This window comes from Brassica napus, chromosome C6 (assembly GCF_020379485.1).
Source record: "Brassica napus cultivar Da-Ae chromosome C6, Da-Ae, whole genome shotgun sequence".
NCBI lineage: Eukaryota > Viridiplantae > Streptophyta > Magnoliopsida > Brassicales > Brassicaceae > Brassica > Brassica napus.
The window spans coordinates 18317291-18378238 of NC_063449.1; the positions used below are offsets into that span (position 1 = coordinate 18317291).

Consider the following 60948-nt stretch of genomic DNA (forward strand, 5'->3'; position numbering starts at 1 on the left):
GCAACATTTAGGATGTGTCTATGTTTCCTCTCGACGCGTCCATTTTGCTGTGGTGTTCCAACGCAAGAAGTCTGATGAACTATGCTGTTATCTTTGAAGTAAGAAGATAGAACCATGAACTCAGTCCCATTGTCACTGCGGACCATACGAACTGGCTTATTGAACTGTTTGTCTGCGTATTGTATGAACCTTTTAAGAGTGGTTTGGACTTCTGATTTTTCTAAAAGAAGGAACGTCCAGACTGCTCGTGAGAAATCGTCCACAATTGTCAAAAAATAAACAGCACCACATGATGAAGGGATTCTGTACGGACCCCAGACGTCAACATGAATGAGAGAAAAACAATCTGTTGTTTTATTCATACTGTCATAAAAAATCTCACGAGTTTGCTTGGCTCTAAAACAAGTGTCACAATGACTGGAGCCAGCTGATTTAGAAGAAATAAAAAACAAATCCGAAAGCACAGTAAAAGAAGGATGTCCCAATCGCCGATGCCACAGAACTTGATCCGAACTGAGAGAAGCTCGATGACTCTTTGCTGAAACAACCTCCGTCAAGTAATACACACCGTCACGCTCTTTACCGGCTCCAATCAAAATCCTCGAAAAACGGTCCTGTATTACACAAATAGAGTCAGTAAACAATGCCAAGCAATTTGTTTGCTTTAGAAGATTTGCAACTGAGATAAGAGTGCATTTCAAGTCAGGTACGTATAAGACTTGATGTAAAACAAGCTTCTCAGATAATCGTAAAGAACCCATCCGAACAGCAAGTGTTCTGTTGCCATCTGCAAACGCTACAGAATAGGGTGATATGATCTCGTCTTCAGTCAAAAGTGACTAATCTCCAGTCATGTGGTGCGACGCACCTGTGTCGAGAATCACTTCACCAAAATGTTTCTTACCAGAGAGCTTATCAGACGCAGGAGCAGGAGTACTCGCAGCATTCGCCTTTGTCTGAAGGATCTGACTGAATGCTCTAAGCTGATCAGGTGTGAATTCAGCAAACGAAGAGGTGTTGGAGCTGGTTGCGTGAGCGTTGCTTACTTGTCCACGACCACGACCGCCAGAGCCTCGGCCTCCTCTGCCTCTGGAACCACTACTCTGTCCTCGTCCAGCATTGCGCTCAGTGTACCATTCCAGGTAGCCCACTAACTGCCAACAATCCCGTTTCTCGTGTCCTGTTCTGCCGCAATGAGAACACAACATCCGAGATCTCAGAATGGTATTTTCTGGTTTACTTGACGCATCGTTTGAAGTTGTTGAGGTGTTTTGTCGAGCCACAAAACCAACTGCTTCTTGCTGCTGATCACGAACTCGTGTTGCTGCAAGTCTCTACTCTTCTCGGATAATCTTGTTGTAAATCTCACCAAGAGATGGAAGAGGATCAAGACCAATTATGTTTCTGCACATGCTACCAAAACGTGAGTCATCTAGCCCCATCACGAACTGATGAATCCTTTCCTGATCTCTTTCTTTGGCCATCGCTGTAGCCGCTCCACAGGAGCACACGTGAACTGGTTGATAGACCTGCAATTCCTCCCAAAGTGCAAACAATTTGCCAAAGTAGTCCAGCACAGACTGTCCTTCTTGCCGACACGAGGCGAGTTTTGCCTTTAACTGATGAACACGTACAGTGTTCCCAACGGAGAAACGTTGCTTGAGATCTTCCCAAAGCTGATGTGCGTCGGTGATGTAAGTAACAGTCGATCGCACCTTTGACTCTATGGAGGTACGGATCCACCCGACAATCATAGAGTTAACTGTCAACCAGTTCTCCAAATCGACGCTTCCTGCGTCTGGTTTCGTCAAGGTTCCGGTGATGAAACCTAATTTTCTTTTGGCCTGGAGAGCGTTCAACATCTCTGAAGACCATTCATTGTAATTTTCTCCATTCAACAGAACGGAAGTAATCGCGGCGCCAGGATTATCGGAGCCGTATAACGTATAAGGTGAGACACGCTCATCCTTCTTCACAACTTGCGAATCTGCCATAACGTGTTTCTCACGGAATACACGAGAAATTTATTTTGAGTCAGAGTTTTAAGGATCTCTGCTCTGATACCATGTAGATTTAGATATCGAAAGTACTTGTGTTATTAGAACGGCAATGCCAACCTATTTATACAATAAGAGAGTCGGCTATTTAGCCTTATCATCAACGACAACTTCCTTAACAATAGGAGTGCCTAACTATATCTCTAAGTCTTATCACAAACTCTCGATCATTATCTCTAATATAGTATATCCACGCCAATAGTTATCATCCCAAGCCATGGAATGGAAAGTACGAGCCTCGGGACCTCCCACTTCATCCAGCTTCGTCAGAAACTTCCACTCCTTTTTCACCGTGTCGTACGAGTAAAAGTCGTCGAACTGTTTATGCTCATCGCGGCCTCCGAATATATAGAGCTTAGTTCCCACGGGCACCATCCGGGTGCCTAAGGCTTTGACGTTAGGGAGGTCTCCGCTGCCCGTTTCGATCGACCAAGTGTGGGTTTTGAAGTCAAACACGTACAGGTCTTTGCCGATGGAAATATTTGGCGTTAACTCGCCGCCGAAAGAGTAGAGCTCGTCTCCGACCACTGCTATGCCATGTGAGCTTCTTGGTCCTGGTCCCTCTCCTCCTTTCTGCTCCACCTGTTAATGACCAAGATAACTTAAACCCATGGTGACGATACATCATAATTATAACATATATTGATGAGTCGGTTAATTATTCAAATACGTGACAGGCTAACACAGTTGGTAGTTGACGTAAAAGGATAAAATTTGATTTTTATTTGAGGATGATAAAAATCATAATACTCATTTCTCGATTCGATATGATTACGAGGTCGAACACGAACACGAGTGGGCCACTTGAGGAGAACACAGAAGGGCTATCAGTGTCGATGTGTCATATGTATAACTTTACTGATAATTTATGGTTTTTTTTTTGACAAAAAGGGTTAAACCCGGATCTATTAAAGACACAGATCTAACCTCCGGGTGGGAAGTGCAAACGTTATGTATTTGATAGAAATTAGATTGAAGGCTTACCTCGATCCACTCGCCTTGCAAAGTCGGAGTCACAGCTTCAATATCCATTTTTGTTTATTTGTTGTTTCTCCTCTTTCTACGATGTTCTATTATATAGGATGAAATCTACGTGTTAAGATATTTTTAATTATGTGGTTCTTGTGAAGTGGTGTAATTAACATGTGTCAATATAAAAAAAAAAGTTTATCTCTCTTCCTTGTTCTCTCTCGTATCTTTCACAAGGGAGAGATTGATTTGAAACTTTGGGATCTCGCCGGTTCTTATCGGTGATTTCGCCTCCGGTATACTGCGGTCAGTTCGATGAGTATATCCGGCTTTTGCCTCTGGTGGCTCGTGGTCTTCTCGATGGAGCTATCCGGCTTTGTCTCTGTGTCGCGTTTCTTCTCAAAAGCGGCGGCGGTTTACCTCCGGGGCTTTTTCCGGTTCGTTAATCGACGTTTCCGGTTTCTCTCTGCCCAATCGACTCTCTTTCCTCAGCCTCGATTAATCTCTTCCTCTCCTCTTCTCGAGCCGTTTCATCTTCGGGCTTTTTTTCATCTATAAAGATGAATGTTCATCTTGCAGGAAGATCGATGGTGGTGGGTTAGATCGTAGACGATTTGTCTTTTTGGGAACGCAGATCCGGTGAGTGACTTGTTCCGCTGTGAAGATGGTTCCGTCGTGAGTCGTTCTTCATCGGTCTGGCTCTGCTTGGCGGCGGAGTTCCGTCGAGTTTCCACTCAAGTGCCGGTGGAAGATTGCTTCTTCTCTCCTTGACGCGTGTCTCAGAACGCAGGGCGTTCGTCCACGTGGTGGGATGAGTCGACATCTTCCTCAACGGTTTTCACCCTTGGGTTTACGGCCTAAATAGTTTGTTTAGTTTCGGCCCATTGGTTGGGTTTCCTTGTGCTGTTTTTAGTTGGGCCGGGTCCGTTTGGGCCTTGACCCGTTAATAAAAATACTAGATGTCAAAATAAAAAAGTGGTGTAACTTGTGGGTGTTTTCGTCAAGCAAGAAATATAAGAAGATAATAGTTGTGTTTTTTATAAGACCAAACCTTGTAGAGCAGTTAGAGCATGATTTACCCGATGTTTTTAGGATGAGGTTATTAGCGGAAGTTAAGAAACAGTTTCTTAACTTTCGCTAAGAACCCCGAACCCCGGGTTAATCATGGTCTTAGAAAACATGGATGGTGCTCAAAGAGAATGTGGCAAAGTCACGACGGTAAGGAGCATGGTAGCGAGGCGTGATAAAGTGATGCATGTGTTCTTTAATTTATTTTGCTTATCACCACAAGAACATGGCTATTGTAACTGGATTAAGCAGTGTCGTGCCTTAGCTATATGGGGGCTCAAGGCCAAACTAGAAAATAGTTTTTTAGGAAATTACCAAATATATCTTAAAATTTGATTTTTAATTCAAAAATATACATTAAATTCAATCAAATGCAAAAATAATCTAAAATGCTAGTGAAATTACAACTAGTTTTTTTTATGATCAAACAAAAAATTTATATGCATTTTTTACGAATATAACCCATAAAATGTCCTATAAAAAGATTTTCAAAAAAATCTTTGGTGAAAAGACTTACTAAAAATCTTCAAATGTAATAGATTTTAAAAATGTGACCTTGTTTGGAAATAGTGATAGAGAATGGTATACCCCCTAATTCTCTACTTCCCTACATCAAAATTTCTTTTAATATCAACAATTGTTGTGCATGAATAGTCTAATGATTGTCACAAAATTAGGGTTGAGAATTATTTTTTTGTGACAATCATTATTTCTTAGGTGAAACCAAAACCATGTAAAATTGATTTTCCTTTGGTTAGCAACCCCCTAACATGAATCATAACGTTTTCTTATTAAGAAGTTATGGATCGGTGAAACCAAAACCATGTAAAATTGATTTTCTTTTGGTTAGCAAATCCCCTAACATGAATCAAATGATTTATGATTTAATTTCTACATTTTTGGCAACCTAAAATTTTAACCATTAGACCAATTTATCAGTAGTAAGTTTTTTTATGAAGCTGTACATTTCAAAATGTAATTCTTTCTTTTAATCTTGGCATAAATTTAATAATAAATATTTGATGCCTAAAATATTCTTGAAATGTCGTCCATAGAGTATGTATATACTATAAATGTAATTTGTCTATGTAATATATTATGATTAATTAGTGTCCTAAATATGAAAAACATTGTTATATCCACTATAATCCGAATAAGGAGGTAGCATCCATTTTTATAGTTTTGACACAAAAGGTCAGGGTTTTTTAAGGGATAATATATTGTTTAGATTAAAAATATAATTTGCCAAGAAAAAAAACTGTCTTATTTAGAATGTTATTTTTTGAGAATCTTATCTTATTATATAAGAAAATTTAAATTAATTTAAATGCATATTTTGTTGTGCAAATTATAGAAAATATATTTTTTCTTGTTTTCACAGCTTAAATATTGTTTGGAAATAATTTGTCGACAGCTGTTTTACCTATTTTGTGAATCGCACTAATTTGCAGACATGTTCTTCTAAATAACAGCATGACACCTCATCATAGGTTCATAGTCATATGACACCGCTCCACTGTTTAGGAACCGTTTTTGTTTAGTTGTCGCAGTATTAGGCCACATGGTACAAATTTCCCTGCGTGCATGTCATACATGCACTTGGACTAACCAAGTCAATTTTTTTATTTTGGTAACCAACTCAAATTGTTTTTGGATTTCCTTTTTCTTCTGAACACCAAATTGCAGTGTTTTGAAACCCGATCCAGATCGGAAATCGAACCGATAAAACCTACAAAAAATATTAAAATCCAAAACCTGATACCTTACGTAATTTTCGATTACTTTTTTTGGACCTTTTAGTTACACTATTAGAATTTGTTTTATATTCTAATTAAGAAATTAAGTTTTTATTTTTTTTTCAAAAAAAAAAATATGATCATTGGATTATTAATCTATTAACAAAATTAGTTGATGTGATAGATAATTTATTACAATTTTATTTTTTACTTTTTATTTTGGATTTAAAATTTAAGTTTATTATTCATATTGAATATTTATATACTTATAAATTTTAATTCTTGATATATTTTAATTCTATGTCATAACTTTTAGCTTGTTACAAAATCACTAAATAGTCTTCATATTTTTTTTGATATTTTGTATATGAAATGAAAATAAAAATAACGAAAACTAAAGTTAAATATTTTGCAAATATTTTTTTAAAATATGAAACATTTTTTATATTTTTCAATAGTTAATATAATATTATATAACAAACCTAATTAATTCATTAACCAACATTCGTCCGCGATCGACTCAATAACCCGGTGATCCGGTAAAATGTTTGGTTCAATGTCCGGATAGAGTTTCAAAACACTGCCTAACTGTGTCAAACATTTTTCTAAGTGTGAAATTTTAAATGATAAATATAGATAGGTTCCGATTTAAAACTTGAAATAATTGTTTGTAACAGGAAATAAAATTAAGTTATAAAAAAACAGGAAATAAATTAAGTTAATTAGAATTTTGATTTATATGGTTGTGATTTGTGAAGAAAACATACACTGCCAAGACATGTTTGTATAACTGAGAAACAAACCAATTGTGGCATTTGTGAAACTATTACTATCCATTAACATCAAATAATTATCTACAAAAAATGTTTGTACGCGTAGTCCGTTGGTTTGATTTTGTTTGTTGATCTTATTTTAACTTCACTGCTATGCATTATTAATCAGGATTTGTGACAACCCCACTTCCTTTTGCTGGTCTTGGAGGATCTGTACATAGCTAATTGTCGTTCCAACCCTTAATCTGGCTACCATCTCGACTATTCAATTGGAGCCAAGAATAAGAGATTTTATGATCTTATAATATTGCTTCTTGGAGCATGGTTATAACCTTATAGTGGCTTCTAGTAGAGGATTTTCTGATACTATTTACTTTTATAAATGTGATAATAATATACTCTGCATTCAGAAACTGTGGAATTAAAGAAGCCACCAACTCTGTTTAGCAGGCAATATAAAGGCATCTGATATCTCTAATTCCCAAAATTCACTTTCTTTTCGGATTTGTTACCTTATTCCACGCAACCCAAGCCAATCTTTTAAGACAAATTTATGATTTTACTTGTTAGCGGCAGAAATAATCCAACATAATCAAGTCGTAGTCTAGTGTTATTTTTTGGGGGTTAGGTCTATATCCACATTAGTCTTGGATTCGATTCGCCAGACTAATCACTATTTGGCCAGTGTACTTCAGTTCTCAAGTGGTTAAGATAGTGAGTCATATAAGACGATCAATTTATCTCTTAACATTAGCCAGAAAGTATTCCAAACTTGAATGTAACGATATGATACGTTTTTGCACTTATCCACTACGTATCATTAAATGCATTCCTTCCAAAACTGATCAGATCAACGTATAGGACATATCAAAACAAAAATTTAACATGTAAGTTTTGACATGTAACCATATTCACGTGTCACCGGGTGGACTGTTCGATTTTATATTAGGTTCCATGGAATCTAAAATCTGAGAAAAGAACAGTTTCTATCTGTTTCTATATGTTATAAAAATGACTATAATTCTACACAAATTGATAGAAATGATAAGGAAAAAATAATAGCAAATCGACATAGCGAAGGAAGGCACTAGCAATGGTCGTACAAACGTTACTTATGGAATTCGATTTCACTTTCAGTTGAGTTGGAAAAGAAAAACATCTTGCCAACACTCTGCTTGAAATTTGTAAGTTTGTTAGTGATATTTGAACATAATTATGATATGTCTAAACACGAGGTACACAAATCATTAATAGTTTTGTTTAATTAGTTACTAATATTGTATTTATAATGAAAGAAAAAAAGTATACAAGGGCAAAATAAACACTATGACAAAAAGCCTCTACTGGATGCCAATAATTAAGGGACACAGGTTATTCTTATTACTTACTTCCAAATATTTGTGTTGTAATTGCATTTCCTAAGTTTAGAGTTCCGAGTTGTACTTAGATCTTACATCAAATACAATATTAGTAACTAATTAAAAAAAAACTATTAATGATTTTTGTACCTCGTGTTTAGACATATCATAATTATGTTCAAATATCAGTAACAAACTTACAAATTTTAAGCAGAATGTTGGCAAGATATTTTTCTTTTCCAACTCAACCGAAAGTGAAATCGAATTCCATAAGCACAAATCGGAACTATAAACTTAGTTCATAATTTATGTGCTAAATAGATAAGATACTAGGATAAGACATGGCCTTGCGTAGGGTTAGTTTTTTTGTTTATCGATAATTTTATTTATATATTTGATAATTTTATTTATACTTTTACAATATTTTTGGTTGTTATTATATAATTTCTGTCCAATGAACATTATCAATTTTTATTAAAAATTATGGATCTAAATATAATAAATAAATCATGGGCTGATTGGATTGAACATTAAACAAATTATGACACAAAAACCTTTTTTTTCCACCGAACACTTGAAAAAATGAACATTATTGTTTCCATAGTTGAATTATTTTGACATTTATCTTCCATATGGTTTTGAAAGGTTTCAGATCAACCATCGAATTGATATATGTCATTTTTAATGATTTTAGTCGTATGTTTAAGGAATAACATATAAGAAAAAATCTAATTTTTATTATATGGTTAATGTGATTGTTTAATTTTTTAATAATATAAAATTAAATAAAAATGAGGAAAAATGCAAAAAATGTTATCAAATATTTATTATTCATAGTCATTAATGAGCAAATATATATGTTAATCATATTAAGTAACTCTGTAGTTTTTATTTAAGTAAAGAATACACGCTTCTTATATTTTAGGTTAATATAATGTTCTCTAGTAATTGGATTTGAGCCAACATTTTTTCAATTGATTATTATGCTGCATTGTAAGGTAAATTGTCACCTTAATTAAATGACACCTAAAAAAGGTCTCTTTTTAATTAGTACAAACTTTTTTTTAACAGCAAGACATTCACAGACTCATATTCACTATGTAAACTCATATTGACAGTACAAACTTAAGGTTACAACTTTTTAAATGATGCTCAATTAATATATAGATGATTCGGCTTAATTAATAAGACTAAGTAACTAATGTTACTTGCATACGGAGTATTTAAAAATTATTGTACGCAAGTTAAATGTGATGGATTAGTATGATAACTTATAGGTAATTAGCAGATCACATTAAATAAATGGTATATCTATATTATTAAAAGAGAAGTACCCATTTGAAAATGTTCTTACTTCATTAATTAAACTCTCTATTTTTTTGCTTGTCTTTTTTAGTTGCATTTATGAAATATCCTAAAACGAATAAAACTGCCTAATTTATTACTTGTCTTTTTAGTTACATTAATGAAATATGCTTAAATGAATTTAAACTTCTTATTTTATTGTTTATCTTTTTCAGTTACCTTAATGAAATATCCTTATATAAATTTGGACATAATGTCATTTAATCAACAAAAAAAACTCATGAGTTATCTATACGTGCATAATTTTAATAATGGAGATTTTAAAAAACCTGCATCATTAAAATGTTACCTAAAACATGCAACACTAATATATAACATGCATCAATAAAACTAGAATTTGACTCACACAATTGTACGGATATTATTTTCGGTTGATTAAATTTAAAAATAATTATTTATTCAAAAAATATTTAAGAATGACTATGTTTTTAAAAATTATATGGTATTATTTGCTCATAACTCATTTGTCATTTGTTAAATTGTTAGAAAGAAAATTTTAACATAATATAACTCAGTTGTCATTTGTTAAATTTATGGTTTTTATTTATATTTGAAAGATAAATAAATTTTCTTTCAAACAATATTTTTGTAAATGTATTTTTTAAAAAATAATCAATTTAAATTGTTATTATCATTGAATATACTTATTTTTGACATAATTTGAGTTTTCGTTTACATTAAAACTTATCATATTTTAGAATAATTTTAATTTAAAATGTAATTTTCATATTTTTCAAACAAATTCTAAAAATATTTTTTAAATATTTTGTGTTATAATTTTTAAAAAAATATTGAGTTGCATTTCAAATAAAAAGGTAAAGATATTAAAAATATTCTAATTAAAATATGTAAAATTTAATATAGTTTTAAGGAAATAGTGAAAATAAAAAAATTACACATAAAAAAAATCATGATTTTTGTTAACTGGGCGGATCATTATTTATATGATATCGCACACAAAAGAAAAATTTATGCTTTTACAATTATCTAATTAACTCTATATACTCTTTTTTTTATATGATATCACACATTCGTAAAAAATAGATAGTTTAAGATGTAAAAAAAAATATTTATTTAATGAATATAATATGAACGAATATTACAAATACATCATTTAATAAAATAAATAATTAAAAACTGAAAATTCATATCCGCGCTAGCGCGCGGATCAGGGTCTAGTACTGATTAAAGGATTTTCAGTTAAACTGATACTCCCTCCGTTTCATATTAAGTGTCGTTTTAAAAAAAAAAAAATTTGTTATAAAATAAGTGTCGTTTTCGATTTTCAATGCAAAATTTATTAATTTTATGCAAAATTTATTTTTCTATTGGTTGAAATATGGTTAGGTGTATAGGTAATAGTGTTTTTTATAGGAAATGTACAAAATTAATTGTTTCCTTAATCCGTCTGTCGAAACCTAAAACGACACTTATAATGAAACATAGAGAGTATATATCTAATTGCCTTAAATTCCTAGTTTGTATTAATGATAATATTAGCATTAAATTTGTTAGACTTGGTCATGAAATATATATGCAATATCTTTGGTAGTTATTAAATATTAAATTATTATTCTCATATAGAGATCCGTTCAAACTTGTATATTAAGATGTTCTATAAATTTCCACACAATAAACTTTCATAAGAAGCTAACATAAAACGACTTCACACTTTTTGCTTAACCGGCCACAATTGTTTCCTAACCTTGTCCGGTTTAATTGGCATTAAAATCCTAGAATCACAAATACTTCTAAACCGAGGTAGACGTTAAGAATGAACATGATTGAAAGATTGATGTTTTGGTGATACGAACTGATAAGTTTTCATGTTTAGGTGAACGAACTGATAAGTTTTCCATTTCCAAAAATACACATTAGTTTCTAAGAATTATAAGTAACTACAATAAAAAAATGGTATACGGATATATGGAAATATTCTATATGTAGAACCTTCTTCAAGTAAAAATGATAAATATTTTCAGTCAAAAAATAATAATGATGAATATTCAATTTAGATATGTTACAAAAACATAAACAATATACGGTATTCATATGTTTTCCTTTAGTAAAAATACTCACTGTAGTAAACTACGCAACAATTATTGTATATATTTATGTATCTTTGCCGCGAAAAGCTTCTCTCTCTACTCCGTTCCCTCACATTTATCTTTCACGGAGTTAGAGATCTGATGAAGCTTTTTGTTTATATCGCCGGTTTGTTTCCGGCGTCTTTCAACCGGCTTCGGGTTTTCCGACCGGTCATCGCCTCCGAAGTCGCACCTTATCTCTTGGTGGACTTTCGGCTTTTGTCTATGGCGCCTATTTTTTCGGTGATAGACGACCGGTTTTTGACTCCACGTCAAGCTCCCATGGTGTTTGGCGGCGGCTTATCACCGGGATAATCTCGGTTATGTTCGATTGGCGTTTCCTGCAAATTATCCTCTCAATCATCTCTCCTCTATTATCTCCGATGGTTTCTTCCTCCCCTTTGTTAGGGCCGCTTCATCTTCGGACTTTCTTCCATCATTAAAGATGACCGCTATTCATGCAGAAAGATCGAAGATTGTTGAGTTGATTGAAAACGATTGTATATTCTTCTCGAAACGTCGATCTGGTGATCGATTTGGATCTGGCTGAAGACTGCTCCGAGTGAGCGTTTCTTCTTCATCCTGTCTCCGCCGTCGGCGGGGATCCGTCGCATCTCCTCTCTGGTTCCGGCGGAAGCAAGCTTACTCCCAGCCTGACCCGTGTCCATTGATCGCCGGGCGATCAAACACGTGGTGGTGATCTGTCGGTTTCCTTCTGCAACGGTTTTTCTCCTTTATGCTGGCGGTCCAAAGTCTGTTTGTTTTGTTAGGGCTTTTGTGTCCTCTTTATCTTTTAAGTTGTGGGGTTGGTTCTGTTTAGGGCTTTGATCCATTAATAAAATTCAGTTGACAAAAAAAAATTATTTATCTTTGCTATTTATGTATTTAGAATATACAACATATACAATGTATGGTACTGATACGTTTTTCATTAGTTGATACATTAATATATAAGAAAGTAAACAATGAATTTAAAGTCACATAGCGACATGGAAATATTGAATTGGAAAACATTTCTCTTACATATACTGAACTCATAATTATAAAATGTATAATGAGGGGTTCATAGCTCTTTAACATAGGCTTTCATACGGAAGGAAGCATAGGTTTATACAACAATAATAAAATTTATAATTATATGTAACTTGAAATAATACATGTTTGCAAATATCATCAGCTACAACATTTGAAAGCATATTTGTCATTCGTTTGCAGTAGTACGTATTTGCAAAGGTCAATGACTTCAAATCACTTCAGCCCATTCACTACAAGAAAACAGCGGCATACTGAGGGAAAAAATCGTCGGTATGTCGACGCTATTCCGACGACATACCGACGAAAAAAGTCCTCGGAAATAACTCCTCGGAAATTCATCTTTCCTCGGAAATCCCTCGGAAATTTCCGACGGAATTCCGAGGAAACCCTATTTCCTCGGAATTTCCGAGGACCACAAGTTCGTCGGAAATTCCTCGGAATATTCCGAGGAATATGTCGTCGGAATATTCCGAGGGATAAACTTCCTCGGAATATTTTCAAAATTAAAAAAAAATTATAAATTTATTTTTAAAATTGAAATTCGAAAATATAAAATTAAAATTGAAATAGAAAACATATTTAAAATACAAAAATAATAAAATAGTTTTTATAAATAAAAAAATGTTTTATAAATACAAAATTAGTTTTAATAAATATGAAATCATCTTTTTATAAATACAAAATAGTTTTTATAAATACAAAAAAATAATAAAATAGTGTTTATAAATCAAAAAATGTTTTATAAATACAAAATTAGTTTTATAAATATAAATATTTTTATAGATATGAAATCATCTTTTTATAAATACAAAATAGTTTTTATAAATACAAAAAAATAATAAAATAGTGTTTATAAATAAAAAAATATATTTTATAAATACAAAATTAATTTTAAAATATGAAATCATCTTTTATAAATCCAAAAATCAAATTTATATACAAAGAACGGTTTGTATATTTAAAAATAGTTTTTATAAATACAAAAATAAAAAAATAGTGTTTATAAATCAAAAAAATGTTTTATAAATACAAAATTAGTTTTAATAAATATAAATATTTTTATAAATATGAAATCATCTTTTATAAATCCAAAAATCGAATTTATATACAAAAAACGTTTTGTAAAATCGAATTTATATAGAAAAAACGTTTTGTAAATACAAAAATAATGAACAATTTATAAAAAAAGTTCTAAATCAATTCAACACAACCAAATCACAATTCTAAACCTATTACACAACAAATCACAATCCTACCCAATCACCCTAACAAAAATCTATCAAAAACCTTCTAAAATCATCTAATCTACTTAAAAACCTAACAAATAGGACCTAAGTGAGTGGGATAGGGTTCTTACATGATTTGTAAGGGAATGGAAAGGATTCGCCGGAGAGTTCGTCGCGAGAGAAGGTGGAGAACGCCAGAAGAAGAGAGAGATCGCCGGAGAGGAAGAAGAGAGAAATGGGGAAGAAGATGCGTTTGGAGTTTATAAAACCTTGGGTCCGACGGATATTTTCCGTCGGAATTCCCTCAGTATTTTCAATTTCAATTTTCCCGAAATATTTGGCGGCTTGTTTGCCCGGTTAAATGAAAATATTCTGAGGAAATTCCGACGGCCACTTAAATATCCGTCGGAATTTCCTCGGAATATTTTCATTAATTCGAGGAAAAATAATATCCTGTGCATGTATTTCTATTAATTTATATTGTTCCTCGGAATTTCCTCGGAATATTCCGAGGAAATACCGAGGAACTAGTGTTTGGGGTTTCAAAACATCAATTTTTTTTGCCGTATTTCATTTCTTATACAGTTGTAATGCATACCATTGAGTATTCTTTGTATAGATGAGCACAAACCATGAAATAACAAATTTCAAAACGAATTGTAAGTATTCCCTTTACCGTTCATTAAAGTGTATAAGTGTTTCTCTTATGTTGTGGGGATTTCGTTCATACAATCAGAAAAGTATTTATTATAGGGTAAGGAACAAATTTTTGACTTCATAATGAACGTAAGACACTTAATAAGGGTTATATAGGTGTTATTCAAACCGCAAAAACGTTGTTTTCAGTTTAAAAACCCTATTTCCTCGGAATTTCCTCGGAATATTCCGAGGGAATTCCGAGGAAACTCTTTTCTTCCTCGGAATTTCCTCGGAATATTCCGAGGAAATTCCGAGGAACTAGTGTTTGGGGTTTCAAAACGTCAATTTTTTTTTAAACGGATCGATCGATGGATATATGTCCAAAAACGCATCGATCGATCACTAAGATGGACCAAAGCGTAACAATGTGATCGATCGATGAGATTATCCCATCGATCGATCGAGGATATCAAGTGTTCCTCGGAATTTCCTCGGAATATTCCGAGGAAATTCCGAGGAACTAGTGTTTGGGGTTTCAAAATCTCGAATGTTTTTTTATAAACGGATCGATCGATGGATATATGTCCAAAAACGCATCGATCGATCACGAAGATGGACCAAAGCGTAACAATGTGATCGATCGATGGGATTATCCCATCGATCGATCGAGGATATCAAGTGTTCCTCGGAATTTCCTCGGAATATTCCAAGGAAATTCCGAGGAACTAGTGTTTGGGGTTTCAAAATCTCGAATGTTTTTTTATAAATCGATCGATGGATTTATGTCCAAAAACGCATTGATCGATCACTAAGATGGACCAAAGCGTAACAATGTGATCGATCGATGGGTATATATTCAAAAACGCATCGATCGATCACTAGTTCGTCGGAATTTCCTCGGAGTATTCCGACGGATTGATGTTTCCTCGGAATTCCGTCGGTATATTCCGAGGAAATTCCTCGGGAAATTCCGAGGATTTCATTTTCCGTCGGAATGTCCGTCAGAATACCGTTGTTTTCTTGTAGTGATTGATTCATTACTCACATTGAGTTAGTCTCTCCTCGGCACCTTAAAGTAAAGTTCCTCATGTCTCACTTTTTAAACATACGAACGATTCCAAAGTATGTAGGAAAATATGATTTACAGTCTACTTTTCTGAAGATGCGATTATCATACTGAGACATCATTTTCATTTATTTGGGAATTTTACGAAACTGTATGATATTCTGACCATGTAAATGTTTTGAAGAGATGCTTTGTATTGTTTTTTTTTTTTTTTGCTAAAATGCTTTGTATTGTTATATTAACATGAATGATATAATACATACTTGTCTTTTTAACGTTGTATGTCAAAAAAAATTGTGGACCGTTTCATTCATCATTAAACTGCTCGACCAGAATTAAAATCTATACTATATAAAAGTTGAGCCTATAAGCCATCGAGAGCGTCCACGTATGATTTAAACGACCAATCGTAGTATGACAAATTATTATTTAAGTTTACTATTTTTAAAAATGTTAATCTTACCAAAAAAATGTTTATTTCAAACTAAAATATAAATCAATATCGAATAAGGTAAATTTACAAAAATATAAATACTATATTAAGTTAACATAATGTTTAATATTTTTCGAAAATTAAAAAATAAATAACGAAACGAATAATTAATTTAAAAATACAAGACTTTCAAACAAGTATAACTATATAAATCTAAATTTAAACTAATGATTTTCAAAGTTTAGGTTATATACTATTGAAAATATTCAAACTAACATATACTATATATAAGTTGATATTATAAATCATTGAGAATGTTCACATATTATTTTAAAGCACCAAAAATATACCAAATCGTTTTTCAATTTGGTATTTCTAAAAATGTTAATATTACGAAATTTTTTATTTCAAAATAAAATATAAATAATTATCAAATAAGTTAAACTTACAAAGTTAAAAACATCATGTACAAATCTATACTATATAAAATAAAGTTTCGAAAGTTAACATAAAAATAACAAACAAATATAATAGTTAATTTAAAAATCCATTACTTTCAAACAATTATAACCATATAAATCAAAAACACATGATTTACAAAATTTAGGTTATATACTGCTGAAAATATTCAACAAAAATATGTACTATAGGTAATTTTATGCAATAAATCATTGAGAATATCCACATATTATTTTAAAGCACCAAAATATGTCAAATTACCATTTTAATTATTATTTTAAAAATTTCGAGATTTTCAAAAAATGTTTATTTCAAAAGAAAAAGGAAACTACTATTCAATTTAGTGAAAATGCAAAATTATTAAAGGAATCAATTTGATATATAAAGTAAACCTTTGAAAGACCAACATAAAATCAACTAACAAAAAAATCTTAAAGAATACAAGATTTTAAAATAATAAAAACAATATGAATCTAAAGCACTTTTCATTACATATGAATCTAACAAAATATGATTTCAAAATGGAAGCTATTTCTTTCAAAAATATATCAATAATAAATTTTGTAAGAAAAATTGCCAAATAACTAAAAGAATCAGTTTATTATAAGAATTAAATGTTTGGAAGATCAACATAAAATTAAGTAACAAAAATAATCTTAAAAATATAAGGATTTCAAATAATAAAGACAACGTAAATCTAAATCACTTTTTCATTACATATGAATCTAAATAACATATGATTTCAAAATTGAGGATATATATTATTTAAGTGTTCACATAGAATTTAAAAATATCATTATAATAATATAAAAGTCAGCATCTTAATTTGATAAAGTAAATAAAAATATTATTAAAGATAATTAAATTGATATATAAAATAATTATATATTTGAAATTAAACAAAAAATTAACAAAAATAAAAAATATTCAAAAAGAAACAAAGTTTAAAAAAACATATTTATAAATAATCACGTATGTAAAAATAAATAAAAATCAGCACAAAACTATAAAAAAGATAAATTAAAATTTGTAAAACTTATCTTTAAAGTTAGATTGATATTTGTAGCTAATTATTGAAAACTTAATATAATAAGAGATTGTTCACGTACCTTATATGAACTGGTATTGATCGCATATTATTACTAAAAATATAATTATGTATGTAACCTTTAATATGATATGGACTATATGCTTTAAAAAACAGAAATAACTGAAAATATTCACAAATAACATATACTATATATAATTTGATACCGTAAATTATTAAAAATATTCATATATTATCTTGAAGCACTAAGAAAAATATGTTAATCACCATTTTATATATTACTTATAGAACTTTCAAAAATTGTTTTTTTCATAATCAATGTAAAATTTAGAAAAAGCCAAAATCATTAAGGGAATCATATTGATATATAAACTAAATATTTGGAAAAATAACATAAATTTTACGTACAAAATATAATATTAAAAAATAAAAGAATTTGAAATAATAAAGAAAATATGAATCTAAAGCACATATGATTTTAAAATTGAGGCTATATGTTATTTAAAGTGGTCGCATAGAAGCTAAAATTATTATTAATAATATGTATTCTCAAAATGTTAATTTGATATTTTTAAATATAAAATTTCAGATATTTTTTTCTCTCAAAATAAAATTAAATAAGTTTAAATTTTTTTGCCAGAAATAATTAACTTTATTTTTAAACTAAATATTTGAAAATTAAAAATAAAATTTTATCGAACAAAAATAACATTTTAAAAAAGAAATCAACATAAAAAAAATGTTCTAATAATCATGTTTATGAAAGTAAAATAAAAATAAATACAAAATTACAAAAATGATAAATTAACTAATGTATTAATTATCTTAAAAATTAGATTGGTATTTATACTAAATTCTTGAAAACTTAACATAAAAAGAGTTTAACAAGAGAAAAACAAATTATGTCCACAGCCAATATTACGATAAGGGCTATATACTATTAAAAATATTCATATATAAATAAAAATACGAAAAATATTCCAAATCAGTATCATTGTTTAATATTTTTATAAATCTTAATATTTCTAAAGTAAATCTATAAATTAATTTCAAAATATGAACTACAATTAACTAACTTGATATATATGCTAACTATCTTAAAACATAACACTAAAATTTATTTAAAAAATTCATAAAGTATGTCAAAACATAAAATAGCATATACATAAAAATAAAATATATAATTAATATTAAAATAATTAACCTAATCAAATAAGTAAAAAATAAAATTTTAGTATTTTTATATTGGTGTTGGCTACAAAATCATCTAATTTTATAATAGATTATAAAAGGTTCTTAAAAACATTGGTCAATTTTCGTTTTTTTCTTACCTGGCCAATTCAGTTTTGGCTTATAATAAGCTAACAAAGTTCTATTAAAAATAAAATGTGGTAAGAATAATCCACAATTAATACACATATTGTTGATTAAACAGTTTGTTTATATGCTTTTGAATTGTCTTTTATCAATTAAATAAATTAACATTGTTATTTACTCATCAACAATTAGATTTTAATAAATTTTGAGACAACTTTTTTTAAAAAGTAATAATCCAAATATTCATTTAACTAACCAAACATGTTTTTATGAAACATACCTAAATTTTTTTATTATCTAAAATATTTTTTTTTAAATTAGGTCACTAATAATAATAAATCGAAGTACATGGTAACCCTTTTCCGAGAAAAGTAACTTCTCAATCGGGGAAAACATTTTGTGAACCGCTAAAACATCATAATCTCACCACTAATTTATATTGTAACTATATCAAGTAGGAGATATATTTAATTTTTTATATTTTTATTTTTTATTTTAATAAATAAAATATTACTTAATATTAGCATAAATTATATATATATATATATATATATATTCTCCTTTTCTTATATCTAACAAACAGATAGTTACTATTATTTAAATTTCATCAAAATATTTATCATGATTTAGGCCTAAATATACATATAAAACTATTAGATATGCATTTAAAAGAATTAAATAAGAGTATTTTAAATACAAATATGCATAAAATAAGTATATAATAATAAATTCATTCTAAAAATTTGGTAAATACAAAAAAGTTAGATATACTACATAAGGATTAATCTTTTATGTCATTCAAATAGAAATACATATAAAATTATAATAAAATATTTATAACAGTGTTGTATTAGTTAATAAGCATGGAACAATCTATATGACGCTTTTAATTTTTTTATTAAGAAACAATATACACATGTTTATAAATACATTTATACATTTACGTATACAAACAAACTGATATCTAAATATTAGTTATTTAAATGGTAAAATTGTATAAAAACTTAACTATGAAAAATAATAAAGCACACTTTAAATAAATTTCATAGAAAAATGTATATAAAACAATTTTCTATTATATTATTTTAATATTATTAAAAAATAAAACTAATTATTAATAAAGTATTCATAGTAGTGTATAGCATAGTATAGTAGTGTATATGTACTGAGAAATCTATGTGATATTAAAATTATGTACTTATAAAAAACTATAAATACTTTAGTAACAATAATTTTACTTTTATAATACAAACAAATAAATAGCTAAGTTCAAAAATAACAAATTTATAAAAACAATGTAAATAGGAAATCAAATAATATTTTAATAATATTAATAAAAATATTTTTTACGTAATTCATCTTTTTCTTAAAAAAATATTGCAAAATTAAATTAATTTATTAAAGCAGACTCGCGCGTAGCGCGAATAAAAAATCTAGTCTATACTATATAAAAGTTGAGGCTATAAGCCGTTGAGGGCGTCCACGTAAGATTTAAAACCACCAATCGTATTATGACATATCATATTTTTAGTTTGCTATTTCTAAAAATGTCAATATTACCAAAAATCGTCTATTTGAAAATAAAGTATAAATCAATTTAAATATGGTAAACTTACAAAATTCGAAGAATTATATATATGTTAACTTAATATATAATATATTTTCGAAAATCAACATAAAATATCTTACAAATATAATAATTAACTTAAAAATGCAAGATATTAAACAATTAGAACCATAAAAATTAAAAACACGTGATTTTTAAATTTAGGTTATATGCTATTGAAAAATATTCAATAATATGATTTAAAAAACATAGGATTTAAAACAAATAATCATAAAATGACAAATCATTATTTTAGTTTAATATTTTCTATACTATATAAAAGTTGAGGCTATAAGCCGTTGAGAGCGTCCACGTAGGATTTAAAACCACCAATCGTATTATGACATATCATATTTTTAGTTTGCTATTTCTGAAAATGTCAATATTACCAAAAATCTTCTATTTGAAAATGAAGTATAAATCAATTTAAATATGGTAAACTTACAAAATTCAAAGAATTATATATATGTTAACTTAATATATAATATATTTTCGAAAATCAACATAAAATATCTTACAAATATAACAATTAACTTAAAAATGCAAGATATTAAACAATTAGAACCATAAAAATTAAAAACACGTGATTTTTAAATTTAGGTTATATGCTATTGAAAAATATTCAATAATATGATTTAAAAAACATAGGATTTAAAACAAATAATCATAAAATGACAAATCATTATTTTAATTTAATATTTTCAAAAATGTCAATATTTTCAAAAACAATTTTATTTAAAATAACATAGAAATCATTATAAAATAAGGAAACCTAACAAAAGTAAAAAGATTATATATAAGTTAATTGAATATATAATAAATTTTCGATATATTTTTTTAAAAAATGCAAGGCTTTCAAAAAATTATAACTATAAAAATTCAAAACATGTTATATTAATTGTTATCTATAAATTAACAAAATTTATAACCAATATCAAGCAAGGTAAGTTAACAAAAGTAAAATATTAATAATAAATTAACTTAATATAGAAAATATTTTTCGAATTTTAACATAAAAATAAAATATAATAATAATTAATTAAAATGCAAGACTTTCACAAAATTATAAGTAAATTAATTTAACTCATGATTTTCCAAGTTTAGGCTATATACTAACGAAAATCTATGCTATATAAAAGTTGAGGGTATAAGCCATTGGAGACGTTCACATAGGATTTTAAACAACAATATATGTTTTGACAAATCATTTGTTTTCATTTATCTTTTTCAAAAATGTTAATATTTCCAAAAATTGTTCATTTCAAAATAGAACATAAACCAATATCAAATTAGTAAAGTTAACAAAAGTAGAACATTATAAATAAGTTAACATAATATATAAAATATTATTCAAAATTTAACGTAAAAATATAAATACAAAATAATAATTAATTTAAGAATGCAAGACTTTCAAAAAATTATAAGTAAATAAATTTAACTCATGATTTTCAACTTTTAGGCTATATGATAATGAAAATATTCACATATAACATGTATTATATATAAGTTGAAGGTATAAATAATTGAAAATGTTCACATAATATTTTTAAAGCACCAAAAATATGCTAAATATCATTTATTTACTATATAAAAGTTGAGACTATAAGTCATTAAGAGTATACACATAGAATTATAAAAGACCAATCAAAATATGAAAAATCATAATTATAGTTTACTATTTTTTAAAATGTTAAAATTTCCAAAACTAATTATTTCAATACAAAACAGAATTCAACATCAAATAAGGCAAACTAATAAATAAATCATTAAAATGGAAATAACTTATATGTATACTAAATATTTGGAAATTTAACAAAAAAAATTAACTAAACTAAAATAAAATATAAAGAATACACGATTTTTAACTTGCAAGAACACAAAATAAAATATACTATTCAAAATAAAATTTCAAAAAGTGTATTTTTAAAATAAATTAGAAATCAATATCAAATGTATTTTTTTTAATAATATCCAAATCAAGGAATTAACAAGAAATACATAAAAATATAGGGTTTAAAATGAATGAAGAATAACAGTGAATGAAAACGAAAAACATCCGCGATGGAAAGTAACCATACAAGTCGAAGACAAAATCTGATAGACAAAAAATGCATCACGCCAAACAATACCATATATACTAGAGAATAATTCCAAACTACATGATGAATTCTTATTGAGAAGCTCTCTACTGAGTTATGTCGAAGAAAATATTTCGAGAACAATGTTTATAAGATAGATGAAAAATAAAGAGTCTAAAAAATCATGTCTAGTAAGTTAGTTAAGATTTTAAATAAAATTAATAACGAACACCAACAATAAATTAGCATGAAAGATAACATAAACATGATAGAAAGAACAATCAATATGAATTTATCAATATATCTATAATATCTAAGTACTATAATCAACAAATTAAAAACATCCAAATTTACAAATTTTGAACATTTAAAAAAAAAAAATTATAATATATTGTAATAATCATCAGCATTTAGCAACTAAAAAAAACAATTATCAAAATCATGTAATAGTTTTAAAAAATCTTAAAAATCTTACTCCAAAACAAACAAATATTAACTATTATACCATAAAGATATACTATCATACAAGCTTAACTATAATACAAATAATCAACTAAAGTTGAAGATAAATTTAATACTTTAGATTCTCAATATTATTAATTCAATAAATAAAAATGTTAGATAACATTTGTTAAATTCATTATATTTACTTTACTTTCTATATTATCTTACAAAAGCAGTTTAATATTAACTAAAGTTCATCAAAATATTTATAATGATTAAATTTTAAATCTAAATATTATACTAACTCATATATATGTATAACAATCACACATTAATTGTAAAAAGCAAAATTAGATATTATGCATATAGTTCAATCATTTATGTTATACAAATATAATATATGTAAAATGTATGATAAAATATATTGTATTACAAGTTTACATGCATCAAGCAATTTCTATAATATTTTAAAATACAAATTAGTATTTTCAAAAATTCTGAATATGTTTATAAACATAATTAATACATTTATAAATACAAATAACTAAATAGCTAATAAGGGGGTATAATTATAAATAAACATAAATAATAAAATCAACAAATCATATTTCAGATATGAAATTATATAAATTAATTAATAATTAGTTTTTAAGTTATTATAAACCTAAATTAAATTATTAATACAGACTCGCGTGTAGCGCGAGTAAAAAATCTAGTTAAACTAAAGTTTGTGGAAAGTTTTTCTTAGAATGACACATCAGCAATAAGGTGATATTTAAGGATGACACCTAAGCAAAGTTGATTTTGTAATTAATACAAAATTGAAGTTATAACTTTTTAAAAGATCCTCAAATAATATATGAGGGATACTTATTTTTAAATTAGAAATATAAATGAATATCTTTAAACCATCTTTTAAAATATTTCTTAAATTTAATTTTGAAAATAAATTCAATTTGAAATTATTATTAGAGAAATTTCCTAACATAGCCTTTTTTAGTTTATTTTCACAAAAATAGCACTCAATGAAGAAAATGACTAAAATAAGTTTTATCACAGGGTAAAAATACAGTTTTACCCTAGGATAAACTATTCTAACTTAGGGTTTAAAGTTAAGTGATGAAATTTTGGGGATAGGGTTTTAAATTTAAAAAAATAAAATAAAAATTCAAAATTTAAAATAAAAGAGGGTTATTTTGGTCATTGTCTGGCTATTTTTGTGACAAAAAATTAACAAAAGGTTATTTGAGAAAATTGCCCAAATTATTATCATTAAAATATTATTAAATGTATTTTTTATCATTATTAATTTTTGTTTACAATCAAAACTAAACTAAAATTTAGTTTGTAATTATACTTTGTGATAATTAAAATTTTAAATAACTAATTTCGAAAATATATTTTAAAAATATTCTAAAGATATTTGTAGATTTGTTAGATACATTTCTTTATGATATTTATTAGTATTTCAATAAAAATAAAGATATTAAAAGATATTATAATTAAGTTATGTACAATTTAATAAATTTTCTAAAGATGGTCCAAATAAAAAAATCACACATGAAAAAAGTCATGACTTCTATTTTAATAGTATAGATTCTTGGAAGTAAGTAATAAGAATAACCTGTGTCCCTTGATTATTGGCATCCAGTAGAGGCTTTTTGTCATAGTGTTTATTTTGCCCTTGTATACTTTTTTCTTTCATTATTTGCGGGTAGTCGAAAAGGGTGCGAAGGCAGACTTTTTCTTTCCTGAGTGCATACAATTAATACAAGTTGTTGATTATACGATTACGCTTGATCTCAATCTCAGTTACGATCCTATCTTTGATCTAATGTTTGATTCGATTCGATCGTGATACACATGTGCTCAAAACGTAAAGAACAACAAGATTGTTTACCCAGACTTCGTTGCCTACTGTTTGGGGAGAGATCGAAACTCTCAAGCTTTCACTATAGCTCTTTTGATCGATACAAAGTCTCGCTATGAACTCATACACTCCGAAATATACCACTGGTAATCGGATTCTCAATAGAAGCAACTGTGGATTCTCCTTCGCCTGATTCGTTGCTCTTCTATCTCGAGATAAGACTCTCTCCTTTCGATATTCAATCTCTCTCTTTCTTCTGTGTTTTCTCTCCCACTCTTCTGCTCTCTATTTTGCAGGTGTGAGCTCGCGTAGAAGATATTGCTGACTCAGCAGCTTGTTATAACGGCCTAACCGTCAAGACGCTCCGAGCTGTCAACTGGGCTTTAGTTACACATCGCCCAATCGAAGAGGAAACGTGTTCAAGAGCTTAAGTACGCGAAGATGATCTTGGGCTGGTTCGAAGTCGAAGCCCATTTAACAAAACTCCACATCTTTGACTTTGGACAACTTTCGAGAAACCCTCAGACAAAGTGTTGTTCTTTTTCTCTCATGCCGCCGCTTCTCTCCCTAAAGATTCCAAACGATGAACCTCTGCCTCAACCTTTCCTTTTCCGATCTACCGTTACTCTGATGAATTCAAATCTTCATCTGAATAGCCATTTCCGTAAGCGTCTTCTCCTTCGATTCCTTTTCAACTCACAACGAGCTTGAGAAACTCTCCGTCTTCCTTGTAAATCTTCAAGACTAACCACTTCCTCTTCTGTGATTCATGTTCCCTCATGACGATTTACGACGTCACCAGTTAAAGAACCCTTTGCATGTAACTCACAGGTAACGTCTCCTTCCAAGATTTGACTCTATCACGTCAGTAACAGTTCTGACTCAAATCTTCTTTCTTATTTCATAACTTCTACCTTGACGACTTACTACTTCGGAGTACCAGCTGAATAAGAAACTGTCCTCCTCTGCAAACTGATTCGCCCTTTCAGATGCTCCACCTGAAGCCTCACTTTCGTGATAGCTTCAACTCTCTCAGGTAACTCCATCTTTAGTTTTCTTTCTGAGTATACTTGCATCTTTATGAAGTCTTGATAGTATCAGCTTAGTCTTCTGACACTGACTTCATCCCCTCTTTTACTTTTGCGAGATGCAATCTGGAGTTACCCGGAGCCACAGTCGCACTCAGGCGACATTCAGACCTTCACGGCAGAGCTGGAACTTAGAACCATGTATCGTTTTGGTCAAGAAATCCGCTAGGTTGATAGACGTATGAATCTTAGATAGAGTAACCCATCCTTTAGCTACTATATCTCTGATGAAATGAAACTCTGTGTCCATATGCTTTGTTCTTTCATGATGAACTGTGTTTTTGGATAATGCAATTGCACTTTGAGAGTCGCAGTGTATCCTTACACTGCTTTGCTCAAATCTCATTTATGTGCAAATCCCTCTTAACCAAATATCTTCTTTCACAGCCAGAGTCAGAGCCATGTACCTGACTTCTGTGGTTGAAAGAGCTACAACTGACTGTAGTCCGGATTTCCATGACATAGTATTTCCACCAAGCTTGAAAACAATCCTGAAACTGATCTTCGTTTTTCCAAATCTGTAGAATAATCAGAATCTAAAGACCCTTCAACACTGAAATCTGAGCTTCACCTGAAGGTCAAACACAGATCATAGGTTCCTTTCACATATCTAAGAATTCATTTAGCTGCTTCCCAATGCTCTATGCTCGGGTGTGACATAAATCTGCAGACTAAACCAACTGCGAATCCCAAATCTGGACGCGAACCAACCATTGCATAAATCAAACTTCCCACGACACTCGCATACGGGATATTCTTCATGTATTCAAACTCTTCAGCTCTTTCTTTCGGATGTAGACTCTTCAATTTGAAGTGTGAGGCCGTAGGTGTGACAACAGACTTAGCCTCATACATTCCAAAAGTTCTTAGTACTTTCCCCAGATACCTCTGTTGAGATAGTACTAAAATTCCCTTCTCTCTATCACGAATGATGTCCATCCCCAAGATTCTGGAAGCCTTTCCCAAATCTTTCATTTCAAACTCTCTGCTCAGACTGTCCTTTAGAGCTTGAATTACCTTAGGGTTTCCCGAAGCAATCAACATATCATCTACATACAACAATAAGTATACTGCCTTTTTAGTGTTCACGTCCTTCATGTACACACACAAATCAAACTTGCTTTTCTGAAACTCAAGCTTCTGCATAAAGCTATTGAACTTCAAGTTCCATTGTCTTGGTGACTGCTTCAGGCCATAAAGAGATTTCTTCAACAGACAAACTTTGTCTTCATCTCCCTTTTTCACAAAACCATCGGGTTGTTCCATAAGGGTCCTCTCATCTAGCTCTCCATTTAAGAATGCTGTCTTCACACCCATTTGCTCCAATTCGTAATCAAGATTCACAACTATTGATAGAAGAATTCGAATTGAAACATGTTTCACAAACGGAGAAAATATTTTGTAATCAACTCCTTCCTTTTGTGAATATCCCTTGGCGACTACTCTTCCTTTGTATCGCTTATCTTCCACTCCAGTTATTCCTGGTTTCAGCTTAAAGATCCATTTGCATCCAACAAGTTTCTGATTCTTTGGTCGTTCAACTAGAATCCACGTGCCATTCTTCTCGAGTGAATTCATTTTCTCTCTAGCTGCTCCTTTCCAAAACTTTCTTTCTTTACATTCCATGGCTTCTTTATAAGTATCTAAGCAAACAATAGATACAGCATACAGAAAATCATATGTATAATAATATACTTTTCCACTTTTGTCACATATAGTAGACTAATTTAGCCAATATGCCAATGTATCTAACGTAACAAAGAAGAAGAAAAACTAAGGGGATATATTTAAAGTGACATTTGAAGTAATCTTCAAAATGACTTAGTACTAAGATGACAAATATATTATTATTCAAATCTGAATTTTAAGAAGTTACTTAAAAGATAATGAAATGTTTTAGATAGTAGATTTAAAGACATTTATGGTGATTTTAACGTGTACATTTTTTAGTTAAAAATATAAATTCAAACATCATAATTTTAGAAAAAAAAATATTGGGTATTTTAATTAAATTCACTGTACATATTATAATTATATAAAATCATCAAAATATTATTTAAAAAAACAATTCAAATGGTAATAGTACCATAGTACCTTGGCAGTAATAATAAATTACCAAAATACGACGATAATATACAGAGTGATTTACACTATATGGCAGTTTCTGAGTTTCTTTTACTATAGGACAATTATTACTCCTAAGGTAGTTTTTTGTTAGCTAACTAAACTTATTCTTCTGATAAAATGGGTCCCACAATTTTAATCTTATTTTCCTTCTCTTTTTGTTTCTAACAAAATGGGTCCTATAATTGTAATCTGATTTTCCTTCTATCTATGTAACACAAAAACGATTTTAATGGTAGAGAAATTTTATGAGAAATATAGAAAATAATGGATTTAATAGCAAAAGAAAATGAAGAAACTAAAGACGATTTTTTTTTTGTTGCCTTTTATTTTATTAAATTCATCATCTTCTTCCCAACAATGTAACGAATCTCTCCGACCACCATCTACGTCTTTCTAACTAGACACCAAATTAGGGCTGGATCTGTACTACGAGCACCAAACAGCCACACCTTCTGTCATTTCGAGTAACGGCGAGCTCCTACGGCAATCACCACTCCGCTGCCTTATTAGTCATCGAAGAATCACCTCCGCCGCGCTCAGATGATTGTGGATCGTCCGAAAACTTGGTGCATCATCCTCTCCGTCTTTCCGTCATAGAGTAAAAGATCCAGAACAACAATAGTCAAATTTCTAGTTTTTGTACGTTTGGTCCTTCAATTTTTTTTTTTCATTTTTGACTACAAACTTTCGGATTTACAAAAATGTCCTTTTTATTTTGCCCCACTTATTAATGTACATTTTAACCCTAATTATATGCAAATAAGCACACCGATGTTTTTCCATGGGGCATGATTCGTTTATTGTGTACATTGTTGTAATGATATATGTATGTAAGCATATGTATATGATATTATGTACACAAAATTTTATTATCCACATGTACACCGGTAAAACTTGTGCAGTGATGTACATGTACAAAATGTATATTATCAGGCAAAAGACAAGTAATCACCTATAGAAATATCACAAACATATTACTAAGTTTTACAAAATGCAGAAAATAAATGAAACTATAACTTTTGAAGCCATTTAATAATTAGATAAATATTACTTTAAAAAATAATTAGATAAACATTATATATTTCAATGTACATGTGGATATCATGTATATTTAATGTACATGTGTACAACATAGCTTCGTGACACCGAAATAAAATGAATATACAATTTCTATCTTTTTTACAAAATTTATAACTTTTGAAGAAATGAAACTACAGTTTTGAATGTACACAAAATTTATTTCAATGTACTTTTGAATGTGCAGAAAAGAAATGAAACTATAACTTTTGAAGCCATTTAATAATTAGATAAATATTACTTTTAAAAAATAATTAGAAAAACATTATATATTTCAATGTACATGTGGATATCATATATATTTAATGTACATGTGTACAATATAGCTTCGTGGACACCGAAATAAAATGAATATACAATTTCTATCTTTTTTACAAAATTTATATGTACATGTGCATAACGCCTTTCTCAAATTAATCTTGAAAACAAGTGAAGTACATTTAAATGAAGAAGAAGATGAAACACAGTGTACACATATTATTACTGTCCACATGTACACCGTTTCACAAAAAAAATCACATATACCAGAGTTCAAATGTATATTTTACAAGTAATAATGTCCAATGATTTGAATGATTTAGAGAATCCTATTTAGTTAATTTAGATTATCCAAGGTTCCATTTAGATGTATATATTGCATTTCTATAATTCTTACCATTTTTTTAGTTTTTATATAGACAAATCTATTCGCTCCATCTTCATATCTCATGATTTAATGATTTTTACTAGGCTGTGAAATATATCTGATCCAGAAGAATCGACTCAAAAAAGGATCGTAAATCCAATTAGACCAGGGTAAATATCTGAATGTGTTCTATATCTGAAAATTGGTCATAAACTCGAAGACCTAATTCCAAAACACAAAAACTTGATATCTGAAAGAACCGATTTGTACCTAAATGTGATCAATCCGGACTTAGCTTAAACTAATTTTCCAGAAATTATACAGGAATTAATTTTAGAATTAATATATTTATACATAAGAATATACACTTTTGTTTTCATGATTTTCTTAATCTATGATATGTTATGTATATTAAATGATGCTTAGAAAAAATATTAAGATGAAGCTGTGGTCAAGTGGAACCATATAATATTTTTTGCATTTTTTGCTAAATGGCATAATTGTAAATTTCTTCATCTTCCTCATAAAGCTTTTAAGTTCTCTGCAACCTTTTAATGGCTACTGTTTTGACATATATCATAATTTCTGAGTTTTTTTTACGGTTTATACCTTAAACTTATGAATCTAGCATGTAAATTACGTTTACGTATCCATCGTAACGTCTCTGTCGTCTATGCAATCGTCGACACCGTCATCGTCTCCGCCGCTGTTGCTGTTGTCGTCACCGTAGTCGTTTCCGTCGGCGTCGTCTACCTCTCCATCGTCTTTTTTTTTATGTCTCTGTGTCGTTGATGATTATAGACAAGGAAACAAGCACCTAATGTTTTGTAATAGATGAAATCTGTATCTTTCATGTTGCAATTAGATCAATAAATCCAACAGTTCAAATTACTCTAAAATTAGAAGTAGAAATGTGTCAAATCAGATGTGGTCTAGTTAATAAAATAATGTTTTCTTTTTTCAAGTTGCGTTAAATAGAAACCAAAGTAGTCAGGGGTGTATTGAATCTGAAATTGGAACTGATTTGATTTTTAATAAGTTTTCGAATGATCGTAGAAAAATCTGAGAATTTGGTGTGATTTTTGTTAAATAACTCTAGAATCCCATATAAAACCATAGGATTTGGATTTTTATTTTTCTAACTAAAAAATCCAAACAAATCCATTCAAATCCATTATAAAATCAAATATATTAATAAATCTGTACGATTGAATAACACTTGATTTGATACAGAATTTATGAATCATTAAACCATTAACGCATGATTTTAATATAGATTTGAAAATCATAGAACCAATAACACTAGATATAGTTCGGATTTTCAAATCCATTAAAATACAACAACTAATAACCCCTACTAAAGAACTCCTCTTAAACACTCTAGAAACACTTAAAGCACTTTAAAATCTATAACTTAAATTTTGTTCAATAACAATGGATTTCAGAGTGTATTATAAAATAACAAGTTCAATAACACTTGATTTCAAAGTATTTTTTTAAATCTATGTTTGAATAACATTGTATCTGTTATTTTAATACAAATCAGTTCAAACTTAGAATATAAAAAATGATAGCGGGCTTAGTGGGCTTAATTTAGAAAAAGTGTCTTACGAGTGGAAACCGAACTGTGGTTAAAACCCAGAAACTGTCTTCGAATGTAATATTTTCTAATATACACGTCTCAATTATATTTATATCTCGTTATGTTATTAATGGAAAATGTGAAGGGCCATTTCGTCAATTTACATATCGGGTCAATTAACGGAGATGACGCATCCGGTGACCTTATCCCTTCGCCGGTGAGAAAAAAAAAAAAATCTCAGATCTTCCCAAACAACTTCAGATCTGAAAAATACATGGAGGAAGAAGACGAGACTCGGTCGCCAAAATCTCCTGGAGATTCCTTGTCACCAGCACCTTCCTCTCCTCCTCCGATTTTACCTACCAGCGACGTCACGGTGGCCTCTGCGACGAAACCGCCTCAATCTCCCTCGAGAAACGCGTTAGCTTTAGTGGTTCACACTCCTTCCGTTGTCGGAGGTAGCAGAAACGGACGAAGCGGAGGAGGGAGAGACGATTGTTGGAGCGAAGAAGCGACGAAGGTTCTAATCGAGGCGTGGGGGGAACGATTCTCGGAGCCAGGGAAGGGGACGTTGAAGCAGCAACAGTGGAAGGAAGTAGCTGAGGTGGTGAACGAGAGCCGTCAATGCAAGTATCTCAAGACCGATGTTCAGTGTAAGAACAGGATCGATACGGTGAAGAAGAAGTATAAGCAAGAGAAGGCCAAGGTCGCTTCTGGTGATGGGCCTAGCAAATGGGTTTTCTTCAAAAAGCTCGAGGCTTTGATCGGTGCTGGTGGCGGCAAGGCTCCAATGGGACGACGTCAGGGTAATAAAGGAACGGTTTTGAAGAGAGGCTCTGATTCAATGAAGTGGCATTTTAGGAAACGGAGTGCTTCCGAGACTGAGTCTGAGTCTGATCCTGAGCCTGAGGCTTCTCCTCCTGACTCAGCTGAGAGTCTCCCACCACCACCACCGTCGCAACTGGTGTCGAAGCGGTTGAAGATGGATGAGTTAGGAGGGAGTGGAGTTGGAGATGTGGCGAAGGCGATTCTTGGATTCACCGAGGCGTACGAGAAGGCGGAGACTGCTAAGCTGAAGCTGATGTTGGAGTTGGAGAAGGAGAGGATGAAGTTCGTTAAAGAGATGGAGTTGCAGAGAATGCAGTTCTTGAAAACTCAGATGGAGATAACTCAGAACCATCGAGAGGAGGAGAGGAGCAAGCCAAGGATCAATGATGATGATGATGATCGTAATGTCAAGAATAATGGCGATGTAAGTAGCTGACAATTGAACACACAAAATGTTTTATTGTAATACTGCAATGATTAAAAACGTCTCTAGATTGCTGGGTTAGGATTTGATGTTGCTGTTGTGCTTTATGGGATGTGTAAATGTAGAACTCTGATCATCATCATGCTGTTGCTGTTGTTGTTGTTGTTGTTGTTATGTTATCTTGTCTGAAACAATTGGCAAATAAAAAAACAAAACTTTGAACTTGAGTGTCCTGAAACTTATGTTTTCTTAGAAACAAGAAGACACAAAACCTCCTTAGAAAATATTCGCCATGTCTAAAAGTACAATGAGATTAGAGAAAAACCTTAGGAAGAAACATGTATTTGATTAGTCAGCATATGTATCCATAATTAAAACACCCTTAATTAAGGTAAAGCTAATAATTAACCTCACTAAATATATTCTTTCTCCCTTACCTCTCTACCTCTATAAAACCATTTTCCTTGCAGAAGAAGATAGAGACAATAATATAAAAACCCCAAATAGTTTGTAAAAAATATAATATATTGTAGTTATATTTTTGGATAACATTTTGATCGGATGGGGTTCCTACACAAGCTGTGGGATGATACGGTGGCCGGACCGGCGCCGGAAAGTGGTCTTGGAAAATTGAGAAAGCTTCATTCTTTATCCACCGTCCGATCTCCTCTATCCAGCATTACCAAGGCGAATAACAATGTCTGTGGACTCAGGAAATTGAAGATGGATCCCGGTCTTCTTCCGGATTCTCCGACCGTGTCAAGCATCAACCCGGGGACGCCTTTGACCCGTAATTATTTCTCCTCCTTCCTCTAAAACTACACAAAAGAAAATGTTAAAAAGACGAGTGATTATTTCCATTGTATTCATTTTGAATGGTTTCAAGGTGTTACGCAATGATAGATTTTAAATAGTTTTTTAAAGCATGTTAATGTTAAATTAAAGAACAAAAGAATGAATATTTTTATTTATGTTCGTCATATGTACCTATATAGTATAAACCTTTGTTATGTCTTAAAGAGTAAACCAATGGTATGTTCTATAAATATTTACGAAGGTCAATTCATATTTATCTTATACTAGTATAATTTTATTTCTATGAACAAAAATGAAAAGGTTTATAAACTATCTATGCAGCGGGAACACCATGTGATAACTTTGGACCATTCAGCGCCGAGAAAGTCCCTTCGGCCGGTGAAACCGATGCCGCAAGTCTCACTTCTTATGAATGGTTAATATAATCAACTCCGTCACCTTGTTTTGATTATAAGTCTCTTATATAACTGCAACATTGCCTTACATATAGTCTCATTTGCTTTGTGTTTATACGAAACTACAGGATTGTGATCAACGCATGCGCATTGGACCGTTGAAAACGACGAGAAAGAGAGACAGTGCTACGGGTTTGTATATAATATTATTAATAACCTAAGCATGTAATTATGTAAATAACAATAAATTTGTACATAAGTTTTTATACAAAATACAATACTACGTACTCCCTCTCAAACATGTCTAGACCCCAGCAAAATTTGGAACCCCAAACAAAACTCCCTTTTATTCTATGTTATTTTTATTGCTTGGCTTACAATCCTCGCGGACGCATCATAGCTTACAACCTAAGCAATAGAATCAACGGCTTTAAATGAGAGACACATACATGAGACTCTGAACAAGGTGTCGAAAATGATAAAAAAATATAATTAAGTAGAAGAGAAAATAAGGCATCACAGAGTGAAGAGACCAGAGTGAGTTTATTACTGAATAGTAAATGAGCTGCTGATGTGCCGCAGCTACATTCTGATAGCCACCTTCCGACATAGCTGCACTTGCTCCAGCTACATTGACATGTCTTAGAGAATGCTGAGCCTGGGGATGCATCTTGGCTAGACCAAGTTGCCTCTCATAGGCTAAGAGGTCAACGGGAGACAGACCAGGAACTGGCACTGCTGACACCGGGACTGGTGGGGGAAGTGGGTTTGAGGCTGTGCCTATTGGAGTTGGTTTGCTTCCCCAATTAATAATCAAATAAACATGGAGATGGGTTTAGGTGAAAACCGGTGAAACCAAAGCCTTTGTCTAGCTGAACACCGACCTCCTCAATCACTCCAGCGCTAAGTGTATGGAACATGCGGTGTAGATCAAGCTGAGTTACCTGACAACTCACACGACATGCCAAAAAAACCACCAAAAGTTGTCTCTTTGTGTTTATAAAGAGAGATTCCTAAAAAGTTGACAACTTACTTCTGAAGCAAGGTTTCCTACATGCACAGTGGTATATTGAGGATTGTTTTCAGGAGCTTCTTAGTTTGAGATCTCTCTACCATCCGCTGCGCCCTTTGTAAGTTCAACGACACTTTTTCCATCAGAGCTATGTTTGTCCTCGCCAAAAGTAGCACCTTTTGTCGCCCAGTTGCATCTGAGTTGTCTACTACTTAACCATTTTACCTGAGATGAGGTCAAGGAAACGTAGATTATACTACTGACAAAACTATATCAAAAGTCTAATCAGCCAAAAAGACATGTAAACTCCCAACAATTCATCACTGATAAGCTGCAAACACACAGAACACTGCAAAAGCATCCTTACAATATATGCATCAAGAAACCAAAGTTCACAATAGCTGCCTTTTGATTTATTCTAAACATTCATTTCATTTATTGCCGTTTCGGCATCCTGCAAATTCATTTGAACAATTTAAATCAAATATAAAGAGCTAAACAAACATTCACTCATGCACTGAAGAATACAAAACCTACTGATTGCGAAGGAAACAAACCCAAAGTCACTTAAGCGTCCAGTTTTCTGGTCCCACATTACTCTTGCATCCCTACATAAGAATAACAGGTTTTAGACCATATTAGTCTTTCACATTAATTAGTGATATAATAGTATAAACTCAATAATGTTGACCTACTTGTTTCGCTATCTGTGGTAGTGCGATATACATATCTTGAAACTATTTGTTTACCTGATTTTCAACTCTCATGCAACGTAACACAGAAACTGAGAAACATACCTTTTTCTAAGAATAATATAGCGTGTTGAATAAAGAATTCATATGTATAACATTATTTATGTCAATTATTATTCTTGCTTCGTTGCCTCTTTTTCAAAAAATTATTCTTGCTTCGTCACTAGTTTGATTTGTGTCATTTGATAACTAAAAGGATCCCAAATCAAGATGTATATTACACCAAAAAAACAAATCAAGATGTATATATGTAAAAGACTCAGCCATTTTTACCAATTGTTTAAGCTGGCTGGGACGAACTGCGATATATGTATATATCAACTCTCGACACACACAGAAAATAACAAGAACTTGATGACAAAATAAAAGGACAAGAAGTCAAATATATCATGTTCTTGGTGACTGTCTATAGTCTCACGTAGATAATATAAGATATATATATATATATATATATATATATATATATATATATATATATCTTATAATAGGGTTGACACGGATCAAATATCCGGGTTTTCGAAAGATTCGTGATTTGATCTGTTTCGTTTAAATAATCAATTATCTGATCTGATTCGATTCGTATATGTCCCAGATATCTGAAGTTTTTATATTTGAACCAGATATCTGACTTGATCCATAAAATAAAATAAAAAATTTAAAATAAATAAAATATCCAAAAATAATATAAAATAAAAATATTTGATTACAAAAATAAAAAAATTATTTAGGTTTTTTTAAATTATAGTAACTAATATAATTAATTTAATAAATAAAAATATTGTAAAGCTTACATAAAATATAATTTTATATATATTTTTTCAAATATATGTGTATATGTGCATATAACGGATCAGATTGGATACCCGTTCGTAAAATTATTAGTATTTGTGATTTTCTTTGTTTCTTATGGATATTTAATATTAATATTTGTTTCGTAGAGTTATGAATATCCGAATTTTTTTGTTTGAATATTTACGGATAACCAATATTTACGGATATTTTGTCTAGCCATATACATTGCACTAGTTATCATGTGATATATCTACTATTAGGGTCGGCCCGCCCTACGGACGGAAAGTTATAATAAAAACTATTTTATTACGTTGAATAGTGTTTATCTTTTTATTTACAAAACTAATTTTAAGTTAACAAGTAGTGTTTGACCCAAAAATAGTACTTAGAGTTATGATATAAGATAATTATATTTGTAATAGTTTTCCAATGGTGTGGTTATTTTGTATTTAGTCGTTTGATGATGTTGGGATTTGTTTAAAATGAGGAAGTTATTATTAGAACAGTTGCAACACTTTTGAGAGTCACATATTTAGTTACCATTAGGAATTTATGTGAGGAAATATTATTTATTGAGAAATGCAATGTATATTTTTTGTGTAGATGAATAATTTAAATACTATTTGAAAACGTAAACGGACTAAGTAATAGAGAGACGATTAAATATAAGTACTTGTTGAGTGTGGTTCATATGAACTTTTTTAGCCTATCTTCTTAAATTAAAATTGTAGAAAGTGTGTATATTCACCGGTTCTTTTTGCTTACAACTTTATTATGCCTTGAACATATGCACCATTTTAAGTGACTTTGATGGGAGATCTCAAAAGTTGGAAGAAATTGGGTGTTGAGAATTTTGCTTACCGAGGTGGCATATTTGACCAATTAGATTTAGCTACTGATCCTAAAGCTTTTATATGAGAAGATTACATTCTTTGTGTTTAATTTTTAAAAATATTCAAGAATAGAAGATTCAAAATTTTACTATGTTCTTTATGTCTGGAAATTAGATTATATATCTTAAATAAAAGCATTAAAAACATTATAAGAACTATATAAATTAACAAAAAAAATGAGTTAAAAAAACAAAACAACATCTAAGCAAAAGTGAGTTGACAATACAAATTGGAACATCGGAAAAAATACTAAAAAAATGTTTCATTTCTAATAATTGAAATCTCAAAATATATAGCACGCTCAAGAATCTGAAAGTAACTTTGGAAAATTAGAATCTTCACATACATATTAATGCATGTATTACATTTGCATGATAAAAAGTACAAATCTCTGAACCTTTCTATTAAGTATCCTAAGTTATATCTATATACACAATTCTTAACGCAAATTTAAAACTTTATACCCTTAATTTTAAACAAAATTTTAATCTTTAAACTATAAACTTAACCATAAACTTTATTCTTCATGAAAATACTTTTATAATTAAATGTATAAATTATAAAATTTTAATCTTAGATTTTATATTCAAATGGTTGATAACAAATGGCAAGGACTGTGTCAGATTTAATAATAGTCATTGATTAAATTTTAATCTAACGGTGGAGAATCAATTTCAACCTCTTTCTTTTGTCCTTTTATGTGTACTGAGAAACGATCCATAAACTTGTTTTCTTCACATTTTTTTCAGATTCAGATCTCTATCTTCTCATTACACGTTTCTCTTTTCTTCTTTCTCTTCTCTACGTTTCTTCTCTGTCTACTGATTTGTTTATTTTTTTCTCTGTTTTATTTAATGAATCTCGTCTTCTTTCTATCTCATCTTCTTCTGTGTCTCTGCTGAAGCTTGTCGTGTGCCGTACTCGTTCTCACCACTCTAGTTCATCACCTCTCTGTAATCTTCTTATTTGTATTTCCAAATCATTTTTTTCAGTTTGAGAGATTTTTGTTCATTTGTTTATACTCAGATTTGTTTGTTTTTTCCAGTCTCAAAATTCAAGATTAAAGGTGTGGAGGAAGAAGAAAAGCTCGACGGTGGTGGGATTTGAGAAAAGCGGAGCTGGATGGTGGATGCAACATGGCCACGTGGGAAGAACCGTAAAAATGGATCGAAGCGCGTTAGAGATGCTGGAGACTGGGCCGTCCAAAAATGGTGGGACACGTGTTGGCTTCTCAAGACTCGAATTAGTGATGTGTCCACCTATGTGGATAGCATATGGGAGAAGCAAACCCAACTTTATATATAAGGATATTCTCTCGCATTTAAAAGAATAGTTAGCAAAATGAGTTCATAGAGCTATGTAAGAGCAGCTTTAATGGTAAAAATCTGCTTGAATTTCTTATATATATATATTAATTTTAAAATAAAATATAGTTAAATAATTCATCTTCTAAAGTTAAACCAACACACAATTGACATTTGAATTTCTAGTGAGTTTCTGAATCCCTTAATTAAAAATTTTAAGCTATTCTCTCTCTTTATTTTCAATATTTTTCAATATTTTATTTTTCTTTATTTTTAATTATAAGATACTTTTTCAAGTTGTCCCGTTGAAGCTGTTCTAAATATGTGCCATTATTGAGACTAGGCCTGGACATTTTTTTCGGATCCGAAAATTTGAGCTGGAACCGACCCAAAAATACTCGACCCGAAATCGTACCAAAAATTTTATAAGTACCTAGTTCGATTGAAAATTGCTCTACCCAAAAAAACCATAACCAAAAAGAACCGATCCAAATAGACGCGGATCCGAAAAGAACCGACCCAAATAGACCCGACCCGTAAAAACCGATTCATATCCGACCTAAAAAGAGGAATATCTAAAACTATGATTTCATGTGTTTTATTTTCTATATTTTAGTTTATGATTTAATTGAAATGTTTTTATTAGCAATATGTATTATTATTTATATAACATTTTCAACTAATATGAAAATTTAAATGTCAAATTTACCGTTTATTTTTTTAAAAATTTCATGAATTTTTTTTTTTAGTTATTTGTAAAATTTTAGATAATATGAGGGATTTTGGCTAAATTTTGATGGAGGTGTTTCAGATCTTTTTTATTATAAATATCCGAATCCAACCCGCTATGGACTTGAAAATTACAGATATTTTACAGGTATTTTAATTATAGATCCGAACCGATCCAGAACCAAGAGGAACCGATCCGAAACCGAACCGAAAATTTCCAAATACCTAGTTAAGTCTAAATCTCTAGGACTCGAAATATCTGGATCCGAAAAGAACCGATCCAAACTCAAACTCGATCTGAGCCAGACCCGAAGACCCAAGCACACATGCCTTATGGAAACGAACACGTAAGGTAGTCATGTCGTAAAAACTTATCTACATTATTTATCTCTTGCGCATGAAGTAAACATCTTTCATCATAGCTTATATATGTCACTGGACCCTTTTACAAGTACTATAATATTCAACTTTTATGCCATATATATATATATCACCATCTCGTAACATTATATATACATAGATATATGGTATTAAAATAATGGAGTAATATGGTACGAATATATATGCTCAACTCTGGACAATGCATCAAAGACCATGTTATTTATTATTGATCTGTTCTCCCAAAATAACAACTCTGACACTCATATGGGTTTTGTGTTCAATTATTTTGGGGTTTGTATATCTGCCTTTTTGATGATTTAACTGATCAGTTTGATGTTGGATTTATATGTGTGCATAATAATTATTTTAACCTGAAATCATTATATTTTAAAAACATGAGTACTATTCGAACTCTTGTTAAGCATACTTAACTAACACAGTCAATCAATCGAGTTTAACGCGAACAGTTTTCTAAGCAATTGCTGATGATAGTATATTATTACCATATGGAAAAGTATCATATAAATTATAGTATTCAAGTAATGTGGACCAAAATGGAAGATATATATAAGTCCACCCGCCACTCTTGAGTCAATCATTGAGCTTTTTCTTTTTATCAGAAATATGTATAGATTATAATAACATATAGACCAACATATGAAGAAACCAGGTATATCTCTAAAGTTTTAAAATAAAAAACTATGTTTGATTGATTCATAAAGGGAAGACATAAAAAACAAGTTCATGCTCTCTACATGAGTTTTCTAAACTAAGCCCTCCTTCGGTCCTTCCTTTACACTATTATTGGGAACAAAGAAACCATAAAATGCCCTGCCCATTTCTAATGTACGAATTGATATTTTATTGGACAAACTAACTGGTCATATATACTTTTAACACTTTAACTGTTTCTCTTTTGTTTGTTTTATATTCTATTTTCTATCCACCATGGCGTTACATCTAACAATTAATTATTTTCCTATTCATTGGTGTAGTTATACTAAAACATCTACAATGTTTTATTTTTAAACTAGAGCCGGCCCGCCCTACGGGCGGGATTGTAAATAAAAAATAATTATAATAGCTAGAGTAAATTTCTATTATAAAACTTGATATATAAGTGACAATTAGTCAAATGCTTTGTTGGGTTAAAAATATACTATATATGTATTATTTATTTGTGTTTATATTATACTGTAAATTATTGATTTATGTTTATTCTTGCTTATATTTTACTATTCCAAAAACTGTTAAATTCCATTGAAATTGTGTGATTTCTGATTAAATCTTTTTTAAAAAATACAAATGATCACAAAAACGTACGAAAAAAGTTTACAGTAAAATATATTACATATAAACTAATTTGTAATGTAAATTTTGATTTTAATAGTTGCATTATATTTTTAATAGCAATTATTAGGTAAGAAAAATATAACACTATTTGATTTGTTCTTAATACATATAATACTCATAGATGATATGAAATATTATATGTCAGTTATGTGTATTAAATTTTATCATTATTGATTAAGCTATCAGTTATATGTCAGTTATGTGTATTAAACATTCATATGAGGGTTTCATTTTTATTTTTTAAAACATAAAATAATATGTTTTATATTAAGTTTATGTGTATACTGGTAAGCTGAATCATATTTGTAGACTATATGTTTTTGATGTTGAGATTAGACTTTTGTTTTATGGGGGGATCTATGTACGTAAAACATGTTATTTATAAAAGACTTTTGTTTCGTGTATTTTCATAGTTTAAAAATGTATGGTCACATTATTTCTGTAACTGCACTGAAAGTAGGAGAGATTTAAAGCTTTTGGCATATTAATGTACTTAACCCGTGTTGTAACCATGTGTCGAAGGCAGACCTGTGATTGTACCGCTTAACCGTTACACTTCTTCATGGGTGTAGCTATACTGGCAATGTATTAGCTTTTTGGTAGATTTTCACTTTTCAGAAGAGTTAATAAGGAGATCGAATCTGTCTTGTTATTATTATTAACATATTTAGATGTGAAAGTTTTTATTTGTAATAAAAACCCAAATAATTGTATAGGATGAAGATTTAAAAGGCCTTACAATTAATAAACTGGAAGCAGAATCTATTAAAAGATAGTAGATGACAATTGAGCTGCTTGAGATTAGAGGGCACATTATTATGAGTTTTACTCAAAATCGTAAATGCTCTTTGGCTTCATAGGCGTAGGATCTGGTAACGCCCGTATGGGTTCTGCGACACTGCTCCCACCCTCATCCACCTTGTCCCTGCATAACAATGCAATATGTGTTTAAGAAAATGTATGCATTGTTGTAGGAGACAATAGTTTTGTGCAACCTACCATTTCAGTGTCAACTCTGTGGCACAAACATTTGTTAGATTTCATGGTTGAGTCGAAAGCAATACAGCTGTTTCTGTCTTATCTGAGACAACCATCGCAAGTTAGATGCTGAGTCGAAAACAACAAACACAGCTATTCTAAACCCAAGCTCCATGAGTAGTCTTTCAAAGAGGCGGAGTATCACGTGGCGGCACCGATTGCAGCTATGGCAATCATATCGTGCGGCTGAAGGATGATAGTCCACACTGCAGTTTTTTTTTTGAACATTTGGGATCACGAAACATAGCAGCACCCATTGCAAGTTTCGATGGCCTCAACTTTCCTAGAGCAAAGAAACTCCGCCTGACTATATGACAATGAGTTAATGTATGTTTCCAACTTGTGCCGCATGAGAGTCTATGAAAAGTGTATAGATTTTATTTTCACCTGCAGAGGATTGTTGAGAATGTATACGTTTAGATCAGTAAGTGTTACGCTCTTAAGTTACTGGACACCACCATACTTGGAGCCACTTCCGGGACGATTTTGGTTGACTCCACCTAAGCTGCGGTGTTTGATGCATTGATTTAATTAACAATCATTTAAGGAGTTATTTTTTGGAAAATTGTATTGAGAGACACTTACTCAACGTACAGTTGATAACAAACCCAAAATCATGTCAAGAGACTAACTAACTTATCTCAACTGTTTAGCTATAGAAGAGACACATACCTGAAACTGTTCAAAGTAGTTTGGCACTACGTTGTGCTCTCCAAGAACAACTTCACCTTTCATTGCTTTCTCTAAACTAATAATTAGCTTCAGTAATATACTCTTTCTGCACCCGTTGGAACTTATAATAGCGATTTTCTCTTCTCTTTATATTGCTAGATTAGCCTTCTTAAATAGCATCTGGATTGCAAAAAAAAAAAAAACACACGGGATCAAACATTGAGCAATAAACGATTTATGTTAATATCAAGCAAGGCTTTGATTCCACTAACTCATCTTATCCTTGAAACAAAAATCAATGTTTTTAATCAAGAAAGTGACTTTATAGCCTTTGGCCTTGATAATGTTACCTGAATAGGGTTCTTTTTGCCCCGTGATGATCCTGAGCTAGCTTCACACCTGAGAAAACCGCAGAAGCGCCGCTGTTTGAGTTCTTTCCGGTTAGTTTCCTATCGGAGTCTTGTTGGAAAGATGGTTTTGAGATGAGTGAAGCATACCTTTTTATACCCGTAGATACACCGCCTTGCATGAGCGAATCTCGCATTTAAAGTAGATCATGGATGATGGATATAATAAGGACTTTAAGATGATGAATCTGTAACTGGTAGATTGCTGAATCCGTAGGAAGAAGATGAAACATCTCGATCGAAACCCTAGAGTACGGTATGGTATCGCAGCGGCTGAGAAAAAAGACAGGATAAAACTATAGAATCAAAAACGTAGCGTTTTGAGTAGATGACTTGCTCTTTATACATGGGCTCAATGAAGCTAAATAATAACAACAAATATAAATGAAAGCCCAAACGGAAACAATAATAATTATAGATTCATATGTTAATTATGTACGTGACGAAGCCAACGTGAAGCCCGTTCCGACAGAACAAAGCTTTAAGTGATACGGAGCGTATCTGACGTGTCAACGCAGGAGACTTCTTATTTCTGACGTGTCATCCTTGTTGGCATCACCAGGAGGGATTTAAACCCTTCTTTATATAATTAGATAGTACTATCTCTATTTCATAAAGAATATTACTTTGATATTTTTCACACAAATTAAAAAAATGATTGAAATGCATTTAATCTCTTATTAGTTATACATATTCAACCAATAATATTTGAGATAAATGAAATTATTTATAAAATCAATGCATTTGTAATTAATATTAAGTTGAAAGTTGCATTAAAATTCTAAAATAATACTCTTTTGTAACAAAAAAAAATGTTAAAATGATACTTAATATGAAGTATAGTTTACAATAAAAAGAGATATACCAGCTAAAAACCCTCAAATATTTATGAAATACATAAATAGTAGTTTAATAGTTCAGTTACTTAGGAGTGTAATATGATTAAATTATTAATATTTTGTTTTTAATAATAGTTCCGTTACTCAAGATATATATAGTTCAGTTACTTAGGAGTTTAATATGATTAAATTATTAATATTTTTGTTTTTAATAATAGTTTCTCATCGATAAAAATCCTCTAGGTTTCAATATGTTGCAACCCGATAATTTCTAATATAGATTACGGAAACATGCTGTTTTTTTTTTGCTAAAACATGCTGTTTTGTTCCAAAATTATTTTCTAAACTATGAAGTTGCATTTGATCAACCAACGCTGTTGGCCAAGAGGTAGTTGAGGCCCAGAACCAATACGCTCCCCGCAGGTTCGATTCGCGTTGGCCACCCGGGCTAGGGTTAAATCCCAAGAATACGTGGAGTGCCATGGTCTCGCGGGAATAGTCGGTTGACCACGATCGCCGGAAACCCGCGGTTACCGAAAAAAAAAAAGTTGCATTTGATCGTAAAATAGGTTTTTTAGACAGCTTTGATGTCTTTTTAACTTATCTATATGGGCTAATTAATTAGAATCAGAAACAAAACATATGAGTTTAATGTGTGGTCCCGTTGAGTTTTACGTCGAAGTGTCGTGGTACATAGGCCATATCCACTATATAAAAAACTGCATGTACTAAGAAAAACCATTGAAATAGTATTTTATCATTCAGATTTTAGACCTTGAAAAATACTAATTTACATAAAATCTCACATGTACTGACCCAAAATTAAAACGTCTATACACAGAATACATGTATGTGTATTTTATATTATATCTATATGTGTTGGTTTCTCAATGTTTCTCTCTAAACATAACAATCTCATTCTCTCTCTCTCTCTCATTTTCTCTCTTCTTCTTCTTCTTCTTCCTTCAATATTAGGTGTTAACCAGATGGATCCTCGCGTCTTCGCAACATCCGTCCGGTGGCCTAGGAGTCGCCGAAAGATTCATATCCGCCGTCGTAAGTCACAGGTGGTGCGTCTTGGTGTGCCACGCGGTGGATTCTCGTTGAAGAAGATGGTAAGGAAGATGAAGCTGAGATGGCTGAGACTACACTACGTGAGGCTTGTGAAGAAGATCAAAGGGTTTTATCGTAATCTGGTGAAAGAGTTTGTAGAAGCAGGAGCTGAGCTCGAAGCGATTCAGAAACGAATGACGGTTGAAGCGGCTGCCTTTGCGGTTCCGGGTTTAGGTCTCTCTTTCTCCTCTCTGTCAGTCCATGAACGAGGGCGGTATTATGTATAGTCATCTAAGTCATATTCCTTACACAACTATTTGTAACTTTTAATTACTTTTGTTGTCCTTGTATCTTATGTATATGTATTACGTAAATTCGAGCGGGCCTTCAGGTCCAGTGGTAGTGGACGAGAATGTGTCCGATCCTCCTGCTGCGGAAATTAAGTCACATTGTTCTGCTCACCACGGCTGCGAATACGTCCGTATGAAAACCGGGAGAAGGCCTGTCCTGAGATGCACCTCCCACCTGAAAATTAAGTCTGTGTCTTTATTAGACCCATGTTTAATACTTTATTTTTACAAAAAAATGTATTACATAGATTCTCAAAATCTATTATATTTCTCCATCTACAACAGCGTACTTTCTGTTCGCTGTGGTAAAAATTCACCAGAAAAATGTATTTATTATAAAGCTTATAATTAAACCGAAATTGGATCCTTTGATAAAGTAACATCTATATTGTTAGATGTGTTTAAACAACAAAATATTATATTTTCATACAATTCATTTAAGGGATTACTTCAGTATTTAAAATAATTGAATTACTTATAAATATGCATATTTCAGTAGTGTCACATGTAATTTTCGTGAGTTCTCTATAAACTCATCTCTTACTCTTTTATACTTCTTTTTTTTTTTACTCTTTTATACTTTTAATACTAGGTGATAACCCGCGCCCTGCGCGGAGCGAGAAAATTATTAATGTATTATAAATTTTAATATGTAGACATAATTAAAATTATAGGCATAGTAAGAAAAAAATATATGTAAGAAAGTACGGTTTATACCTAGGAATTTTAGTATGTGAATATAAATTTACATGCGCGCGATGGTCATGAGCATTAAATTGTATATTTGTTTGCATGCGGGTAAATTATAAATATAATATTAAATGAAAAATCCTCAATAGTCTAATAAAATATTAAAAGAACAATGTATAAAAAAACAAAAGAAAATTAAACATTCAGACAAAATAACTGCTGCCAAACTGCAACCTTCAGAAGTCTTCGTTTGCAATCCTATTATGAGCAATAGAAAAGAGATCATGTAGAAATTTTAAAAATATTATTTAACAAAATCTGTAAATGCATGTATTACCTCAATCGTAAAGCATCAATTTCTGGAACACCAATGGGGTCGAAAACAATTTTGGAAATCCCATCAATGTTATTAACCCTCTTAAGTCGGCCTTATTAGGAAATTCAGAAAAATATTAGGAAAATATACATATAATATTTAAAACATACGATGAGTTGAATGATCTTTTACGTAACCTAACTCATTACTTTTTTTAAACTTGAGAATATTCAGTATCCATATTTTAAATATAATTCCGGTTTGTATTTTTTACGTATTGACATGGTGGCAATCAAAGATTTGAATGAGATATATAAATTCTATTCCCGAACATGTCAGAAATAGTTGAGAATTTAAAAGGTATTTCAATTTCAAAGATGTTGGACATCTCTAGCTATATATAAACCTTAATCTACATAGTTTGCGGGACCAATATTGGTCGTAACCCACGATATAAAAAATTGTTTTCTTACCTTAGTGGATAGTAACACTCATGGCAACGGAAATTCCTTTTCGGTCAGTTTTCACAATTTGCCATCCCGTTTTTTTAAACTTTGAAAGTTATAGTGAATAGACTCTAAATGGTAGGTATATTACAATATACATTCTTACTTGATCATCAAGTTTCCTTTTTAAATGAAAACAATAGCTTCTTTTGCTAATATGATTAAATGGAAACACATGTTTTCTTTTCCGACACCAAAAAGGATCCACAGCCGACGCTTATAATAATAAAAGAGGCTTTCTATTAAAATTTAACGGTAATACAGCAAAGTAATACCGTTGGTTAAAAATATAAAAATCCAAAAACCAGAAGATTAGAAAACATAAACTGAAACAGCATAAAGTTTAAAAAAACCAAACAAAGCGAAAGCCTCTAAGAAATCATCTTATTGTTTCACAACCTAGCCACTTTTGTCAACCTTCTCCTTCTTCACTCGTGTACTGATGCTGGTTTTTGTAACCGAGTTCTGATCAAACTCTTCCTCCAGATTCACGGCAGGTCCTCCTCGACGCTTAGCAGGGGTAAGATCACTCGGAAAGCATTCCTGCGACGACCCTTCTTCCAACAACATTAAGGATCCCTGAGGACATCAGAAAGAACGCAGTTAGTATTAAACAAATAACAGTCCTTGTGAATTAAAGAACAGTCCTATACTGACCTCAGGTGCGTCGGAGACAACAGAATATTCATGGCCCCTACTGATCTGCGTGCTTGGTTCCTTTTTGTAATGCACAAAAGTTTAATATAAACAATTTTTGATAAGTTCACAACGTTTGAGAATATACCTTTGGGGCCTTGGGTGTGTCAAACTCATTGATAATAGCGAGATTAGTGATTATCTTGTTCACTTTGAAGGTGTCATGCTTGTACACAAAGTTTTCTCGCATAATTTCAACCTTGAACAAATAGGTCTTACCAATCAGGTTTTGCAAAGCCAGAGGTAGAACATCCGGGTCCTGTACCTAAACCATCAACCAAAGCAATTTTCAATATAAATTAAGTTCTTGGTCATAAAGTTTTCTCTTTAAATGAATACATTAATTCCATCTTTAGTGAGGAAAGAACAATAACCTCATCAGTAATCGGTACGGTTAGCTCAATGCAAGGTTGATTGACCAACTGCAGAGCAAGATGGTCAAATAGGAGAAACTTGGAATTGCCGGTATGGTCAAGGACAACCAAATGCAACTTGTACCTGATGTAAAAGAACAGTATACATTGTTCGATTAGCATTTCAAATAATTACCAATCAGTTAATCACAAGTTATAGAAGACATGTATGTTTTGACCTTGGAAGGAGCTTAGGTTCGTAACTCTTGCACTTAGGGCAGTAGAGTTTAAACCTCTGGAGGTCATCATCTTCGTGATCACCGGCCACAAGAGGGGGCATGTACATAACTTTTTTGTCACAGGGTTTACAACTTAAGTAGTACCACCCCATGTCTGTTTCAATGGCCGAAATGGTGCACATAACAATACACTTCTCCACCTACGGAAATTGCAAAGTATAATTTAAAGTCGAATAAAAATTATAACATGTGCTCATTAAATTACTATCGTGTTCCTTATTAATATTACCTGACGACATTCAATCATCTCAGCGATGGTTTTCCTTGGAGTATGGATGAAAAAATCATCTTTCACTGAGACACCAGAAGCCACAGTTAATGGCTTTGGTTCAACAATAGCCAATTGAAGTTCATCAGCTGGTAACCTAGAATAATAAGTTACATCAAATACAAGCAATTCCAAACCTTAATATGAATATTTATAATATTGTTTTTGCCATATTACAACCACCTAAAGCAAAACTTACATTTCCCTAAATGCGTCGACCTCCGCCATGTTGGGATTGAGCTGGACATCAGAGACATTGTAAGCGTTTGAAACGGAACGATCATCTACAATTAAAAGATTCAAATAAGCTTCTCTTATACGATTACAAACAAAAATAACCATGCTATTAAAATTATAATATTAACCAAACCCACGTGAACATTTAATATACCTTTCCAAACCTTAATCTTGCCGAATCTCAACACCAAGATCACACGACCCTCACCACGTAACTGTATAGCGTTCGTGACATCCGAAGCAAAGTTTCCCCACAAGACCATCGGAAGACGGACATCCCTACGAAGACATATATTTGAATTCTTAGTTTTATAAGACATATGTTTAAATACTGACATAAAAATATATGTAAAAATGAATATCATTTTTTAAAAATAAGGGTGCCTTACGCCAGATCACGTAGCTCAAGTGAAAGCTTCTGGGTTTCCTTTCCGTTCACGTGAATCATTTCAACATGGCTAACTTCCACAACATGTCCGATTACATCTGTATCACATATAATTTTCAAAAAAAATTATAAACACGTATTTTAATGATTCACAACAATACACCTATGTAAAAGTTAATAATGTTGCAATCAAAATAATATTAATGAACTGGCCTCACCAATTAGAAAGTCGGGGTTAAGACTACCATCAAGAACTTCCTGGAAGTTCACGGGTGTAAAACCATTTAAACCTACAGGCAAAGCCTCACAACTTCTCACACGCGTTGTGGCCAACAAACTGATCTTGTAAAGATGGTTTGTCGTCCGGTATGAGCCAACCGAATGATTCAGAGAGAAATTAGTGAAAGTCAGAGTTTTCCCCTGCTCAAGCTGGTGATCGAACTGGTTAACCAATTCTTTCTTCACACTCGCATGGATCTTATCTCCCTATACATAAAAAAACGATACATGTTAGAATAACTAAATATAATTATTTGATTGAAATCATATTGTTTCGATCTTACATTGGAATCAATGAGAACCATCTCAATGGTCAGACCTCCAGCAGCAGAGTATTGCTTCCACAGCCTCACAATGCTCACTTTCACTCTCCACATGGTCTTAAAGGGTTTCAAGTCGGCAACAGAGTTAAAACCTGCCATATGTTTTTTTGTGTTTGCTTGTATCAGTTGCTTAAGGAGTTTAGAGAAAGAGGGATGGTGAGGAGATGGATACGAATTGCTCTCCTATTTATATCAACACATCACATAGGTTTTTTACTCTCCACGCCAAATTGAATAGACGATACCAATATTAATGCTCCTCTTTAATCCCATATATTCCACTTACCTTATTTGGTTATTGCGTGATTCAAATTGGCGTGATGGTCAAGCGTAAATAAATCAGGAATATTCTTCTTTCGATTAAGGTAATTATTTCGATTATTTGTAATTCTGTTTCCTTTTATATGCTTACATTATTATTGTGTTTCCTTTGAACTTTGACCAATTAAGCGATTTGAAATGTTGCATAGAAATGATCATCGAAAGAAGTAGTTGAAATTTCGAAAATGTTGCATAGAAATGTTCATAAGTAGTTGACTCGGTTTCAAAAAAGTATGATTATAATATGATTTGATATTAGTAAACAAATGTTCATAAAATGTTGGATTCAAAAAATGTTCAAAAAAATAGGATAACAAACCGTTTAAAAAAATGTTGAAGAACCACTCTCACCCTTTTAAAATTCATTGGATAGATGTCGAGATATATTTGTTGCCTTTTTCAACCGTAATTGCATCAGATTCTACGCCTGTCATAAAGTTCCGGTTTGTATGTCAAAGCGGATTGTAATGCAGCGGTACCAAAACCGATCGAATTGTAAATAAAGTATATTATATAATGTATATGTCCAATGGCATTTGGTTGTAAATATTCTAGTTCACAAAGGGTTATTTTAAAAAGCTATTGAGAGTGGCTTAGGTGATGCCACCTAGGAAATGGCACTCATGTAATAAACACATGAGGCCAAGGTTTATTTCTAATGATGTTTATTTCGTATGAAAACCGGGAGAAGGCCTGTCCTGAGATGCACCTCCCACCTGAAAATTAGGTCTGTGTCTTTATTAGACCCAGGTTTAATACTTTATTTTTACAAAAAAATGTATTACATAGATTCTCAAAATCTATTATATTTCTCCATCTACAACAGCGTACTTTCTGTTCGCTGTGGTAAAAATTCACCAGAAAAATGTATTTATTATAAAGCTTATAATTAAACCGAAATTGGATCCTTTGATAAAGTAACATCTATATTGTTAGATGTTTTTAAACAACAAAATATTATATTTTCATACAATTCATTTAAGGGATTACTTCAGTATTTAAAATAATTGAATTACTTATAAATATGCATATTTCAGTAGTGTCACATGTAATTTTCGTGAGTTCTCTATAAACTCATCTCTTACTCTTTTATACTTTTTTTTTTTTTACTCTTTTATACTTTTAATATATATTTTTCTTAGTTAAAATATATTGTAAGAACTTTCAATGTTTTACGTATAATTAATAAATATAATCTTCAATTCTATGAAGTTATGAGATGCCAAGTACAAAAAAAGAAAAAAAAAGTTCTGAGATGCCAACACACAATTATTATGTATACTGTGTATACACACGCAAATGTATAGGCGTAGCTAGTAACGTGATTAAAAGATCGTATTAAGGTGCATGCCTCGCTGGAAATGCAATAATGAATTATAATTAGTACTATCATTAGTTATTAGATTCGTATCGTTATTCATACTATACACTATTCTTACATGACAATCTCGTCGGTTCCCAAAATATTATGATACAGGAATGGAACTATATAAGTATTCAATAATCTCTAGGCTTAGATAACACTACTGTAGTACCAACTTGGATGATTAATTTATCAAATTTCCAGTTTTGTTTGACGTGACGCCGGTAACCATATACATAGTGTTGTCGACAAAAGAATCCCAATGCTATAGTTTTTCAATTTTGAATATGTTTTTTTTTTTTTTTTTTGATATCTGTGGGGATCCGGCGACCGAGATCAACCGACTAATCCCACGAGATCCGCAGCAGCCACGTGATTTCTACCCCAGAAATTAGCAGGGTAAAAACCCGGGTGGCCAGTGGGAATCAAACCCGAAACCGTATTGGAGCCGAAGCTCCCACAAATACCACTAGGCTAACCCCGCTAATTTTTGAATATGTTAAACAAAGATTGTAACCGTGATAATTTTTGAAGCAGTTAAAGTTGCAAACAAAAATAATAAAAATATTTATATTATCAGCAAAAACGGATGTATTCCTTATTTCCTTAATAGTTTTTCATCTTTAAGGAATTTTACCAATACTATTTGATAGTTTTGTGGAAAAATGGCTTCTCATACCTCAACACTTGCTAAAAATTGTGTTTATACATTTAACATTCATAACAAAATAAAAATTTCAGTATAAATATAGGCCTTGAGGTCTTCCATGAATAATAAGAACAATTATAAGATTATAGAACTTTTCAAGTTTATACCTAGACTAACAAGTCGGTCTATCACATACCTCAACTGCTTATTTTTGTCACTAAATATTCAAACTTCAAAATTTGATTAATTCTTACATTTACATTGACCGAAAAATCACGAGAGTCAACCAACTGACTCAGCTGATAGTGTGGATTTTTTTGTCTTACTTAATAAAAGAAGGGAAATTGCATTGTATAGCACAAATTTGTTCAATAACCAATTGATCTAACTTTCACCTATACATCGTATATATTATGTAATATTGCTATTTTATCTTTCTATGCAACCGGCTCAAGCTGCACACAAAAACAAATTTGCATTAATAATTATTTACACAAATGTTAGTTGTATCCCATGCATATTCACTCAATCAAAAAAAAAACAATTATCCCCTGCACTATATTTGCGAAGTGATTTTGCCACATGTCATCTGTACAATCAATTTTACAAAACAAATATGACATGGCTAATGAAATTGATAACATGGCTTCCGGAAAAATATGACATGGATAATTTCATTTAATGTTGATTTATATTTTTGGCAAATTTATTAGAATATGGTAATAATTCATATATTACATTAATATTGATATTATTTTTGGTAAACTTTTTTTAAATATGGTAATAGCTCATACATCATCTATAAAATAAATATATTCATATATAACATTTCAAATTTTGAAATATTATTATTTTGTATAATTATACAATTTGTATTACTAAAGCTTTCAAAAATTTATACATTTTTTAAAAAATTTAAATATCTAATCATAAGATCATTAGTTTTTTATATACAAATTTTATAAATATTGTTTATGCTAAATTTTTGATAATTATACAATGTTATATCATTTTTATTAGTTTTATACATATTAATTTAATATAAATCAAATATATATTAAAAATTAGTAAGAAATATTAAAATCTATAATATTTAATAAAATTTATTTTTAAATATAAGTTAGATTTAAAAAAAATTTACTGCACATGGTGTAGAAAAACACCTAGTTAGTTGGTATGTAAAATTGTAGAAAGTGAATTGATTTTCTGATTTGAGCGTCCCCACCAGCTTCTTTCACAGAAGAGCTTCGCGGAAGAGAAGACAATTTTCAAAGGATCTTTTAAATCGCGAAGAAGATGGATAATTTTTTTGTTAAATTCTAGAATAAAAATGTAAAATAACATGTATTATGTTTGTTTTATTCATATTATGTAATACGATATATTATGTTAATGTACTACATTATTATGTCCCATTTCATTTGACGATTAATAAAGAATCTTTTTTTATAAATATAGTTTGTAATTTTTTAAATTCTAACTATTCTTACATGTTTTTGCACATGTAAAAATCGTAATATGATCTATATTGTACAGTTTAATATTACACAATATAATTTAATGTTACATAATATTATGTATTTTTTTAGATTTTGATATTTGGGTTTAGAGTTTATATTTGGGTTTAGGGTTTAGTATTTAGAAGGTGAGAGGGTACGGTTGACATCAGCATTAATTGCTTTCATGTAATTATAGACATTTCATAATTTCACCGATATATACAATGCTATGTATTTGTTCCATTCTATTTGGGTTTAGAGTTTATATTTGAGTTTATGGTTTTACTGGTTAGGGTTTAGTATATAGGGTTTGAGATGAGGTTCGGATAAAGTTCTGATGTTGGGAGTTTTCAAGGTTTCTAAGGCAAATGTTGTAGTATAGTGATTGTCGAACCAGTTCTGAGGGATATCAAAGCACTGAGAATGCAAGTACTCACTTAATCTAAGTGCAACCAATGATTTAGATGGTTTTTATACTAATGATTAATGATAAATGAAATGACTTTCTTTACTAAGGGAAAAGAGAACTCATGGGCATAGGGATTAGACCTTGGGTGATCAAGTTTCAAACTAAGGATGGCAAACGATCAATCAAACTATCAACCTTAAGCCTAGACATAATTCTAATCAAGCTCTATGTCTAAATAAATGCTCATTTGCTAACATATCTCAAACATCAAATGTCTTTGGTTGAATAATATGAAAGCAATCATTACTAACAGGTCTATTGACTATCTTAACACCTTTAACAACAAATGTCTTTGGTAAAGTATGTTAAAAGCTTAGGAGAGTTGTCTCAGGCATTTCATCAAACACCTTGTGGGTGGGAAATGTCTAAAGATCAACTTTTGAGTGGCCAACTCATAAGATGCATTATGAATACTCTACTAGCAAGGAACAAGAATGATCTACACTAAAACATCCTAGAACTAACCTAATCACCCTTGATCTCCCTAACCCATGAATTCAAAAGGTGATTACTCACTAATCTCCATGATTCTTCTTAAACCCATGGTGGATTTCAGATTAATCATGTAGAGAAATAGATAAGAAATCAACAAGAACACAAGACGAGAGCAATCAAATCTGAATCAAAAGAAGTTTTCACTGGTTGTTCTCTGGAAAAAGATATTGTTTTTTGGTGGCTTACCAAGGTACTTAAAACATAAGTTTTTGAAAAGTAAAAACGTGCATAATGAAATGACCAAAAGGCCCTTGAGAAATCATGAATTCGCCCAAACAAATACACGCGGAGCGACCTCGGCACGTCGCTGCGAGAAGTCGCTCCCGGGTCGTTTCTTCGCGAGCGACCTAGCTGTGTCGCTCCGAAGACGTCGCTCCCGGGTCGTCTCCTCGCGAGCGACCTGGCTGTGTCGCTCGAAAGACGTCGCTCCGGGCTTCGTTGGGTGTCGTCTCGCCATGGAAACGCGAGCGACCTCTCTACGTCGCTCTGGCAAGGTCGCTCCGGGATGTGTGTCACAGCGACTTCATGTAGTCTCTCCGGAAAGTCGCTTCAGGCAGTGCTCGTCCAAAGATCACTCTAATCACCTCTCTTGAGCTCCAAATGTACCCAAATGTCTCCAGGAACTCCATGTGGTACTCCAATACCTAATAGAGACATATGTATGCAAAATGCAACCTAGACATGGCTAAATCTTAATCTATATAATGAAAATGCACATGAATAAATGGATAAAACAATGTGAATATGCAAGATATCAACTCCCCCAAACTTATTCTTTTACTTGTCCTCAAGTGAACTTTCTAGAACTCATAGGGAGAGAGGTTTGAAGGTGGGAGCTCATAGCCAAAAGAAACACACAAAGCACTCAAATCAACATTTAAATTCAGCATTAGTACACCCTCTCTTATTATACTCTAGCTTCTCTAGGCCTATCTCAACTCTTTTCATCCCTACACTCATCATCATGCATTCACACATGCAAATCAGCCAACTCTCAAGTTCATTAAGCATAGCATCAAGTGAATTCTTGCAAATGGTCAATTGGTCCAAATCATTTGGTTGAGTAAGGGAAGGCTTTTATTCAAGTGGGTCAAGAGGTTCAAAATCCATGATCTTTTAAAGTGGTTTACTCTCAAAACAAGTAGCCTTGACATTGCACATAATGTATCTAAGAAAGGGAACAACTCATGCATACAATGCTCAATCTCCATTGTTCTACCCTTTTCCCAAACATACAGGTTACACAATCACTTCCCAATGTCAAACCCAACTCCCATCTCTCACCAAAAGATCCCAAGAATACTTTGCACATAAAACTCTTTTTCTTTGAAATCTATAAAGGATTTTCTCAACTTCTAAACAAATCTTAACTCTAAACAACTTTGCTAGCTCCCTTTTTCTTTCTTTTTCTCTTTTTTTTTTATATATATATTTTTTTTTTCGGGGGCCAAGACTTTTCATAAACTCGAGCTAGACGTTTATCTATTAATTCCAATAAGATTATCCATTTAAACACAAAGAGTCTATTCTTTTCCTTTGAACTTTTCATGCTTCCAAACCATAGTCACCACACTCACCCCCACCTATAGCTAGACAATAGAGTGCCTAATCTAGCAAGAATGAAGACCAAGCATTGTTGTTTCCGATACTCTCAACATTATGCATATGTAAGGCTTTCCGAAAAAGGTTTCACTCATCAAATAATGAAAGCTTAAAAGGAGGAAGGAATTTTGGGAATGGTGTACCACTAGAGTTTGACAAAAAAAGATTGGCATAAAGGATGTGACAACTCAAGTGTGTATATCCATGATTCAGTACACAAGGGACCATGAGCAAGATGCATTAAGTTCATTCAGTTCAAATAAGGTTGTAGTTGACTTCAAAGACTGAGTTTCAGTAATCAACAAGTTTCAGGAAGAGTTTTCAAGGCTCGAAGCATACAAGTCTTTTTGAGAGGTGCATAAGCTACTCAGGTGCAAAGTAGTGTTCTTTACAAGGCATTTCAAATCATTGCTCCCAATGCAAGTAAATGCAACCTATATGCTCTAGACTCTCCTAGAAATGCAAATGATGCAAACTAAATGATTTTTTTTTAATGCAAATATATATGTATAATGCAATGCATGAGACTCAAAATCATCAATGTAAACGTGATCAAATACTTGGTACCTCCCCCAAACTTAAATGACACAGTCTCTGTGTTGTCAAGGAGAGAGAGATACCCAAAAAGAGAAAACTAATATGCAAAAACGAAATGGTATATACAAGGGAAAGTAGTGGGTTATCTTCTATGGGGAATGAGTAGAGGGAGATGCTCCCTCCTCGTCGTCCTCGGGTGGTAACTCTTCAAGGTGCTCATCAGCAGGTGTGCCCATCTCTTCAATGTAGAAGGCTTGCCCGAACACAGTTGGTTTCTTTATTTTCTCCTTGATGTCAAAGTGGAGAACATGCCCTTTACCCAAATGGAGATCAATCGTGCCCTCTTTCACCTTAACAATTGCTCCTGCTGTAGCTAAGAATGGCCTTCCAAGAATCAATGGGTCTTGAACCTCCTCACCCATCTCAAGCACCACAAAATATGTAGGTATCTCATACCTTCCAATCTTCACAGGTAGGTCCTCTAAGATGCCCACAGGGTACTTCACTGAACGATCAGCTAACACCAGAGAGAGTCTACACTTCTTGTAGTGAGTGAATCCAAGCTTCTTTGCAACAGACAAAGGCATCACGCTGACACTAGCTCCCAAATCGCAGAGACATTTCTCAAATACCATAGGTCCAAGAGCACAAGGTAGTATGAAGCATCCTGGATCCTCTAACTTCTCTGGAACATCAAGCCTCTGGACGATGGCACTGCACTCATGGGTAAGAATCATCATGCTTTCCATTTCCTTCTTCTTTGCAGCTATAACATCTTTCAGGAACTTGTTGTATTGAGGAATCAACATGAAAGCATCGATGATGGGCATTGCAACCTGAGCTTCACTCATTTGCTTCTCAAACAAAGCCTTGTACTTCTCTAGCAGCTGCCTCTTGAATCTACCAGGGAATGGTAGTTTGGGTTCATAGGGAGGAGCAACAAAAGAATTCTCACTTGTTGGAGCAAGAACTTCACCATTTTTCACTGTTTTCTTCTCTTCCCCCACCTTTCCTTTACCTTTGGCTTCCACAATCTTCTCCAAGATTTCATCATTAATTTTCTCATCAACAATTACCACTTCATCATCTAAGTTGATGGCCACCTCCTCACCTAGTTTCTCAGCATCCCTGGTGAGGGTTGTAGGAGGTAACTGCTTACCACTCCTAAGGGTGATAGCTTTGGCCTCCTTGGGGTTTTGGTCAGATTTTCCAGGTAGAGATCCTTGCTGGCGAGTCTGGTGAGTGTTCATGGAAGCAAACTGATTCTCTAAATTCTTGACTGTAGAAGCAAGATGTGAGAACTTGTTGTTGAGCTCATTGTAGCTCCCATCAATCTTGGAATGAAGGTTCTTCAACTCATAACCAACATGCTTCTCACTTCTAGTCTGAGACTCCAAGATTTGTTTCAGCAGGGTGTCAGTGCTGCTCTCGTGAGGAGCAGAGGAACCAGATGAGGGGTTTTGCTAAGGTTGATAGCTGCCTTGCTGGTTGTTTCGAGGCGGATAACCACTCTGTTGGCTGTTGGGATATGATTTCTGTTGGTAGTTGTTGTACTGAAAGTTGGGCTCTTTTTTGTACCAGCTACCATTGTTGTTGATGAAACACAGCTCTTCCTGACCTTCCAAACCCTCAACCTCATGGACAACAGGTGGTGTCTCTTGGCTTTGGTTACCAACAAAGTGCAGCTGCTCTTGTGTGGCTTTATCAGCAAGGAGGATGTCTATCTTATCCTGTAGAGCTTTCAACTCCTTCCTCGTCTGCTTATCATATGTTCGACTGCCTCTGTCGTGGTCTCCACTGTAGACTGCATCACTCTTTACCATGTTGTCAACCAGCTCCTCTGCATCTTCCTCAGTTCTCCCCAAGAAGAACCCATTGCTAGCTGTATCCAATCTGGCCCTGTACTTAGGAAGAGCACCACAGTAGAATGTGCTCAGCAAGCTCTCCTTAGAGAAACCATGGTGTGGGCATTGAGCTTGGTAGCCCTTGAATCTCTCCCAGGCTTCACTGAAGCCTTCAAAGTTCTTCTGTTGAAAGCTGGAAATCTCATTTCTCAGCTTAACATTTCTTGAAGTAGAGAAGAACTTCTCCAAGAAAACACTCTTGCAATCATCCCAAGTGGTGATAGAGTCGCTGGGTAGAGACTTCTCCCACTGACGTGCCTTATCCCCCAAAGAGAAAGGGAATAGCTTGAGCTTTAAGGCATCTTCGGACACACCATTGGTTTTTGACAACCCACAGTAGCTGTCGAACTTGTCCAAGTGATCAAATGGGTCCTCTAGAGCCAAGCCATGATACTTGTTGTTCTCGATCACGTTGAGGAGTCCTGACTTGACCTCAAAGTTGTTGGCTGCCACATCCGGTGCTCGGATTCCCAGTCTATGACCATGAATGTTGGGCCGGTCATAAGTACCAATGGGTCGAGCTGCCCACGGTTGGTGTTCTACCCCTTGCGGTTGATCTTCCATATCAATATCGAATCACTGCAAGTGGGCTTGTTGTTCTTCTTTTCTTCTAGCTCTAGCACACTCCCTCTCAAAAGCTCTGATGTCTGCTACTATTGGAACTAGGTTTGATGGACCTCTCTTCCTCAAGTTCATACACCTGAAAGTGAAAAGTAGGTGAAGAAGAAGAATCAGTAACAAAACAAAATTAAAATGACTTAGTCTCAAGCAAGTGACTAAATCTCAATGTTTAAATCTACTCAGAATATGGCAACGGCGCCAATTTGATGTTAGGAGTTTTCAAGGCTCCTAAGGCAAATGTTGTAGTATAGTGATTGTCGAACCAGTTCTGAGGGATATCAAAGCACTGAGAATGCAAGTACTCACTTAATCTAAGTGCAACCAATGATTTAGATGGTTTTTAAACTAATGATTAATGATAAATGAAATGACTTTCTTTACTAAAGGAAAAGAGAACTCATGGGCATATGAATTAGACCTTGGGTGATCAAGTTTCGAACTAAGGATGGCAAACGATCAATCAAACTATCAACCTTAAGCCTACACATAATTCTAAGCAAGCTCTATGTCTAGATAAATGCTCATTTTCTAACATATCTCAAACATCAAATATCTTTGGTTGAATAATATGAAAGCAATCATTACTAACAGGTCTATTGGCTATCTTAACACCTTTAACAACAAATATCTTTGGTAAAGTATGTTAAAAGCTTAGGAGAGTTGTCTCAGGCATTTCATCAAACACCTTATGGGTGAGAAATGTCTAAAGATCAACTTTTGAGTGGCCAACTCATAAGATGCGTTATGAATACTCTACTAGCAAGGAACAAGAATGATCTACACTAAAACATCCTAGAACTAACCTAATCACCCTTGATCTCCCTAACCCATGAATTCAAAAGGTGATTACTCACTAATCTCCATGATTTCTCTTAAACCCATGGTGGATTTCAGATTAATCATGTAGAGAAATAGATAAGAAATCAACAAGAACACAAGACGAGAGCAATCAAATCTGAAACAAAAGAAGTTTTCACTGGTTGTTCTCTGGAAAAAGATATTGTTTTTTGGTGGCTTACCAAGGTACTTAAAACATAGGTTTTTGAAAAGTAAAAACGTTCATAATGAAATGACCAAAAGGCCCTTGAGAAATCATGAATTCGCCCAAACAAATAGACGCGGAGCGACCTCGGCACGTCGCTGCGAGAGGTCGCTCCCGGGTAGTTTCTTCGCGAGCGACCTGGCTGTGTCGCTCCGAAGACATCGCTCCCGGGTCGTCTCCTCACGAGCGACCTCTCTACGTCGCTCTGGCAAGGTCGCTCAGGGATGTGTGTCACAGCGACTTCATGTAGTCGCTCCGGGAAGTCGCTCCAGGCAGTGCTCGTCCAAAGATCACTCTAATCACCTCTCTTGAGCTCCAAATGTACCCAAATGTCTCCAGGAACTCCATTTGGTACTCCAATACCTAATAGAGACATATGTATGCAAAATGCAACCTAGACATGGCTAAATCCTAATCTATATAATGAAAATGCAAATGAATAAATGGATAAAACAATGTGAATATGCAAGATATCAAGTTCAGTATCTAGATTGTAGGGGTTGAGATAGAGTTGATGTCAAATATTATTTTGGTGATATGGAATAGAACATTTAAGGTTTCTATGTTGTAAGAACATGCTTACATGCGGGCCAGATATGCAGTGGTCGATGTCATCTCTTTTTCATTTGTTACCGATAATTTATACCAACAAAAAGATTAACCGGATCAATTGAAGCTTAAATGTTATTTTTCCAATAATGTCAAAATCATAGCTATTCACTTAATTTCTTTTAAGATTTTAGTCATTTGGCAAATTATCCCATAAAAGAATGAATTTATGTCGAGTTCAATAATTTTTTGGAGCTTTTCGTTATCAATTTTTTGCCGGTGACAGGTGAAGTGAAATCCAACTATGGAGATCTGTGGATTCTGTTTCACGTATCTTGGAACCCACCTCTAAGTCAATTCGAGCGCTTGGA

General features: G+C 32.0%; 5 protein-coding genes, 2 long non-coding RNA genes and 1 other non-coding gene across 11 annotated transcripts; 5 read left to right on the top strand and 3 right to left on the bottom strand.

Moving 5' to 3' along the window:
• Nucleotides 1-2058: 2058 nt before the first annotated feature.
• Nucleotides 2059-3190, bottom strand: LOC106416752 (epithiospecifier protein-like). Its single transcript, XM_013857660.3, has 2 exons — nucleotides 3042-3190; nucleotides 2059-2639 (listed from the first exon to the last, which is right to left on the bottom strand). Exons 1-2 carry the CDS (start codon nucleotides 3087-3089, stop codon nucleotides 2211-2213), a joined length of 477 nt encoding a protein of 158 aa, XP_013713114.1. The 5' UTR covers nucleotides 3090-3190; the 3' UTR covers nucleotides 2059-2210.
• Nucleotides 3191-31407: 28217 nt separating this feature from the next.
• On the top strand, nucleotides 31408-32612 carry LOC106431659 (trihelix transcription factor ASIL1-like). Its single transcript, XM_013872464.3, has one exon. It carries the CDS (start codon nucleotides 31408-31410, stop codon nucleotides 32395-32397), a length of 990 nt encoding a protein of 329 aa, XP_013727918.2. The 3' UTR covers nucleotides 32398-32612.
• A 141-nt stretch (nucleotides 32613-32753) lies between these two features.
• Nucleotides 32754-33890, top strand: LOC106431662 (dormancy-associated protein homolog 4-like). The gene is made up of 3 exons (XM_013872468.3): nucleotides 32754-33175; nucleotides 33523-33616; nucleotides 33725-33890. Exons 1-3 carry the CDS (start codon nucleotides 32947-32949, stop codon nucleotides 33756-33758), a joined length of 357 nt encoding a protein of 118 aa, XP_013727922.1. The 5' UTR covers nucleotides 32754-32946; the 3' UTR covers nucleotides 33759-33890.
• Nucleotides 33891-37611: 3721 nt separating this feature from the next.
• On the top strand, nucleotides 37612-38486 carry LOC106431650. Its single transcript, XR_001286262.3, has 2 exons — nucleotides 37612-37998; nucleotides 38091-38486. It is a non-coding gene; the product is annotated as an uncharacterized LOC106431650 (long non-coding RNA).
• A 2992-nt stretch (nucleotides 38487-41478) lies between these two features.
• LOC125588847 lies at nucleotides 41479-43257 on the bottom strand. 4 transcript variants are annotated; one of them, XR_007325033.1, is made up of 6 exons: nucleotides 43020-43255; nucleotides 42873-42944; nucleotides 42523-42702; nucleotides 42238-42355; nucleotides 41812-42153; nucleotides 41479-41737 (listed from the first exon to the last, which is right to left on the bottom strand). It is a non-coding gene; the product is annotated as an uncharacterized LOC125588847 (long non-coding RNA). The 4 variants fall into 4 exon arrangements; XR_007325030.1 differs by having other exon boundaries at nucleotides 41812-42157; XR_007325032.1 differs by having other exon boundaries at nucleotides 41812-42355; nucleotides 42873-42921; nucleotides 43020-43257.
• A 279-nt stretch (nucleotides 43258-43536) lies between these two features.
• On the top strand, nucleotides 43537-45438 carry BNAC06G10520D. The gene has a single exon (XM_013872458.3). The coding sequence runs from the start codon at nucleotides 44659-44661 to the stop codon at nucleotides 45106-45108; it is 450 nt and encodes a 149-aa protein (XP_013727912.2). The 5' UTR covers nucleotides 43537-44658; the 3' UTR covers nucleotides 45109-45438.
• A 1644-nt stretch (nucleotides 45439-47082) lies between these two features.
• On the bottom strand, nucleotides 47083-49580 carry LOC106431630 (replication protein A 70 kDa DNA-binding subunit C-like). Its single transcript, XM_048759707.1, has 11 exons — nucleotides 49488-49580; nucleotides 49143-49410; nucleotides 48926-49022; nucleotides 48691-48815; nucleotides 48499-48583; nucleotides 48261-48396; nucleotides 47972-48171; nucleotides 47754-47877; nucleotides 47468-47644; nucleotides 47341-47400; nucleotides 47083-47262 (listed from the first exon to the last, which is right to left on the bottom strand). The coding sequence occupies exons 1-11, from the start codon at nucleotides 49578-49580 to the stop codon at nucleotides 47083-47085; spliced, it is 1545 nt and encodes a 514-aa protein (XP_048615664.1).
• Nucleotides 49581-58414: 8834 nt separating this feature from the next.
• LOC125589537 lies at nucleotides 58415-58521 on the top strand. The gene has a single exon (XR_007325719.1). It is a non-coding gene; the product is annotated as a small nucleolar RNA R71 (small nucleolar RNA).
• Nucleotides 58522-60948: the final 2427 nt, after the last annotated feature.

What these genes read in the sequence shown, in the direction of transcription:
- LOC106431662 (XM_013872468.3), top strand. Translation starts at nt 32,947, where the DNA reads ATGGGGTTCCTACACAAGCTGTGGGATGATACGGTGGCCGGACCGGCG. An exon ending in CCCGGGGACGCCTTTGACCC is followed by an intron (nt 33,176 to 33,522) that starts GTAATTATTTCT and finishes CTATCTATGCAG; the next exon opens with CGGGAACACCATGTGATAAC. An exon ending in AGTCTCACTTCTTATGAATG is followed by an intron (nt 33,617 to 33,724) that starts GTTAATATAATC and finishes ACGAAACTACAG; the next exon opens with GATTGTGATCAACGCATGCG.
- LOC106431659 (XM_013872464.3), top strand. Translation starts at nt 31,408, where the DNA reads ATGGAGGAAGAAGACGAGACTCGGTCGCCAAAATCTCCTGGAGATTCC.
- BNAC06G10520D (XM_013872458.3), top strand. Translation starts at nt 44,659, where the DNA reads ATGTTTCTCTCTAAACATAACAATCTCATTCTCTCTCTCTCTCTCATT.
- LOC106416752 (XM_013857660.3), bottom strand. Translation starts at nt 3,089, where the DNA reads ATGGATATTGAAGCTGTGACTCCGACTTTGCAAGGCGAGTGGATCGAG. An exon ending in TGCAAGGCGAGTGGATCGAG is followed by an intron (nt 2,640 to 3,041) that starts GTAAGCCTTCAA and finishes GGTCATTAACAG; the next exon opens with GTGGAGCAGAAAGGAGGAGA.
- LOC106431630 (XM_048759707.1), bottom strand. Translation starts at nt 49,580, where the DNA reads ATGTGGAGAGTGAAAGTGAGCATTGTGAGGCTGTGGAAGCAATACTCT. An exon ending in GAACCTAAGCTCCTTCCAAG is followed by an intron (nt 47,878 to 47,971) that starts GTCAAAACATAC and finishes CTTTTACATCAG; the next exon opens with GTACAAGTTGCATTTGGTTG. An exon ending in CCGTACCGATTACTGATGAG is followed by an intron (nt 47,645 to 47,753) that starts GTTATTGTTCTT and finishes TTGATGGTTTAG; the next exon opens with GTACAGGACCCGGATGTTCT.